Source organism: Neofelis nebulosa, chromosome 10 (genome assembly GCF_028018385.1).
Source record: "Neofelis nebulosa isolate mNeoNeb1 chromosome 10, mNeoNeb1.pri, whole genome shotgun sequence".
Lineage (NCBI taxonomy): Eukaryota > Metazoa > Chordata > Mammalia > Carnivora > Felidae > Neofelis > Neofelis nebulosa.
Genome location: NC_080791.1, coordinates 62268576 through 62340664, shown reverse-complemented (window position 1 = coordinate 62340664; position 72089 = coordinate 62268576). Strand labels below are relative to the sequence as shown.

At 39.3% G+C, this 72089-nt stretch overlaps 5 protein-coding genes and 1 pseudogene across 5 annotated transcripts; 1 reads left to right on the top strand and 5 right to left on the bottom strand.

Annotated features, from left to right (window-relative positions):
- The first annotated feature begins 6306 nt into the window (after positions 1–6306).
- On the top strand, positions 6307–7241 carry LOC131488682 (olfactory receptor 52P1-like; annotated as a pseudogene).
- A 6349-nt stretch (positions 7242–13590) lies between these two features.
- Positions 13591–14680, bottom strand: LOC131488681 (olfactory receptor 52P1-like). The gene has a single exon (XM_058690542.1). It carries the CDS (start codon positions 14593–14595, stop codon positions 13618–13620), a length of 978 nt encoding a protein of 325 aa, XP_058546525.1. The 5' UTR covers positions 14596–14680; the 3' UTR covers positions 13591–13617.
- Positions 14681–28326: 13646 nt separating this feature from the next.
- On the bottom strand, positions 28327–29396 carry LOC131488680 (olfactory receptor 52P1-like). The gene has a single exon (XM_058690541.1). The coding sequence runs from the start codon at positions 29302–29304 to the stop codon at positions 28327–28329; it is 978 nt and encodes a 325-aa protein (XP_058546524.1). The 5' UTR covers positions 29305–29396.
- A 10192-nt stretch (positions 29397–39588) lies between these two features.
- On the bottom strand, positions 39589–40545 carry LOC131488679 (olfactory receptor 52D1-like). The gene has a single exon (XM_058690540.1). The coding sequence runs from the start codon at positions 40537–40539 to the stop codon at positions 39589–39591; it is 951 nt and encodes a 316-aa protein (XP_058546523.1). The 5' UTR covers positions 40540–40545.
- Positions 40546–53605: 13060 nt separating this feature from the next.
- On the bottom strand, positions 53606–55079 carry LOC131488678 (olfactory receptor 52H1-like). The gene has a single exon (XM_058690539.1). It carries the CDS (start codon positions 54829–54831, stop codon positions 53806–53808), a length of 1026 nt encoding a protein of 341 aa, XP_058546522.1. The 5' UTR covers positions 54832–55079; the 3' UTR covers positions 53606–53805.
- Positions 55080–63559: 8480 nt separating this feature from the next.
- LOC131487360 (olfactory receptor 52H1-like) lies at positions 63560–67998 on the bottom strand. The gene has a single exon (XM_058688006.1). The coding sequence runs from the start codon at positions 65140–65142 to the stop codon at positions 64201–64203; it is 942 nt and encodes a 313-aa protein (XP_058543989.1). The 5' UTR covers positions 65143–67998; the 3' UTR covers positions 63560–64200.
- Between the last annotated feature and the right edge of the window lie 4091 nt (positions 67999–72089).

Here is a 72089-nt window from a genome sequence, read left to right as displayed (position 1 = left end):
AGAGCATTTCTAGGTAAGTTCTGATTTTAATCATTTAAAGGTATCCCACCTCTTCTTTCAGTTGGATTCTTTTCCCTAAATGCTTTCTATCTGTAGCCCCCACTAATTCTATTTAACTGGCATTAATTTGTTAGCCACACAGCAACTTCTACCTCAGATATCTGAAAATACTGCCTCAATTCTGCAAATTGAGCAAGTTTAGAGGATGTAGAAGATGAGGGACTAAAGATTCAAAGAATTAGATGGTTTTGAAATAATGCAGAAACATTGTCAGATATGACAAAATAGAGCTGATATACAAATCCTGGTTCATAGTGAGTACTTAATAAATGCACGTTAAATGAGAGGAATTGCTTAAGGAAAGGAAACTTAGCTGAAGTGCTATGCAATAGAACACAGACATAGGCAGATTCATGCCGTGGGCAAGAGCAGAGGAGTGAAGATAGGAGTTTTGTCAAGAAAAAAAGAAAGCAATGAGGAAAACATTTTAGGCAAAAGGAACTGTTACTCATGGGCCCGCTTCTGACATTGTCTCCAGAATTCCACACACTTGACATAAAGGTCACACTGAATTTCCTGCTACGACTTAAATATACCTAAGCTTTCTAACTATTGGAAAATTTTAAACTCCTCGGATGTTTCTAATATGCAGCCAGGACTGTGAACTACTCTTTTGACTATGGAGTATGAAGGTATCAGGGAGAGAAAGAAAAACTGGCTGTTTCAGGTGGTGGTATGTGGTTTCGTATGATTAAAAATAGAAGCTTAAGAAGCAATTATATTTTCACAGACACACATAAAGTTAAGAAGTGGCTCATTTGAAGGTGCGTGGGGAGATGGAACAGCAAGGGGAAACGCTCTAAGGCAGAAGCAAACTCAGCATGCTTAAAGAAGAGCAAAATGGCCAAGAGTGATGTGAGGAAGGGAGAGAGTGGTAGAAGCTTAAAGGTAAAGAGGTGATATGAGGCTGAAGGACACTTTGTATATCATGAGTGTCATGAATAAGGCACAAGGCATGATGGGAGTACTTCAGAGTGCCTTGTACATCATGGCAAAGACTTTTGATTTTATTCTTTATATAGTAGGATGCTCTTCAGAATTGTAATATCATGTTTATATATTTTTAAAGATAATAGGTCCACTCTCTTAGGCAATTTATTAGACAATAAACAATATGTAGGTGAAAGGGAAGCAGAAAGACCAGTGAGTAGGTTATTTAAGTGGTCCAAAGGAAAACAGAATGTGTATTGGCTACAATGGTGGTGGTGTAAATGACAATAGTCAGAAATCTCACTAGAAAAAGGGAAAGTCCATTGCCCGAAAGAGGAGTACAATTGCAGGAACAAGTTTTTGCATGAGGGAAAGGAAGTATGATTCAGTTCAGAAGCAGATGAGTAAACTCTAAAAAGGAATGAGGCAGACATCCACTGTAATAGGAAGGCACAACCTATGGGTACCAATGCAGTCTATTTTGTGGTAGGAAGATGAGTAAAGTATCATTGGGTTTCTTGTTTTTCTTACGAAAAAGAAAGATCATCTTCTGAATTTTGAGGAAGGAGGTATCCATATTGGGAGATTAATAATAAAAGCAATAAAATGTCTAAAGGGATGAAGTACGAATAGAAATACATTATGGTTGCCTGGCTATACTGAGAACTCATCTAAGGACTGTGTAAACCAGAATCAATGATCATGCTGTGTGTTTTTTGGAAGTCATGTTCAGCTGCTCAGGTATAGATATAAAACCAAGTTGGCTTATTTTTTTAATTTTTTTAATGTTTATTCATTTTTGACAGAGAGAGAGAGAGAGAGACAGAGCATGAGTGGGGGAGGGGCAGAGAGAGAGGGAGGGAGACACAGAATCTGAAGCTCCAGGCTCCTGGCTGTCAGCACAGAGCCCGATGTGGGGCTTGAACTCACAGATGGCGAGATCATGACCTGAGCCAAAGTTGGACGCTCAACCAACTGAGCCACCCAGATGCCCCCAAACCAAGTTGGATTTAACAAGGATTAGTCTTTTTTTTTTTTTTTTAATTTTTTTTTTCAACGTTTATTTTATTTTTTGGGACAGAGAGAGACAGAGCATGAACGGGGGAGGGACAGAGAGAGAGGGAGACACAGAATCGGAAACAGGCTCCAGGCTCTGAGCCATCAGCCCAGAGCCTGACGCGGGGCTCGAACTCACAGACCGTGAGATCGTGACCTGGCTGAAGTCGGACGCTTAACCGACTGCACCACCCAGGCGCCCCATGGATTAGTCTTTTATTATATTAGTACAATTAGGGGAATAAGAGCAAAGATGTGGAATATAAGCACAAGGAAGTGATTATAGTGATAGAAAGTGTTTTCTAACCTGTGAGGAGGTAAGATGGTGATAAGAAAACATGGTAGCTTTGATGGATTAGAAAGCCTAATATCAGAGGATTATAGAAGTGGAAGGCACTAGGGAGGGTCAACAGGAAAAATGTAAGCTTAGGTATAAGAGAATGGATCCTTAGAACAAGATTTTAAAGATGGCTATTCTTGGGGCAGCTGGGTGGTCAGTTGGTTAACTATCTGACTCTTGATTTTAGCTAAGGTCATGATCTCAGGGTCATGGGATCAAACCCTGTGTCAGGCTCTATTCTGAGCATGGGGCCTGCTTAGGATTCTCTCCCCCTCTCTCTCTGCCCCTCCCTGCTTGCTCTCTCTCTCTCTCTCCCTCTCAAAAAAATTAAAATATTAAAGATGGCTATTCTAGTGCTCTATTTATGATATTATGAATGGCTGAAGTAGTGTAGACAAAACAACCATTGAGAATTGAGATCAAGAAATAAAAGACTAAGCTTTTTATCAGCTTGTCTATATGAACCAATTATAGGCAACCATTATGGCAGAAGTAGTAACAGAGGGAAAGGCAGTAAGAAAGGTACAGAACATAACTTGATAGGGAAGGAGGCTGAAGGTATAATAGGTAATTGCTAAGAGAGTAGGGAAAGGTAGTATGATCTGACAGCCTGAATTTCAAAGGGGCCTGTATTTTTCAGGTGGAAGGACAAAGATCGAGAAAGTACAATGAGGAATAATAGGGCTCTAACACATTCCTCATTTTCAGACTCTATAGTCTGTGAACAACAAAACTTATAAAAACAGCTTCCATTTGATGTGGCTGCACAGAATGTAATGTGCTCAGAACAGAGTCTGGTTTCTGTTAGAAGAAGAAACTAAAGTGAATTTTCAAAAACAAAGGGAAGTTTTTGACAATAATCTATAAATTCCAAAAAGTACAGTGTAAAGATTTGGGAAGTGATGAGTAGGTAGGGAGCTGAATATAATTAGGAGATGTAATAACTATTTGGTAATTGAAATTCTGATCATAAAGACTGACTACGAAGGCTAAGTTGGCTTAAGATGACAATAGAAAACAGGAATGGGAACTATGATGAGATTTGTTCTGAAGGTATCTGGGGGGGGAAATGGATGTTCAGATAGAATTTAATTATTTTGTTCAGATCTAATTTATTGTTTTAATGTTCATTTTGAGAGAGAAAGAAAGAGAGAGTAGAGGAGGGGCAGAGAGAGAGGGAAAGAGAGAATCCGAAGCAGACTTTGTGCTGTCAGTACAGAACCTTGCACAGGGTTTGATCCCACAAACTGTGAGATCATGACCTGAGCTGAAATCAAGAGTTGGACGCTGAACCAACTGAGCCACTCAGGTGCCTCAGATTCTTCTGTCTCTTTAATGGTACCTCCCACCTCTCTCTTCATATTTCCATTCTCATTCTGCCTCTGGGTCTTATTAGCTCTGGAATACATAGACACTAGTTAATGCCCTGTTATTCTCTCTTTTGAATACTTAGAAAACCAAACCTAGTCAAGTTTCAAGAATGTGGAAGAATCTAGCAACATAAATTTTGTGGAGTCTTTTTGTAGCAAATTTAACAAATTGATTTTGAGTGTCACATTTTAATTGAACTAAGTATGACTAAGAATAATTTGTAAAGGGTGTTGTTCTCTGAGTTTTAACTGTCAGATCATAAACATTTTAACTGTAGTAGTCAGTTAGGGTCAGATACCTATATGAAAAGCAAAGGAAATTTTTAATCTTTTGTATTTGTTTGTATGAACCAATTTATAAAATTGTATAAATGTATGCAACTTGTATAAATTTGATTGTATAAAAACAATAGTGATAATATGAATGAACCAAATCCTAGGAGGAGAATTAGAATGAGGCATGCCTATAGTTTTTTAAATCATGCACAAAATTCTTAGTATAAGCAAATTTAATTGTGTTCCTACTACATTTAGGAAAGTTCTGACGGTCCTGGTGTGTGGTACAGAGCTTAAGTGCAGAGTGCATTTCAATAACACTGCAGATAACCTGAGACGTGTATTTCTGGAATCATATGTTCTAAAGGAGTACCTTAAGTATACAGGCATTTCCCTGAATTGTGTAATAAAAATAATAACCTGTGATAGTATTAGTGAGACAAATAATTCTCAGGATTTATCCTCTACAATGGACTTCTAACTAAGAAGCTCCTAGCCTTATGACCAGATAAATGTCTGTTTTCATCTTAACCTCTTCTCCTTGAATTGTACAGGATCTACAGACTCTCTTCAGCAAACCCCATCTGGGATGTTGCTTGATTGTATCAGAACTAGCTGTTGTCAGGGTCTGCATGGGCAAGAGTGCAAAGTCCTTTTAAGTTACACCCTCTATCACTACTTTCCAAGGAGGACTATTCCATCTAGTACATTCTACAAAATGCTAGTGACAGTGTTAACTTTATTTGGGCAAAGATTCTTCACTTTGTGTTATTAGTCCCAGTTGTCTTCCCCTCCCCCCACCACACACACACCTCTATTATAAAAATTAGCTTCTGGAGAGCCTAGATGGTTCAATCAATTGAGCATTCGACTCTTGATTTGGGCTCAGGTCATGATCCCAGTGTCATGGGATAGAGCCCCACATCAAACTCTGTGCTGAGCATGGAGGCTGCTTAATAGTGTCTTTCTATCCCTCTGCCCCTCTCCCCAGCCTGTGCTCTCTCTATATATATCTCTCTCTCAAAATAAAATAAAATAAAATAAAATAAAATAAAATAAAATAAAATAAAACGTTTTTTAAAAGTTAGCTTCCTTTTAGAAGGCTAAGTTTAAGACAAATTTCCACCATAATGCAAACATATGCATACCTACTTCTTATAGGAATCATAAATCATCTCTATGAGTGAAACTGCTATGAGGACTTTCTAAATATATTTTACATGATAATATTAAGTTCCCTAAAATGTGGGACTATGAGTAGTGGCTATAGGCACAAATTGGATTTGCATGACCTGAAAAATACATGAAATGGAAAACATGTGGAAGATGAAAAAAAATAGATACAGTACAGGCAGGTATTTGTGAAAGGGGTTCTTGCTTTATCGCTTAGAGTGTCTATGGAAGATCTTTGGAAGGAAAGAGAAATTCAGCTAATTCATGATAGGAACTGAAGAATGAAAGAGGACAGTGGGCTGATTTGAAGTAAATCCCTCATGGTTAAAGGCAATTCAATCTATACATGAATGAGGGCTAGTTGAAAAGAAATAAATATGCACAATTCATACAAAAAAACTGCAAAGGACTGTCCATCAAGTGCATTGATGGGAGCTAGTGGGAAGCAACCATCTGATGGTGTTCTTATTTGAACAATATATCTTTCACATGTCTGAAAAGCAAAGAGACCCAGAAGGAGAAACAGGATCATAACCAGAGAGTGGATTCCTGGAAGATGGACAACACATGAAAGCAAAGAAACTCAAAGGAAATTTCCCCCAACAGCTAAGCCCTCTTACAACAAGGGGTGAGTAAGTATATTTCTTCTCTAACTGGGAAGCTTCCCAATGATATGATCATGGGTCTTGTATCAAAAATGTTCATCCTTTAATCAAGAATAAAAATATTTTCTCCTTTTCTAACTCAGAAGTCCAGAAAAATTGTTTGAAGTGTAGAGTTGCTGAACTGGGACAAGTGAGAGGAAAGGTCCACTACAACATCCTCTATCCAGAAAAGAAGCCTGAAGCTCACCTCACAAAGAAATGAGTGTGAAAACAATATAGATGTTTAGAGATAGATCTGAAGCCAGAATGAAGACTCCATTTCCCCAGAGAGGTTATTTTTCCATCTTTCCCATCTCAGCAAGTCATTAAAAGCCAAACTGGTAAAAAAACAAAAACAAAAACAAAAACAAAAACAAAAACACAAAAAAACAACCACCATGCACGTCTCATTGACAGATGTCTAAATTTCACTTAACAACCACCAACAGTATCTATGATGCTAATCTTCAACCATTCCAGCATCCTGAACTTCACTTTGATGGGCATACCAGGCTTAGAGTCACAGCACTTGTGGTTATTTATTCCTTTCTCCTCCATGTTCTTGGCTGTCCTCATTGTCAATGGTGCTATTCTCTTTCTGGTGGACACAGAGCCCACATTTCACATCCCAATGTACCTTCTCCTGGCCTTGCTGATGGTAGCTGACCTCATATCTACTCTGGCTCTATTGCCCAAGTTCCTTTGCCTCTTCTGGTTCAATGATGGGGATATAGCTGCCAATGCCTGTTTCACCCAGATGTTTTTCATCCATGGAACATCTGTGGTATGATCAGCCTTACTTGTCGCAATGGCCTTTGACCGCTTTGTGGCTGTATGTGAGCCGTTACACTACAACACAATTCTGAGCCATTCCTTAGTTGGATGCCTGGGACTGATGGCTCTGGCAAGGGTGTGATTCTTATCCTACCCATGCCACTTCTACTTCAAAGGTTGACATTCTGCCACATGGTCATTCCTCATACCTACTGTGACCACATGGCTTTGGTGAAAATGGCCTGTGACCATACCAGACCTAACCATATCTATGGGCTCTTTGTGATTCTGCTAGTGGTGGGACTTGATCTGCTGCTCATTGGTTTCTCTTATGGCTTCATTCTTCAGGCTGTGGTATGTCTCAACTCTCAAGATGCTACCTATAAAGCTCTCAACACCTGTTCAGCTCACCTCTTTGTCATTCTTGTCACTTATGTTCCTGCACTCTTTTCGTCTCTCATGCACCGCATTGGTCACAATATCCCACCTCATGCTCATGTTCTCCTTGCTAATCTCTACCTTCTTCTACCCTCAGTGCTCAACCCCATCATCTATGGTATAAAAATGAAGGAAATATAGCACAGGGTGACCAAATGCCTTTGCAGAGGACCTGCATAGACTATGAGTGCTGACAATATACCTGTGAGTAAATAAACAGTGAGAACAACTGACAGTGCTTTGCCCAACCATCCAAGACCCAGTTATATCTTTAAATGGGCTGTGGAACAAATAGATCAGAAGGAACATTTGTGTGTGGTGGTTTCCCACATTTTGGCTTGTTTGTTTGTTTGTTTGTTTGTTTTGTTTTGTTTTGGCTTGCATGAAGAACCGATGTTTGTCCTTTCATTGAGCTATGAACTAAAAAAGGAAGAGGCCAAGATGGCTCTTTCTATGTCTGTTTAAACAGAAGCGCTCTTATGGCACGGGTCTCCTGATGACTTTCACATCCGTGTTCACGTTCATCAGCTACACACAAGATTTTTCTGTAGATGAGCCAAGATCATCTTTCCTTGTCTTGCTGGAAAGTTTATACTTACTTTGGCTTTCTATTTTCTAATTTTTAAATTCTGTGTCTGTTTCCAAAGAATGTCTTACTACTGAAAGCACCTAACATACTCACTATCTTTGGATACTACTGTAACATGGAAATTTGTCTTTTCACCAGGGTTACTTCTAATGCAACAGCAGTGCAACATGTTCACAATATTAATTAGATGATTGTGATGATTATAACAAAAATGGATGAACTTGAAGATGACATATAGGCACAGGTTGTGGGATTATTGAAATACATATCACAGGTTTCATTGCAAGGGAAAACATGTGTCTAGATGCCTAATTCGAAAGACTTCTGTGACCAGGAAATTTACCTTAAAAAAAAAAAAGATATATGTTAACAGGAAGCTACCTGTTCCTTAAGTGATATTCCAGGGTAACTCGGATCATGAACAAAGACCAACTTATGTGATGAAGCTTTGCCACTTTGAAATATTTGAGTCATTGTAGTGCTTTCTATCTAATCATTTTAAGAACATAGTCATCATAGGGTCAATTGCATAATGTAATAAGGCAAATACAAGATTGGATATTTAAGCAGAAATGACTCCATTTCCAAAAAAAAATTAATGAATCCATGAAATATAAGAACTACTAAAAAATAGGATAGTTACAGTTTCAAAGTTAAATAATTGTTATTATTATAAACTCAGGAAAAGGAATCCTAAATTTTTAAATCCTTTTTAAATCTCTATCCTGTGCTTGAGATTCTTAAAGATAATGACACTGTGAGAAGGAGTTGTGCATGTACTTTTTATCCCTAGCCAGGACTTCTGACCAATCCTGACCTCCTCTCTACTCTGTTCAGCTCACCAGTCTATAAACCTTAAGAACATCCTCAATTCATGTGACTTTGACAGAGAGAGCCCTCTGTACTAAATACTCCTTTTCCTTCAGTTTCCACTGGTCTTGCCTAGCTTTCAGTGTAGGGGGATGCCTACAAAACGGGAGTGAATCATATTATCCACACAAGAAAAGAAAGAAACCATTATCTCTAGCCTGTTCTGCTATTTGTCTCTCTTAGTAAAGAAATGTCCTAATTCATTCTTAACTATGAAAGTATTTTTTTGTATAGAGTGTGTTGGGGAAGTTTGGACTGAGGGGAAGGAAAAAGGGGAGAGTCAGGTAACTAATCTATAAAGGCTTCCCTGTCCTTTTTGTACTTCATAACCCAGATTTCCCATCGAAGGTTGGAGCATAGAGAGAGGATTTATGCCTGATACTGACTTTCAGCCACCATCATGGTCAACATGTCAGAGTTTTAAAAAAGCAAGAAAATAAAGGACTGAGTATTCTACTGTCACCAATATAATATCAGTGATGGAGAAGAATGATAACATTCAAACCTTGGATAAACATGTGAGGATACTGGGTAATAAGAAACCATAAAGTTCAGGGCAATACCTAAGGTTGAGGTAGTTCTATCCTAGAATAGGAGTGAATGGAAGGGGCCTATCTTATGTTTCTCACATTCTATCAATTTCAGCAGAAATACCATCTGTTTAAGTGGCTCTGTGCCACTAGGCTAGTTATGCTGGGTTTTTTAATATACAATAGCTTAGGGAACCATTTCAACTTTAACTCGTTATGTAATAATATCCATTTTGCAGGTAAATTTACAGAAGTTAAATTTCTTTGTAATTTTCCCATAATTAAACAGGTAGTAAGTGATTGATCCTAAATTCTCTTTTTGATGATAAAATGTCTTCCCATGCTATTATGCCCATGTTGTCTCTTTAAAGATAACCAAGAAGTTGTGCAGCAAGACTAAGTGTAACATTGATCAAGAATGGTGTTAATCATAAAAACATGGCAACTATTATGTGCCTACCTCATTCCTAACACTCATAATTAAGTAAGAGTATGTACGTTGTAGAATAAACAGTTGTCACTATTTGGAAAACTGAAAATATCTTCCTTTTCTAGTTACACTGTTTTTAATGCCCCACCTCACCTCCATCCAATCTCCACTGTTATGATACACGTTGTACCCCTAGAAGTTGGCTTTGATGGGATGCATCAGCCAGTCACCATGACACCTGCCTTCTTTTTGGGTTTGCCCAAGTGAATTATGTTAGTCTGGGTCCTCAGAGAAGGAGACTCTATGACAAAATTAAACATGGAAGAATTTTATTAGTGGAAATACCTGTGTGGATGAAGCTAGGGAGACAGGGGAGACTGGGAAAATCATCAGACTACAATCCAAGTTCGACCATGAGTGAAGGAGGGAGAAAATATTGAGTGAAAGCAATCTGGATTTCTGTGCAGCAAAATCACTGGGAAGTCTTGAAGCTAAAGTCAGAAGACTTTTTTTTTTCTTAACCTTCCAGGTGTGGCTCTGCCCTTAATATCTCCAGGGTCAGTCCTAATCATTGCCTGGAAGCAATCTCTGGTAGGCATGACTTTGGCAAGCAGAGGGGCCCTCATCTGGTTACTTTTTCTGTAGGATGAAGTCTGCAATCTACCTTCTCCTGGCTGCCATAATTTACCCTTTATACAGCTCAGCTCCACTCCCCATGGGTTCAAGAAGTTCCCTTCTCCCCTGAGGGGAAACTCAGAAGACAATAGTGGGATGAATTCTGCAGTTGATCTCAGGGCTGCAACTAATGCTCATCATTGCCTTCCTCCACTCTCCAATCTGGATTTCCCTCACCATTGGCTATCTCCAAGGCAGGTGTTGTGACTTACCTGTGTGGCCCCAAACTTCATTCTGAAAGTGTCTAAACACTTGAGGGCCATATCTCCTTTTTAGTTCAGGATGTTTTCACATGTTCATTTAGTCTTATGATAGGGCAACGGAGTGCCAGTATGTACCCAAGTAAATCACCTGGTTTCACATGATTCCTTCCTGCTGACTTGAGAAAGAAGCCATACCTCTTCCTGCTAATTAGGTTCAAAGTGGAAGGAAGCCCTGAACCTTCAAAATTCTACTGGCAAGAAACAGGCTAAAAATTACTCAGCTGCAAACGTATGTAACCATTCACGAAAAAGTAAGGATCAGTAAGGGTGAAACCATGAACCGAGAAGATAGAACTAAGTTCCCCACAGGGTGGAGCCAAGAGTCCTAGAGAATTAGCTGTAAAACACAAAACCTAGTCAAGGAACTCTAGCTAGAGCTTGCTTGCTCAGCCTCTTCTGCCCCAATACCTGAGACTCCATTCAGATGTGTTGCCTCCCTCATAGTTTATGAGAAAATTGTTTATTTATAAGACCATTATCTATACGAACATTTGCATAGTTATCTATAATTTGTTTTGAGAGACTTAGGACATCTCAAGGCAAAAATTCCTCAGTGGAGATAATGAAAATGAAGAGGACTTGCCATTAAATTAGCCTCCAAAGACTTGAAAGCCAAGCAGAGAGTGATTTAAGCTTGACCAGGATATCAATCATATGAACATTGTTCTAATTTTTGCATGGCTAGGAACAATTCTATAGGCATGAAGGGTAAACTAGTCAGTTAACATATTTGTCATTAACAGCACTGCAACCAGTTTCAAGGGTTAATTGCTGCAAGCTAATGCACACCTTGTGTGCTGACATAAGTCCTTTGGTTGTAGCAGAACTCATTTGCTTTCCTTGACAATTGCAGACCACTAGCCTTGAGGAGTAAAGGGCCAGGAATTTCCCACATGATAAGGCCTAACTATACTCAAAACAGCCACCAGGGATGCCAGCAGGTCTGTTCAGGGTCATGTCTGCATACAACTAAATGCCTGGGCACCTGTTTGTCCTAAACATAGCCCCCCTACCTGCCCTATGCCTTCCTTTAAATCCCTCTAGTTATACCTGGACAGGAAAGACAGTCTCTGAGACATTAGTCCACCATCTTCCAGGGCTGCTTGCTTCTGGAATAAACCAATCTTTCCTCACCCACCATCATTTATCTCTCCAGTGTTGATTTTTCAAGCAGCATGCAGCTGAACCGGAGTTCAGAACCAGTTCGTTGTCCAGTAATATCAACTGTCACATTTTCAGCAAGGCCACAGGAGAGAAGTCAAGGCCACAGGAGAGAAGTCATGCTGCAGTAAACACAATCAACCATAGATTAATAACACTTGTGAAGAAAGAAACATACCAGTGAGAAAAGAAACACAGTCAGGCTTCCTTTCCATGCTTTCTCTGATTTTCAATTTCCCAAGTTTTCACAGAACCAGATGCTGCTGCCAATTTCCCAGTACATTTTCCCAAGGTGTGCTGTGTTCAGACCTTAATAAATCTTTAGCTCATAATTTCAGCAAAAAAAAAAAAAAAAAAGAAAAACCCAAAAACAAAACAAAATAAGGCTACTCATGTTTAGAGAATATCTCACCAAAACAAAACAAAAAAATATTTACAACATGTGGATCCCTTCTGTATCTCAAATCCTTTCAAATAAGATTAAAAGAAAATCACTCTCAGATCTCAGCAAAAACTAAGCCTCCTATTATCACAGCTCTTCAGGCTAATGAATGCCTCAGTCCCCTTCACTACTGACATATATAGGTCATTTACATAATAAGCCATTGAGCTGAGTAGTTTGGCTTTGGTTTGAATTTTGTCTATGTTTTGTGGAGGATTAACTATCTGACCTTGGTCCTCTAACCAGACAGGCAGGACTCTTCCTCAAACCTACTGCTCCTATTTCTTCCATTCATAGAAAAGGCACTTCCTGTTCAATCCTCATTTATTTTCCGCCTCAAGCCTGTGCCCTTTATTTCAAGTTCTGAAATGTCCTAGCCCTTGGTATCCAACGGTTCAGCATACTGGAAACATTTGTTATTATTTCTTACCGCAGGCACAACACTCTGGAGAAGTTTCATTTCTTTCCCTCCTGGTAAACTATTGTAAGAGACTCACTTAAATAGTGGTCATGTGGCTTTAACCATAGGCATCGTTTTTACTGAATTCTGCCTCATATATTAGTTATACAATATGATGAACAACACTAGAATCTTTCTGGTTTCAGCTTCATGAAAATTACAACATTCACCATTATATCTACAATAACTTTCTAGAATGACAAACGATATCCTCTGAATTAGTGAATTCCCACACGTGGGCAGAAGACCTGAACTCCACAGCTGCCATGAGTACCTGTTCAGGACTTCATCCTGGGCACCCACAGAAATTGCCTTACAGAGGTCTGCATTCAAAGGTTTCCAGTATAAAACAGATTTTTATAACTATGACCATTAGCAGGTCATTCTCAGACATTTTCTTTCTGAGAGAATCTTGTCAAACAGTGAATTCATTCGGAGGAGCAGAACAGTTAACTCTGGGAGTTTCTACAAGTAGGAAATTAGGTCCAATGCTTGTAAACCTTTACAGTCAGGAGCTTCTCCTTTTTCCTTTTCCTCTGAGAGCTGTCTGAGACTGGCAGCTCAGCTCTCCTGTGCATATTCCTTTGTTCTTCATGGAAATAACCAGTTTTACCCAAACGTAAGGTGAACTAGCAGAGAAAATAGAGCAGTGACTGTAAATATTAATTTACTCTTCCTTGTCCTTTCTCATTGCCCCCAATCTCCATCCCCCGTTTCCCCTGAAGCAAACAAATACAAAAGCACGCTCACACCCACATGATTCTTGCTCTTACATGGTAAAGTGGTGGGCCAGTTATTTTTGCTCAATGTTGTCTCCATATGGAAGCATCCTAACTCATTTTCTATGCACTCTGTGTGTTTTGTTGAAAGTGCTTTTAAAAACATGATCAATATAATTTTCCCAACTGGCATGTCCAGAAAGGAGAGAATACGTCATTATTTTAACTTCATAGGAAACAATTCTTCCTTTAGACCTTTAGAGTTACTGAGAGCAAGGAGGTCTCCTGTGACATAGCCTCTCTGTCCAAGAGTGGGGCAGTCAATTTGCCCAATACGACATATCTCATCACTACTCAATACTCCCAGGAACTGCCTCCACTAAACATTTTTTCCTCATACCCACTACTGCTGGATGATCAGACAGGCTTCTGACCATGGGTTATGGTTACAGGGTCCTTCTTCCAGCACCCGTATTTGGTCAATTTGTCCCGAAACTCCTTGGTTTTCACTGCATAAATAATAGGATTGAGCATTGGAGGAACAAGGAAGTAGAGGTTCCCAAGAATGGTGTGCACATGGGGTGCAATTCCCCTACCAAAGCGGTGAGTGAGAAAAGAGAACAGCGAGGGAGTGTATGAGATAAGCATGACACAAATGTGTGTGGTGCAGGTGTTGACTGCTTTGTGGTGGGCTTCCTTAGAAGACAGTCGCAGTACAGCCCGGATGATAAGCACATACGATGAAGCAATAGCTGAGATGTCCAGCCCGATAACCAACAAGGCCACCACCAGACCATATATCCTGTTGACTGTGGTGTCCACACACACCATCTTCACCACAGCCATGTGCTCACAGTAGGTAGTGGGGATGATGTGATTTACACGAAAAGGCATCTTCTGGAGGAGGACAGGCATGGGCAGAATGAAAAGGATGGCTCTCACTAAACTCACCAGGCCAATGAGCCCAATGCGACTATTGGAAAGGATGGTGGCATAACGCAGAGGCTCACAGATGGCTACATAGCGGTCAAAGGCCATGGTCATCAGGATGGCTGACTGCAACACAGATATGAAGTGGATGAAGAACATTTGGACCAGGCAGCCCACATAGCTGATCTCACTCTGGCCAAACCAGAAGATGCACAGCACCTTAGGAATGGTGGTAGTGGACATGCCCAGGTCTGTGAGGGCCAACATGCAGAGGAGCAGGAACATGGGCTTGTGCAGGGAGCGCTCGGTGCAGATGGTGAAGATGATGGTGCAGTTCCCAAGGATGGTGATGAAATACATGGAAGAGAAGGGGACAGAGATCCATCTGTGCTTGTCCTCCATCCCAGGAATGCCTTGGAGAATGAAGAAAGGTGGGTGACCCAGGGACGCATTGCAAACGGTCATGGTGATTCTTTGGGGAAATACCTGAGAAGAACAATAAAAAACACTTCATGAGCCTCAAATTCCAAAAGAATCAATGTTTTCAAAATGGAAAACTAAAAAGGTGGGATGTGTAGACACTCAAAAAGGATTCTGGAATCAAGCTAACATATGTCATGTAGTAGAGTAGAACGCTGTCGTGTTAGAGTTATAATAATGTGGTGTAACATCTGACAAATACATATTTCATCTTGAATGTGTTATTCATGATGAACTGAATCATTATTCACACAAGACATCATTTTCACAAAAATTATTATGTGTAATTTTGAATGTGTATCCATTTAGGGAATGTCACTTGAAGCCTGTGAGGCAAACGTGGATAGAAATACCAACCACTGTGACAGAGTCTTCAAAACCACTCTCAGTCCACTTAAGATGAAATAAGTCCACAAAAGAGCTGTTCAGTGAGGACCAAGAATGAAGCAAGTGACAGGGCTCTGGGAACCTGAGACCAGGATACCAGGATGGAAGTGCGAAGCCACCTCACCTGAACCACTTACCGGAATAGGAGGCAGGCAGAGTGTGGGAAGCTGGTCCTGGACACCTTCTTCAAATGTGTGTGTGTGAGTGTGTGTGGCTGTATGTTGCTATATCTACACATACATCCGTGGGGCTCGTGGGGAACACACTCTGTGCCCGGCATGTCTCCACTCGTCACTCTCAGCACGCACAATCCATGGTATGGCCCTTTAAGTAACCTAAGGAAAGTCCCCCTGGGTGCCCAGAATTAGCTCTTTGCTACTCCTTCCTTCCCAAACGCATACTCTCAAGGCATTACTGTTATTTTGGATAAACTTGACCCTGGAGTTTTCCCTAAGCTCCCAGGGGATGAGGCTGGTTGACCCTAGCAGTTCTGGGCATGTTCCAGTCTTTGGCAGTCCTGGAGGAGCCTGAGAGGAGACAGTGAAATTAAAGCTAAATCTGGAAGTAGAGGAGGTCCTGGCCGCTTGTATTCCAAAGGCTCTGTTTCCCAGATATGTATAAGTGTGGGAAGCCGGTAGACCTTACTCCATGACTGGGGTAGTCATGCTCCTGAAGGCATCAGAGGTACAGCCCCTGTTGTTGGATACCCTGGTGAAATGTTAGCAGCTCTAGCTCCATCTATCCTTATTGTCTTCCAGGTTTTTTACTCTAATGTGTTTCCTAGGCCAATGGCTTTACCATAGACGTTCCCTCAGGGCATGTTCTGCAATCCCCCTTCTCATATCCCAGCATCCCCTCGGCTTCTGGGTCAAGATATAGCATATTTGTTTTTCATTAGGTCAGAGGAAGAAAATTTGCCCAAAATAATCTAACACATCCATTGCATAATGCAAAGGACAGGTCCAACTACTCTCAAAATCATACAAAGACAATTCAGAAGTAAGACTCAAAGGGCTAGATTCTAAATTGTAATCTGTTGGGGCACCTGGGTGGCTCAGTCAGTTAAGCATTGGACTTCAGCTTAGCTCATGATCTCGTGGTTCATGAGTTTGATCCCCACATGGGGCTCAATGCTGGCAGTTCAGAGCCTAGAGACTGCTTTGGATTCTGTGTCTCCCTCTCTCTCTGCCCCTCTCCTGCTCATGCTATTTTTCTCTCTCTCCCTCAAAAATAAGTAAACATTAAAAAAGAATTTTAAATTGAGATATCTAAATTGTAGTGCAAGTTCTGCCTTAGCCTAGCCCTGTAGGGAAACTTGGTCAAAGTCAGGTGTCAGCAGGAGTAAAGCAGGGGCTGAAGCAAGGAGTGGCAGAATGAAGAGCCTGGAACAATCAATACATCAACAGAAAGAATCATCAACAAAAGTAGGCAAGCACCGGGGTACCTGCTCATAGTCATATCCACACAGCTTTCCCTGCAGAAAGCTGTGCTCTGGTACCACATCAGAATCCTGCATCAGTCATTCTTTTTTTTTTCTGTCCCTGCGAGATCCTGATGGATGACAATGACAGGTAGCAACCAGAAAGAATCCTTTCTTCCTAGCCTTGCTTTCTCACTTTTACATCCATGGTCCGGTGAATTCCTGGCATAGAACCTCTAAAGAATCTCTTCTTGTAGAGTGTCCCCAAAGTCCTATCAAGTGCTGACATAGTACTGCATCCTCGACCTCTCTTTCACAACTTTTAATCTTGTTCTTTGGATAATCACACTACCCAGGGAGAATAGCCCTGGTCTTATTTCTTCCAAAATCCTGTATCCCAGTCACTAGCATCATGCTTGGCATTAGTGGGCAGATTAGAAGAGTCAAATAAATGAATAAGTTAGTGAATAAGCAAACAAAATTATTTATTTTAAATATGAACTAATTATGTGTCATACTTTATGAGATCTTACATGGTTTTGTTTTCTAGTGTCATAAAAACCAAAAACAGAACTATATTTGAAGGCTATGCCTTCTCCTTCAAATGAATTCATAAATCAGTGCCAATCCAAACAAATTTCAATTATTTACTTTCCTTGTAATCTTGACAAAATAATTCTGAAATTCAACTGGAATAACAAATATCTGAAAATAATAATGATATAACACAGGGACTATTGTCCTACTAGATATTAAAATGTATCATAATATGGTTGTACTTTAAATAATTTATGGTACAGGCACCATGCCACAAATAAGGTATGGTACAGGCACAGGCAGATTATTTGAGCAGAATAGCATCAATACAAATGCCTAAGTCCATATACCATATGTTACATAATAAAGACAGTATCTCCAAACCATGGAGAAAATATGGATTATAGATAATATAACTATATAGAAATAACTCTGTATATTTCATATAACTCATGATATTTTCAAACCTGTCAATGATAATATGGGTTACTCTTATTTTCATCTGTTAGAAACAGAAAGGTTATACAGAAAAATATAGGATGTATCCATATATTCACAATATAGATTAAGAAATGTTACATGGCAACACAAACAGACACTCAGATCAATGTAGAGAACCCAGAAATGTAGAGAGTAGAGAGACCCAGAATGAGTAGAGAACTCTGAGTAGAGAACCCAGAAATGGACCCACAAATGTATGGCCAACTAATCTTTGACAAAGCATGAAAGAATATCCAATGGAATAAAGGTAGTCTCTTCAGCAAGTGGTGCTGGGAAAACTGGACAGCAACATGCAGAAGAATGAACCTAGACCACTTTCTCACACCATACACAAAAATAAACTCAAAATGGATAAAAGACCTAAATGCAAGACAGGAATCCATCAAAATCCTAGAGGAGAAAGCAGGTAAAAACCTCTTTGACTTTGGCCATAGCAACTTCTTACTCAACACGTCTCTGGAAGTAAGGGAAACAAAGGCAAAAAGGAACTTTGGGGACCTCATCAAAATAAAAAGCTTCTGCACAGCAAAAGATACAATCAACAAAACTAAAAGGCAACTGACAGCATGGGAGAAGATATTGCAAATGACATATCAGATAAAGGGTTAGTATCCAAAATCTATAAAGAACTTATCAAATTTATCAAACTCAACAACCAAAAAACAAATAATCCAGTGAAGAAATGGGCAAAAGAAATGAATAGACAGTTTTCCAAAGAAGACATCCAGATGGGCAACAGACACATGAAAAAATTCTCAACGTCACTCATCATCAGGGAAATACAAATCAAAACCACAATGAGATACCACCTCACACCTGTCAGAATGGCTAACATTAACAACTCAGGAACAACAGATGTTGGCAAGGATGTGGAGAAAGAGGATCTCTTTTGCACTGCTGGTGGGAATGCAAACTGGTGCAGCCACTCTGGAAAACAGGATGGAGTTTCCTCAAAAAATTAAAAATAGAACTACCCTACAACCCAGCAATTGCAGTACTAGGTATTTATCTAAGGGATACAGGTATGCTGTTTTGAAGGGGCACATGCCCTCCAATGTTTATAGCAGCACTATCAACAAGAGCCAAAGTATGGAAAAAGTCCAAATGTCCATCGATGGAAGAATGGATAAAGATGTGAGATATATATATATATATATATATATATATATATATATATATATATAAAATAGAGTATTACTTGGCAATCAAAAAGAATGAAATCTTGCCGTTTGCAACTATGTGGATGGAACTAGAGTGAATTATGCTAAGCAAAATTAGTCAGAGAAAGACAAATACCATATGACTTTACTTATATGAGGAATTTAAGATACAAAACAGATGAACATAAAAGAAAGGAAGCAAAAATAATATAAAAACGGGAAGGGGGACAACACATAAGAGACTCTCAAATATAGAGAACAAACAGAGGGTTACTGGAGGGGTTGTGGAAGGGGGGATGGGCATTAAAGAATCTACTCCCGAAATCATTGTTGCACTATATGCTAACTAACTTGGATGTAAATTAAAAATTTAATTAATTAATTAATTAATTAATTAAAAAAATAAGAAATGTTACAAAAAGAGTAAGAGCCTTGGGGCTCTTTACTTGTGGGGCAAGTAGTTTACTTGTGGAGTTTTTTTATCTTTGAAAGATGAATTGTATCATTATAACTCCTTCAACATTTTATACTTCTTAAAAATATTTTTACCACATAAATGTGAATCCTAATTTAATGAATAACATTGTAACATATATTTTTGGAACATATACTTTAAGCTCTTTGTAAATGGTGTTATGCCATGCCAGTTTACAAATCTTTATTTTTCTCAATGTTATATTTATGAGATACACTCATGTTTTGCATGTAGGTCTGGTGAAGTACTTATTACTTCTAAAATTGTATATTTATTATTACTCAACAGAGGTACTATGGGACATATACATTTTAATGAGTGAAGATACCACAATTAATTAAATTATTTGAATGCAGATATTATACTTTATTCATTGATTCTTCTTTGCTGAATATTTAGTTGGTTTACAATTATTTATAATTATGGTTTACAATTATTTATAATTATAATGTTGTTATTAATATTCTCATATAAAGCTGTCTTCCTGCTTTATTGATTGGCCACATCCTTTAGTTGAATTATAAAACTTAGCCATCTCAGTCTATTTTGTCTGCTTTAAATTATGACCAGTCAGGCCAAGAGTATGAAGTCTCTAAGTGAAGCGTGCCATGGGAATGGAAGAAAGCCATAGATCAGGGGTTTACAAGTGAGTAAACCAGGGGATATTTCTGGGAGTGACTGGGCCATAGATTGAGATTATGCCAATAGCAAAAGAGAAAAGAGTAAAAGAGGCATCTCTTCCTGGAGCCATCTCACCTTGAGAGATCCTTATGAGTGAGGTCAGATTCAGCATTCTTAACTTACTGAAGTCCAGTCTTGAGGACTCACAGACCCTCCTTTTTATTTATTTATTTTTTTAATGTTTATTTATTTTTTAGAGAGAGAGAGAGAGAGAGAGAGAGAGAGAGACAACATGAGCAGGGAAGGAGCAGAGAGAGAGGGAGACACAGAATCCGAAGTAGGCTCCAGCCTCTGAGCTGTCAACACAAAGCCCAATGTAGGGCTCGAACTCATGAACAATGAGATCATGACCTTAGCCAAAGTCTGATGCTTTACTGACTGAGCCACACAGGTGCCCCACAGACCCTCCTTTTTAGAGGGGACGTGAAGTTCACTCAATTGTTCTCACTTCAAAAGAATTTTAGAATTCTTACCTGAGATAAGATCCAAAAGTTCTGTAAAAATTCTGTAAAGATACCTAAGAATCAACCTAACTAAAGAGGTTTACTCTGAAAACTATAGAACACTTATGAAAGAAATTAAAGAGGTCACAAAAAAAAGGAAAAACATTTCATGCTCATGGATTAGAAGAACAATTCTAATTGCTTAAGACATTAAGACATTGCTTAATGTCTATACCTCCCAAAACAATCTATACATTTAATCCAATCCCTATCAAAATACCACCAAGATTTTTCACAGAGCTAGAACAAATAATCTTAAAATTTGTATGGAACCACAAAAGATCCCGAATGCCCAAAGCAATCCTGAAAAAAAAAAAGAAAACTGGAAGCATCAAGATTCCGAATTTTAAGCTATATTACAAAGATGTAATCACCAAGACAGTATAGTACTGGCATAAAAACAGACACATAGATCAATGGAACAGAATAGAAAACCCAGAAATGGTCAATGCGTCTTCAACAAAGCAGGAAAAAAATATCCAATGGAGAAAAAACTGTTTCTTCAACAAATGGTATTGGGAAAACTGGATGGTGACATGGAGAAGAATGAAACTGCACCACTTTCTTACAGTGTACAGAAAAATAAATTCAAAATGGATGAAAGACCTAAATTTAAGACACAAAATGATCAAAATCCTACAGAACAAAAGGAGCCATCTCTTTGACCTTGGTGGTAGCAACTTCCTATTAGACACATCAAGGAAAGCAAAAGAAACAAAAGCAAACATCAACTATAAAGACCTCCTCAAGATAAAAACTTCTGCACAGGGAAGGAAACAATCGACAAAACTAAAAGACGTCTACAGAATGGGAGAAGATATTTTCAAATGACTTATCAGATAAAGGGTTACTATCAAAAATCTATAAAGAACTTATCAAACTCAATACCCCAAAAATAACCCAGTTAAGAAATGGGCAGAAGATATGAATAGACACTTTTCCAAAGAAGACATCCAGATGGCCAACAGACACATGAAAAATGCTCAATATCACTCATCATCGGGGAAAAACAAATCGAAACCACAATGAGATACCACTTTACACCAGTCAGAATGGCTAAAATTAACAACACAAGAAACAACAGGTATTGGTGAGAATGCAGAGAAAGGGGAACCCTCTTGCACTGCTGGTGGGAATGCAAACTGGTGCAGCCCCTCTGGAGAACAGTATAGAGGTTCTGCAAGAAACTAAAACTAGAACTACCCTATCATCCAGGAATTGCACTACTAAGTATTTACCCAAAGGATACAACATTACAGATTTGAAGGGGTACAAGCACCCCACTGTTTATAGTAGCATTATCAACAATAGCCAATCTCTCTCTATGGAGATATATATATATATATATATATATATATATATGCACACATATATATGCATATATATAATATTCCATTATATATAATAGAATATTACTCAGCCATCAAAAGGATGAAATCTTGCCATTCGCAATGACGTGGATGGAGTTAGAATGAATTATGCTAAGTGAAATAAGTCAATCAGAGAAAGACAAATTCCATATAATTTTACTCATATGTAAAATGTAAGAAACAAAATAGATGAACACATGGAAAAGGGGGAAAAGGCAAGAGAGAGAAACAAACCACAAGAGACTCTTAATGATGGAGAAAAAACTATGGGTTGATGAAAGGAGGTAGGTGGGAGATGGGCTACATGGGTGATGAGTATTAAGAAAGCACTTGCGATGAGCACTGTGTTTTGTAGGTAAGTGATGAGCCACTGAATTCTACTCCTAAAACCAATATTGTACTGTATATTAACTAACTAAAAATTTTAAAATGTATAAAAAGAAAAAAAAGAAAAGAAAAAATAAAACAGTCTGACAAATGAATTCAGTAAGGTCATAGGCTACAAAATTAACGTTATAGAAATCTGTTGCATTTCTATACACAAATAATGAAGCAGCAGAAAAAGAATTTAAGAAAACAATCCCATTTACAGTTGCACCAAAAATAATAAAATACCTTGGGATAAACCTGGCCAAGGAGATTAAAGACCTGTACTCCAAAAGTTATAAAACATTGGTGAAAGAAATTGAGGATGACACAAAAAATGGAACGACATTCCATGTGCATGAATTGGAAGAATAATTGAGTTATTGAGTTCATAATGTTTGTGCTATTAAAATAATTTTAAAATAACCTTTTAGAATATCTAAATCCACAATTTATTGATTTTGCCCTAAATATTGGATTTAAGCAAATGGCAGACCCTTTGGCAGACCATTCAATAAAATGGGATCAAAGGAGGCTTGATACAAATTGAAATCATTTACTTGTCACCTGAAAACCATTGCTTAAACTTTCTCTCACCAAATTCTAGGCAGGTAGCTCTGTAATCCAAAGTGGAACTTCCCTGGAATCAGACCACTTCTGAGACAGCTCTGCTACACATGATGGGTACCAACAGCCCACAGTTCCCATTGAAATCTACTGAGGTCAGATGCAGTTTCCTTCCATTGCAGTCAGCATGGTTTTTCATGACCTACTTGACTGTATTTCCATTCTTTTATTAACTATTTGAACGAATATTTAAATACTCAATGTCTGCCCTTTGTCCTGTACACATTTGACAAAGTATCAAATCCGTAGCTTCTTCCATAGAACAATAACATATAAGCGCTAAGAACTTCCTAATAATCCCTAAAACAGTAAAAGCACTTTTTTTGGCATTGAGCTTTCTTAGTTTAAATAAACATGCAAGCAGTATCTGTCAAAAGCTGAAGAACTGACAACAGGAACACAAGACCCTCAGTTGGTGGCACATATTCAAGCTATTAATGTCTCAAATTTAAACACACACACGTGTGTGTGTGTGTATCTGTGTGCACATATATATAAATGTCTAAATCTCTCTCTCTCTCTCTCTCTCTCTCTATATATATATATATATATATATACAGACATCATTGCCACAGAATCGAGCATTGACATGTTTGATACAGTTACTGGCATGTAAGACTCCAAGACCCAAGAACGTGATATTTTAAAAACACTAAGGCAAAATGCAACAAAGGATAATTAGTGAATAAGTATCTTTGGTTTGCCAATGTGAATTCAATTAAGCTAAGAAGTTGTAAAGATGCTAGCGTATTCTCAGGTGTATTGGTCTATTAAAACACCCACATGACTGAAGTTTTAAGAACAGAACCTCAAAGCAGTGGTATTTTAAGTAGAGGAAGAAAAAAACACTCCTGAAAACCCATTTTAAACCCTGATAGTAGGTATGTTTGGAAAAAGCATTTTCAGCCTCAGAGTACCGAATTTTGTATCACACAAGCAGAAAGAAACTATTTAAAAATACAAACTAAATAAGCTCACAAAGCCACATTTGGCACTACAGATAAGAAGAAAAGAATACCACCAAGTTCCCCCCAGTGTCCACTCTTGTGCACACATGCAAGACACTCAGGAGAGGGTTGTAGTGGTGCTTTCACTTCTATCAAAATGGAGCATGAGCTCAACATGGGAAGTGTTCACAACCAAAGGAAAATGTAGAAAGCACTTTAGGAAAAGGAGTCTGCAGTGAGAGAAGAAACATGGTCTTTCCCAGAACTACAAGACAGTGACTTGGGGACATAGTGAGCAAAGGAAGGGACACCACCAGCTTCATTTGTCTCTATTTTTCACCTCTCCTAGGTCTGTTTTGTTACATTTGCGTTGGAGAAGACTGCCCATGGGGAAGAAAGTGTGATTTACCAAAGAAATAAAGGAGAAACGTCCAGGACTGAATGAGTCAAAAAAGAAAATATGGGGAGCCTGGGTGGCTTGGCTGGTTGAGCGCCTGACTCTTGGTCTAGGCTCAGGTCATGAGTTTAAGTTGGTGGGTTCGAGCCTCATGACAGGCTCTGTGCTGAGAGCATGCAGCCTGCTTGGGATTCTGTCTCCCTCTCTCTCTCTGCCCTTCCCCTACTCATTCTCTCTCTCCCTCCCTCTCTCTCTGTCTTTTTCTCCCTCTCTATCTCTCAAAATAAATAAATAAACTTTAAAAATAGTAATAAAAACAAAAGAAAAGAAAGAAAATGTCCCTTGACCCATGTCAAGGAACAAGAAAGAGAATTCATAACTGGCAACAGGGAGAAATTAAGAAACAAATTGTTGCAAGTAAAAGATCAAAGCTAAATAAATGTCTAGGAATATGGATAGGAGAGTACAAATTGTGAGAGAGGGACTTATACCCACATATTTGTTTATATGCACTAATATTTTAAATATATAAGACAATTATGACTACACCTAATACATGTTTAAGGGGTTGACTTCATGGACTGGGATCACGCAGAAGTAGAAAAACGATTTTTGTATATCCTACCACATTCGATTACTTTCCAAGTGCATGTATTATTTTAGCAGCAACAACAGAAAATACAATACCAAACATAAATAATATTCTCATTCACTTCTATGTGAAAAAGAAAACTCAGAGAAAAATAAGGATTAAGGAGAACCATGCACATCTATAGGAGCTCTTTCTAGGAGCTCTTTTAAATATTTTTAATATTTGTATTTTTTATTTTATTCATTTTTAAGTTTTTATTTTAATTCCATTTAGTTAACATACATTTGAGAATATCTTTATTTTTTATTTTTTTAATGCTTATTTATTTTTGAAAGAGAGAGAGAGAGCACACACGAGTGAGCATGTGTGGGGGAAGGGCAGAGAGAGAGAGAGGGAAACACAGAATCCGAAGCAGGCTCCTGGCTCTGAGCTGTCAGTGCAGAGCCCTACATGGGGATCAAACTCGTGACCGCAAGATCATGACCTGAGCTGAAGTCAGATGCTTAACTGACTGAGCTGCCCAGGCACCCCGAGAATATTTTTAGGCAATATCTGCCAAGGTTACCTGAGTTAGCTATAATTGTGGACATTGAATTATCATAATAAAGATAGAAAATTTTGTTATGAAAAGTTGGAAAATTAAAATAATAATTCTGTTGGATGGGCTCAAGGTATGAGCTCCCTGTTAACCTCAAAACAAGCCCACAGCCTACTGTGAGGCCTCTGTCATGTGGACTGTTTCAGTAGGTAATCCCCATGCCACTTCCTAAGGCCCTGGGTCACACTTTCAATTCAGGCACTGGTGCTGTGACCAGTTCCAGGCAGGTGTAATCAGATAGTGGACATCAGGTCATACTCAGTACCTGGAGCTCCTTGCCATGGGCTTCCCCAACTTCATGGCATGGGACACCCAGCCACCAGCTATGCTGTCATGGGTACACAACCCAGAAGTAAAGGGGTTGAGGACAGGCACCCGACAGGAGCCACTGGGCAGAATCTTCTCTCTCAGGGAGGACAATTCTGAAATGCATTTTCTAAGGCTCTTCAACTGGTCCACACAGGGTGGAAACCAGTCTGTGCTAGCCCTGCACAACTGGATAGAAAATCCCTGTACTGTCTTTTCTTCTTTCTTCATTTTACTCCACCTGTTTTGTGCACCCAGTCCCTATGATCGTTTTTCTAAATAAACTCCAATATGCAAGCTTTTATCATAGGCCCTGCTTTCTGGGGACACCAGGGTTACCTTCCCCAATGCTGAAAATTCTTCTGCCCCAATATCTGAGACTCCACTCAGAGATATTGCCTCCCTCATAGTTTCTGAGATACACTTTATTTATAAAACTATTATATAATCATTCATACAAATATTTATAATTTATTTATTTGACAGGACATATCAAACCTCATGTTCTCTAAAACTTGAGATAAGGATAGTTACGTGAAGTGGCCTATATTCAAATTCCAAATGCCTGATAGAAAGAAGAAAATGCTTTATACTTAACTAACATATCAAACGTATAAACATTTTTCTAGTTTTTCATGACTAGGTATCATTCTATAGATGTGAAAAGAAAACTAGGCAATTAACTTGTGTGTCCTCTGTCCCATTTACAGCAAGTCCACAAGAGACAAATCAAGGTCATCCTTCAGTAAAAACAATCAACCATAAATTAATAGATTTGTGAAAAAGGAAAAAAGCCCAGTGAGAAAGGCAGACACATTCAGGGATCCTTCTGGTGGCTTCTCTGACTTCCAGTTCCCCGAGTTTTCCTAGAATCAGCTGCTGCTGCCAGTGTCCCCTCACATTCTCCCAAGATGTCTTATGTTAAGGTGTTAGTAAATTTTTAGCCTATTATTTCATTAAAGAGACCACTCAGGGAACCTGAGTGGCTAAGTTGGTTAAGCAGCCAAATCTTAATTTTGGCTCACATCATGATCTCACAGTTCATGAGACTGAGTTCCACATATATCTGTGTTCTGAAAATGTGGACCCTGCTTGGGATTCTCTCTCTCTCTCTCTCTCTCTCTCTCTCTCTCTCTCTCTCTCTCCCTCCTCTCTCTCTCTCTCAATAAATAAATAAATAAACTAAAAGTCTTTTCATGTTTACAGAACATCTCACCAAAACACAAAAGGAAAATATTACATCATGTAGACTCCTTTCTATACCTCACATCCATTCAAATCAGATTGAAGAATATCAATCTCAGAACCCAGCAAAAACGAAAGCCTCCTACTACCACAGCTCCTCAGGCTAATGGGCCCCTCAGACCTGTTCACTCTCTGCTACTTATTTGTCAGTTAAAATACTAATCATAAGACATTGTGCTGAGTCATTTAGTTTTGGTATGAATTTTGTCTATGTTTTGTGGAGGATTAACTATCTGACCTTGGTCCTCTAACCAGACAGGCAGGACTCTTCCTCAAACCTACTGCTACTATTTCTTCCATTCATAGAAAAGGCACTTCTTGTTCAATCCTCATTTTTTTTCTGCCTCAAGCCTGTGCCCTTTATTTCAAGTTCTGAAATGTCCTAGCACTTGGTATCCAAAAGTTCAGCATACTGGAAACATTTGTTATTATTTCTTACCGCAGGCACAACACTCTGGAGAAGTTTCATTTCTTTCCCTCCTGGTAAACTATTGTAAGAGACTCACTTAAATAGTGGTCATGTGGCTTTAACCATAGGTATCGTTTTTACTGAATTCTGCCTCATATATTAGTTATACAATATGATGAACAACACTAGAATCTTTCTGGTTTCAGCTTCATGAAATTTACAATATTCACCATTATATCTACAATAACCTTCTAGAACGAGAAACGATATCCTCTGAATTAATGAATTCCCACACGTGGGCAGAAGACCTGAACTCCACAGCTGCCATGAGTACCTGTTCAGGACTTCATCCTAGACACCCACAGAAATTGCCTTACAGAGGTCTGCATTCAAAGGTTTCCAGTATAAAACAGATTTTTATAACTATGACCATTAGCAGGTCATTCTCAGACATTTTCTTTCTGAGAGAATCTTGTCAAACAGTGAATTCATTCGGAGGAGCAGACAGTTGACTCTGGGAGTTTCTACAAGTAGGAAATTAGGTCCAATGCTTGTAAACCTTTACAGTCAGGAGCTTCTCCTTTTTCCTTTTCCTCTGAGAGCTGTCTGAGACTGGCAGCTCAGCTCTCCTGTGCATATTCCTTTGTTCTTCATGGAAATAACCAGTTTTACCCAAACGTAAGGTGAACTAGCAGAGAAAATAGAGCAGTGACTGTAAATATTAATTTACTCTTCCTTGTCCTTTCTCATTGCCCCCAATCTCCATCCCCCGTTTCCCCTGAAGCAAACAAATACAAAAGCACGCTCACACCCACATGATTCTTGCTCTTACATGGTAAAGTGGTGGGCCAGTTATTTTTGCTCAATGTTGTCTCCATATGGAAGCATCCTAACTCATTTTCTATGCACTCTGTGTGTTTTGTTGAAAGTGCTTTTAAAAACATGATCAATACAATTTTCCCAACTGGCATGTCCAGAAAGGAGAGAATATGTCATTATTTTAACTTCATAGGAAACGATTCTTCCTTTAGACCTTTAGAGTTACTGAGAGCAAGGAGGTCTCCTGTGACATAGCCTCTCTGTCCAAGAGTGGGGCAGTCAATCTGCCCAATACGACATATCTCATCACTACTCAATGCTCCCAGGAACTGCCTCCACTAAACATTTTTTCCTCATACCCACTACTGCTGGATGATCAGACAGGCTTCCGACCATGGGTTATGGTTACAGGGTCCTTCTTCCAGCACCCGTATTTGGTCAATTTGTCCCGAAACTCCTTGGTTTTCACTGCATAAATAATAGGATTGAGCATTGGAGGAACAAGGAAGTAGAGGTTCCCAAGAATGGTGTGCACATGGGGTGCAATTCCCCTACCAAAGCGGTGAGTGAGAAAAGAGAACAGCGAGGGAGTGTATGAGATAAGCATGACACAAATGTGTGTGGTGCAGGTGTTGACTGCTTTGTGGTAGGCTTCCTTAGAAGACAGTCGCAGTACAGCCCGGATGATAAGCACATACGATGAAGCAATAGCTGAGATGTCCAGCCCAGCAACCAACAAGGCCACCACCAGACCATATATCCTGTTGACTGTGGTGTCCACACACACCATCTTCACCACAGCCATGTGCTCACAGTAGGTAGTGGGGATGATGTGATTTACATGAAAGGGCATCTTCTGGAGGAGGACAGGCATGGGCAGAATGAAAAGGATGGCTCTCACTAAACTCACCAGGCCAATGAGCCCAATGCGACTATTGGAAAGGATGGTGGCATAACGCAGAGGCTCACAGATGGCTACATAGCGGTCAAAGGCCATGGTCATCAGGATGGCTGACTGCAACGCTGATATGGAGTGGATGAAAAACATTTGGACCAGGCAGCCCACATAGCTGATCTCACTCTGGCCAAACCAGAAGATGCACAGCACCTTAGGAATGGTGGTAGTGGACATGCCCAGGTCTGTGAGGGCCAACATGCAGAGGAGCAGGAACATGGGCTTGTGCAGGGAGCGCTCGGTGCAGATGGTGAAGATGATGGTGCAGTTCCCAAGGATGGTGATGAAATACATGGAAGAGAAGGGGACAGAGATCCATCTGTGCTTGTCCTCCATCCCAGGAATGCCTTGGAGAATGAAGAAAGGTGGGTGACCCAGGGACGCATTGCAAACGGTCATGGTGATTCTTTGGGGAAATACCTGAGAAGAACAATAAAAAACACTTCATGAGCCTCAAATTCCAAAAGAATCAATGTTTTCAAAATGGAAAACTAAAAAGGTGGGATGTGTAGACACTCAAAAAGGATTCTGGAATCAAGCTAACATATGTCATGTAGTAGAGTAGAATGCTGTCGTGTTAGAGTTATAATAATGTGGTGTAACATCTGACAAATACATATTTCATCTTGAATGTGTTATTCATGATGAACTGAATCATTATTCACACAAGACATCATTTTCACAAAAATTATTATGTGTAATTTTGAATGTGTATCCATTTAGGGAATGTCACTTGAAGCCTGTGAGGCAAACGTGGATAGAAATACCAACCACTGTGACAGAGTCTTCAAAACCACTCTCAGTCCACTTAAGATGAAATAAGTCCACAAAAGAGCTGTTCAGTGAGGACCAAGAATGAAGCAAGTGACAGGGCTCTGGGAACCTGAGACCAGGATACCAGGATGGAAGTGCGAAGCCACCTCACCTGAACCACTTACCGGAATAGGAGGCAGGCAGAGTGTGGGAAGCTGGTCCTGGACACCTTCTTCAAATGTGTGTGTGTGAGTGTGTGTGGCTGTATGTTGCTATATCTACACATACATCCGTGGGGCTCGTGGGGAACACACTCTGTGCCCGGCATGTCTCCACTCGTCACTCTCAGCACGCACAATCCATGGTATGGCCCTTTAAGTAACCTAAGGAAAGTCCCCCTGGGTGCCCAGAATTAGCTCTTTGCTACTCCCTCCTTCCCAAACGCATACTCTCAAGGCATTACTGTTATTTTGGATAAACTTGACCCTGGAGGTTTCCCTAAGCTCCCAGGGGATGAGGCTGGTTGACCCTAGCAGTTCTGGGCATGTTCCAGTCTTTGGCAGTCCTGGAGGAGCCTGAGAGGAGACAGTGAAATTAAAGCTAAATCTGGAAGTAGAGGAGGTCCTGGCCGCTTGTATTCCAAAGGCTCTGTTTCCCAGATATGTATAAGTGTGGGAAGCCGGTAGACCTTACTCCATGACTGGGGTAGTCATGCTCCTGAAGGCATCAGAGGTACAGCCCCTGTTGTTGGATACCCTGGTGAAATGTTAGCAGCTCTAGCTCCATCTATCCTTATTGTCTTCCAGGTTTTTTACTCTAACGTGTTTCCTAGGCCAATGGCTTTACCCTAGATGTTCTCCCCAGGGTATTTTGTGAAATACCCTCTCATGTGTTATAGTATCCTCTCAACTTCTGGGTCCAGATATAGCATATGTCTTTCTCATTAAGTCAAAAGAAGAAAGTTTGTCCAAAACAATCTTCCACATCCATTGCAGAATGCACATGACAGTACTAACCACTCTCAAAGTCATGAAAGACCATTCATAAGGCGACTCGGATGGCTGGATTCTAAATTGTGATGTCCAAATGGTACTGCAAGTTTGCCTACAGGACAGGTTCTGTAGGGAGACTTGTTCAAAGTCAGGTGTCAGCAGAAGGAAAGCAGGGGCTGAAGCAAGGAGTGGCAGAATGAAGGGCCTGGCACAATCAATACATCAACAGAAAGAATCATCAACAAATGTAGACAAGCATGGGGGTACCTGCTCATAGTCATATCCACACAGCTTTCCCTGCAGAAAGCTGTGCTCTGGTACCACATCAGAATCCTGCATCAGTCATTCTTTCTTCTCTGTCCCAGCGAGATCCTGATGGATGACAATGACAGGTAGCAACCAGAAAGAATCCTTTCTTCCTAGCCTTGCTTTCTCACTTTTACATCCATGGTCCAGTGAATTCCCTGCATAGAATTTCTTTTTTTTTAATTATTATTTTTTTTAATTTTTTTAAATATTTATTTATTTTTGACAGAGAGAGAGAGAGAGAGAGAGAGAGAGAGAGAGAGAGAGACAGAGCATGATTGGGGGAGGGGAAAGAGAGAGAGAGGGAGACACAGATCTGAAGCAGGCTCCAGGCTGTGAGCTGTCAGCACAGAGCCTGAAACGGGGCTCAGACTCACAGACGGTGAGATCATGACCTGAGCCGAAGTGGGACGCTCAACCGACTGAGCCACCCAGGCACCCCTCTGCATAGAACTTCTAAAGAATCTCTTCTTGTAGAGTGTCCCCAAAGTCCTATCAAGTGCTGCCATAGTACTGCACAGAATCCTCGACCTGTCACAACTTTTAAGCTTGTTCTTCAGATAATCACACTACTCATGGAGAATGGTGCTGGTCGGAATTCTCCACAAATCCTGTATCCCGATCACTAGCACCATGTTTGGCATTAGTGGTGGGATTAGAAGAGTCAAATAAATGAGTAAGTTAATGATAAATGAACCAAATAAGTTCTTTCTTGGGATTCCTGGGTGCTTTGTCGTTCAGCGTCCAACTTCAGTTCAGGTCATGATCTCACGGTTCATGAGTTCAAGCCCCCGCGTTGGGCCCTATGCTGAGAGTCCAGAGTCTAGAGCCTACTTCAGATTCTGTGTCTCCCTCTCTCTCTCTCTCTCTGCCCCTCCCCTGCTCATGCTCTATGTCTCTCTCTCTCTCTCTCTCAAAAAAGGAATAAACAATAAAAAAATTTTAAGTTCTTTTAAATAGGAACTAATTACGTATCCTAGCTTATGAGATCTTACATGGTTTTGTTTTCTTGCATTAATAAAAACCAATAACCAACAATATTTGAAGGCCATGCTTTTTCCATCAATGAATTCATAAAATCAAGGCCAATCCAAACAAATTTCAATGATTCATTATTAGAATCTTGACAAAATAATTGTGAAATTTAAGTGGAAGAACAAATCATTGAAAATGATATAACCAGGGACCCCTGCCCTACTAGAATTTAAAATGTATTATAAAATGTTGCAGAAAATGAAGCTAATGGCAGGAAAATACAGCTTATTTGAACAGAATACCATCATTACAAATGCCCAAGTATATATGCCATATATTATACAATAAAGACAATAACTTAAAACAGTGGAGAAAAGATAAATATTAAATAATATAATTATACAAAAATAAATAAATCTGTATATCTCACATCACTCAGGATGCATAATACATAACCAGAAGCCTTCAGTCCTGGATGGTGATCTCTAAACCTCTGGAATGTCCTGTCTTACAAAAGTGTCTTCAACTTGATTGGTGGCTTTGGCCACTGGACAGTCTATCAGTGTGATTTACGATGAGGGTTTTGGGTCACATCATATCAGTTCTGACCTCAACAATAGCTGAAGACTAGAGGTATAGCTTGACTTCCTGGAGGGACAGGAGAATAAAAGCCACCACATGAGCAATATGTAATCAAGCCCCAACAACAATTCTGGACACCAAATACTCAAATGAGCATCCTTGGTTGGCAGTAACACTGTGTAGTCACATATGGTGACCAAGAGGAGCTAACACCAATCCATGACTACACAGGGAAAGGACAACCAGAAACTTCATGCTTTGAACCCTTCCTGGACTCTGCTCAATGCATCTCCTACTTCTGCTATTTTAATCTGTATCTTTTTGTTATAATAAAACTTTAATTCTGAGTATAGTGCTTTTCTGAATTTTGTAAATTTGTCTAATACATTATTGAACACAATGGTGATTGTGATGACTCCCCCAAGTTTATAGCCAGCTATAAAATGGTGGAGGTCCTGGGACCCCTGAGTTCATTGGAAGCATCTGAAGTAAGGGTGGTCTCCTGGGGACTTTTCTCTCAGACCTTACAGTTTGACCAACGGAAGGTAATTCTAAGCATTGGGTAGAGATGGATTTTCTGATTTTTATTAGATTGTTATTAATCATATAGAAAATTATTTAAGTTAGACATTGTTCCAGCTTGATTAAGCTGTTGTATAGCAAATCACTCCAGGCTTAGTAGCTTAAACCAACATTATTTTGCTCACAAATGTGGAATTTTAGTCAGTATTCAGTAAAGACAGCATGTTTCTCTTTTTCTAGGAGCTGGTGAGGACATCTTGACTACTGGCTCTACTTAACATCAGAGAAGGGGCTGGAATCATCTGGTACTGGCTTACTCCAGGGTGTGGGGCTGGGCCAGGAGAATTTAATAGCTAAAGGCTGGAACAGCCAGGAATCCTCATTAATCTCTCTTCATCTCTAGATGATATCATGGCAATTTCAAGAAAATTGGAATACTTACATGTGAATGAAAGAAAAGAAATAACCAGAAGGAGGGGAGAAGGAGGGCAAAGGTGAAAGTGCAGTGGAAAGGAGAGAGACAAGTCTGTATTTCTTTCCACAACCTGGCTTCAGAAGTAAGTCATATTCTATCACTTCCAACATATTCTTGTCACTGGAAGTGAGTCACTAAAGCCAGTTTTATGTGAAGGGAACATAGCTTGTATCTTTCATTGGAGTGTCAATATCATTTCATAAGAAGAGCATGCAGAATGGGATACATTGGTGTAATTATGTTTTTATCATATGCCATGGACATCGTTAAATTTAAATTTTTTTCTAAGGTGAATTGGATACATAGTTATGAATATTTAGATATATATACACAGAGATTATGATATTCCCAATCCTGATTCAAACCATCTCCCTGATTCTTTGGTTTATTAAAGTATAATTCACATAAAAAACTGAGGGTTGATGGGGGGGGCCATGGGGGAGAAGGGAAAATGGGTGATGGGCTTTGAGGAGGTCACTTGTTGGGATTAGCAATGGGCATTATATGCAAGCGATGAATCACAGTAATCCAAAACCAAGAGCACCCTGTATATACTGTATGCTAGCCAACTTGACAATAAATTATATTTTTTAAAAAGTATAACTGACATACAATACAATACAATACATACATACCATACAATATAATGATTCAACAATTCTATATATTTCTCAGTGTTCATCAAGATAAGTGTACTCTTAATCCTTTTTAGCTGCTTCACCCTTCCCCCACCACCTCCCCTCTAGAAACCAGCAGGTTGTTCTCTGTATTTAAGAGCATGTTTTTTTTTATGTCACCTTGTTCATTTATTTTTGTTTCTTAAGTTCCACATATGAGTAAAACAATGTGGTATTTGTCTTTCTCTGATTGACTTATTTCATTTAACATAATACCCTCTAGATCCATCCATGTTGTTGCAAATGGCAACATTTCATTCTTTTTTATGACTGAGTAATATTTCATTATATACATATCTATATCTATCTATCTATCTATCTATCTATCTATCTATATACACACACACACATCTTCTTTATCCATTCATCTATGGGTGGATATTTGGGTTGCTCCCATATCTTGGCTAAAGTAAATAATGTTGCAATAAACATTTTCAAATTACTGTGTCTGCTTTTTAGGGGCTAAGTATCCAATAGTAGAATTATTGAATTGTATAGTACTTCTATTTTTAATTTTTGAGGAATGTCTATACTGTATTCCACTGTGCTACACCAATTTGCATTCCCACCAATAGAGCAAGAGGGTTCTTTTTTGTCCACATCCTGGCCAAAACCTGATATTTCTTCTTCTTCTTTTTTTTATTTTAGCCATTCTGACAGTTGTGAGCCAATATCTCATTGTAGCTTTGATTTGCATTTCCCTGATGATGAGTGATGTTGAACATCTTTTCATGTATCTGTTTGCTATGTGGACATCTTTGACAAAAGGCCTATTCGGGTCCTCTGCTTGTTTTAATTGAATTATTTGCTTTTTTGGTATTGAGCTGTTGTGAGAAATAATCCTACTGGCCCAATGAAAGAAGGGATGAAGAAACTCTGAGCACAGTGAAGCGAGGCTCTAATTAACATTCTTGCAAGAGTGGGTGTCTGATGGAAAGGCACACTCAGGAAGGTTACAGCAGGCAATTAATCTTCTAGCATGAAGTCCCTCCCCTGATTCCTCTTTGGCCGAGTACTACAGAGGTTACAGTGTTACTCAGAAGTCACCTATGCCCATGTATGGCCAAAAAAAAGTCTGATTGGAACAAATATACATTCCTTGAGGTGACACAGAGACTTCAGTTCTTTGGTGCATGCTCATTGCAAAGCCCACAAAAAGGAGAGGGGGAAGAAGAATCAGGAAGTGAAGTGTCTAAAAGTTTGGGACTCCATTGTGGGAAGAGGAGGGGTTCATACATATTTCCAATAGTTTGTAAACCTATTGTTAACTAGATAGCACAGCTTTTATTTGGTATTTCTGAGAATCATCTCACTTACTTTCCACAACTCTATAAGTTCTTTACATAATCAAGGAAGTGAAAGACATTTCCCTGAAAACTATAAAAAATTGATGAAAGGAATTGATAACACAAACAAATGGAAAAATATTCTATACTCATGGGTTAGAAGAATTAATATTGTTAAACTGTCCATAAGACCCCAAGCATTCTACAATTTAATGCAATCCATATCCAAATGCCAACATTTTTTTCACAGAACTAGAATAAGTAATCCTAAAATTTGCATGGAACTACAAAAGACCCTAAATCACTAAAGCAATCTTTAAAAAGAACAAAAGCTGGAGGTATCACAATCTGATTTCAAGATAGATTACAAATCTGTAGTAATCAAAACAGTATGGTACTGGCACAAAAACAGACACATAGATCAATAGAACATAAGAGAGAGTCCAGAAATAAACCCCTGATTATATTGTGATAGAGGTAGAGCCCCTCCCTAAGGAATGTGATGGAGGCCTTCTCAGAACAAAGAAAGGCAAAGTGGCCCAATCAACTCCTATACACATATGCATAACTCTAACACAATTCTGTAACTTGGACTGTATCCAATCAGACTATATGTGTCACCATATATGGGAGACAAAGAAGTAGAAATTGCATAAAAGACTATACCCTGCTCTGCTCAGTGCTCAGCCTTTTGAGTTTTAGCCCACTGAATCCCTGCTAGCGTGAATAAAGCTGCTTCCTGGGAAGAAAGGCCTCAATGTCCCGTCCCTCTGTGCGAGAATCCTTCTACAATATGGCCAATCTACAACAATGGAAGCAAGAATATACAATGGGTAAAGATGGTATCTTCAACAAATGTTGCTGGGAAAACTGGATAGCTACATGCAAAAGAATGAAACTAGGACCATCCTCTTACACCATATACAAACTAAACTCAAGATGGCTTAAAGACCTAAATATGAGACCTGAAACCATAAAACTCCTAGAAGATCACATATGATGAGGTTTTGGGGTGATGGTGAGGTTCATGGGTTTTGGAACTCATGGCCAAAAAAGAATTCTTGAAGACATCTTTGGTGCAAAAAGGTGATTTTATTAAAACACAGGGACAGGACCTATGGGCAGGAAGAGCTGCACTGGGGTTGTGCAGAATGACTGGTTATATACTCTGGACTTGGAGAGAAGTTTCCAAAGAGGCTTTTATATGCTAAAGACTCACAGATTACTGAAGGCCTGACTATTATTATCAAGCTAAATTTGTTTTTCCCTCTAGCAAAGCATTAACATTAAGACAGTGGGGAGTTCCTGGAGAAATGTTAAACTCTGTATTTGCCTCACGTATTTGTCAATGGGCTACAGGTTATAAGGAAATTTAATTTTACCTGCCATTTCCTTCTTGCCTTTGTTCCCCATATCACTATGGAGAGGTGATGTGGGGCTCCAGGAAATAGAGTCTATAGGTTTTTGGAGATTAGACTATTGATAAGATTTTCTTTTTCTTGTAATTTACTAAGATATTTGTAAACTGATGGAGACTCTATCAGTTTAACCATTTATTTTCTGTCCTTTCCTTTGTCCTTGGGCAGCCAGGAGTGCCTGAGGAATGTCACACATATCCCACACATATCCCACCTGGGATGGGGGGTATGCTAGGTTGTATTTTGCCCTCAGCTTGCCTTATGGTCCCCCATCACATCAGTAATTTCTCTGACATAGAGAGTAGAAACATTTTTCTAGATAGGTTTCCTCAGTCAAGGGAAGCAAATGCAAAAAAAAAAAAAAAAAGTGGGACTTCTGTGGAGTTATTTCTAGAGAGTGTATTGTAAGCCCTGGGAAGGAGAATGGGGTAATTGCTGAAACATCAGCGATGTTCTGGTCTCAAGGCTGTCGAATGTGATAGCATTAGGAGAACAGAGCTCCATGATCCCCCAGGAGCCAGTTAAGAAATAGACCTGCCTGGTAGTCTTTGAAACTGCACATCTTCCCTGCATGCTTTCACGTAAACACCGGATGTGTGTCTGGTTGATATCTGGAGGCTTTTTGTGTTTTCTTTCCATGCTTTGACATTCTTTGATATCTATATCTTACGAAACATAAAATAAAGACTGTGCAGACCCCCGTTGCTGCTGCTCTCTTGCAGAGGCAGCCCTGTATGTCCGCTTAGTCTGGTGTCTGAGAACTTTTTCTTGAGTGCATGGCAACAGACGACATCAATCCAAAGTCTTCTGCACAGCAAAGGAAACCAGCAACAAAACAAAAAGGCAACCTGTTGAATAGGGGAAGGTATTTGCAAATGATATACCCAGTAAGGAGTTAATACTCTTGATTCTTTTAAAAAATAATGTAGCACAAGCATAATTTACAAACCCAAGTAAGAATTTGTGATGGTTAATTTTATATGTCAACTTGACTGGGATAAGGGATGCCTCAATAGCTAGTAAAACATTATCTGTGGGACATCTGCGAGAGTGTTTCAGAGGTGGGGGTGAGATTATCATTTGAACCAGTGGACTAAGTAAGGATAATAGTCACCAATGTGGGTGGGCAACATCCAATCCATTGAGGCACTGAACAGAACAAAAAGTCAGAGAAAAGGTGAATTTGCTCTCTTTGCTTGAGTTGGGACATCGGTTTTCTTCCCTTGAACATCAGCATCCCTAGTTCTCGGGTCTCAGATCTCATACTGAGCCTCACACCATTGGCTCCTTGGTTTTCAAGCCTTCATTCTCAGGCTGAATTACACCACTGGCTTTCCCAGGTCTCCACTTTACAGACAGAAGATTGTGGGACTTCACAGTCTCTAAAATTGTAGGAACAAATTTTTTTTAAGTAGACTTCATGCCCAGCATAGAACCTAACACAGGACTTGAATTTATGACCCCGAGATCAAGATCTGAACTGAGATCAAGAGTCAGATGCTCCACTGCCTGAATCACCCAGGTGTCCCATTTTTTTTTAACTTAAATTCTTCTCTCCCTACAGCATGAGTTTCCTAAAGTCACACACTGTGCCTTATTCGCCTGTGAAATTCAATGCCCATTATACCTAGTACATAATTTATTCCACAATAAATCTCCTCTTTTATCATCTATGTATCTATCTATTTATCTGTGTATCTATCTATCTACCTCTGTTATCATCTATCATCTATCTACCTCCTATCGGTCCTATTTCCCTGGAAAACCTGACTAATACAAAATTCTGTAGAGAAGCCTTATTCAATGCTCTAATATAAGCTGCACAAAAGTTAGCCATTGGAGGAAATTTGGATGTGCACAGGATTTTTCATTTATAATGCACCTTAAAAAAAGGTAACAAACCTCAGCTCCTAGGGAAGGTAAGCCTGTGCTAGGGCATGAAGGCCAGCTATTTGGAGAAAGATACTTGTCAAGCCTGAGTAACCTGGGTTACCCTGGTGAGGATCAGCAGGAAACTCTGTGTCCTGGGAATTCGTATATACCCAAAGCATTATTGACTAAATGAGGTTAAACAAAAGGTCAGGCTACCTCTCCATAGTAGTCCACAAAATAATTTACATAGCAGTCATCTCCATCTGTTTAAATCTGATGCCAGATACAGAGGAACCTGGGCTACCATGGCCATCTTTGGTCTCACATTGACACTCTTATTACAAACACTCTTGGTCTAAGAAAGTGCTGACAATCAATCAATTAATCAATCAGTGGTGTGTGTGTGTGTGTGTGTGTGTGTGTGTGTGTGTGTGATTCTCAATTTCTTGAAGCTATAAGTAAGTGGATTTTTTTTATCACTTTTCCTCTTTCCAGCCCTGAGTTTTCTGTACATAGAGTAATTTACTGGTTCTTACTATCAAAAGTACTACAATGCCTCCTGACCTTTTCCTAGGAAGATTCAAAACCTACAGGCCAATTAATGAGCCACATAATAGCCTTACAGGAAAATAGTCTTCTGTAGATTGAGCAAGTATAAATGTGTTGTTCTAAATACTTCAGAAACTTTCAGATAATACATGATACTGGTTTGCTAGAATTAGCAGAAACAGAAACCTCTAGTCCAAGGATAAGATGTACTAGAGAAGATGAAAGATTAATTATAAAACTTTTCCCATTGGTCCTTGGGGTATATAGAGAGTCTAGCTACCTCCTTCCCATAAAAAAGCCAAATATTCTTAGGCGGATTTGTTTGGTATTGATGCCATAGACCAGGGGGTTAAGAACAGGGGGCACGAGGAGATAGAGATTTGCAAGGACAATGTGGACATGAGGAGGTACTTGGTGGCCAAAGCGGTGGGTGAAAAATGAAAAGAAGGCAGGTGCATAGAAAACCAGAATCACACAAATATGGGCTCCACAAGTGCTAAATGCTCGGAATTGGGCATCCTTGGAGGGCAGGCGCAGCACAGCCCGCAGGATCAAGCCGTAGGAGGTGGTGATGAGGACCACATCCATGCCAGTGACTGAAAGTGCCACAGTGAGTCCATAAATGGTGTTGGGCTTGATGCTGGCACAGGCGAGCTTGGCAATGCCCATGTGCTCACAGTAAGTGTGGGGGATGATGTGGTGTCCACAGAAGGGTAAACGTTTGATGAGGATGACAAAGGGGAAAACAAAGAGAAGGCCACGGACCACACATGCCAGACCAATCTTCCCAATCACTGTGGCATTGAGGATGGATGTATAATGAAGTGGATGGCAGATAGCCACATAGCGGTCAAAAGCCATGGCCAGCAGAACAGCCGACTCTGTGGCAAAAATAGTGTGAACAAAAAACATCTGCGTGAGGCAGCCATGGTAGGAAATTATGTGGGACCTAAACCAAAATATTGTTAGCATTTTGGGCAATGTGGTCGAACAGAGAACCAGGTCAGTGATAGAAAGCAGGCACAGGAAGAGGTACATTGGCTCATGTAGAGTTCTATTTGTCATGATGATGTAGAGGATGGTGCCATTGCCAACCAGAGCAAGGATATACATGGAGCAGAAGGGGATGGTGGCCCACACGTGCTGATCTTGCATTCCAGGGATTCCAAGTAGAATAAATGTGGAAGGATGAAAGGCAGTGTTATTGACGACAGATGTGGACAGCATAATGATGAAGAGAACACAAGGCTTTATCTTCCTAAAAGTGGTTAGAAAATGAAATCAAGTCCTCCTCGATGTCATTTATTCCCCCCACATATCCATTCAGTTTCTTGCCTCTCTTTCATTCCCATCAATTCGACTCCACTTCATGCTTTTCTCATTTCTTTCCTGGGGTATTAAAATAGCTCTGTAACTAATATGCCTACTTCTAGGATTTGCATCTTCCAGTGAAACCTCTACATTGCTGTAGAAATATTCTATCATGTGAAAATAATCAACAATAATACAAATATAACCTTTCTTAGTGTATGCTGTTCAGAATATCTTGTATTAACTTCCTCTGGTCTACCCTCCACCACTTTCCATCATGTTCTCGGTCCTGGGACACTGGACTACATCCAGAGACATCCCTGCTCTCTCACTTCTGGTTGGATTTGACTATAGGAAACAGCAACAAAGGATTAAAGGCAGGTCAGGACTTTTTTTTCCTTTAGCTCCCTCCCAGCAGGGTTGCTGCAAACTGGCTTTATCTCCCTCTGGATTTGGTTTCTTCTTCTAACCGTGTCCTCCTCTTAACCCTTCAGTACAAAGGACTGTAATAGTGCCCGCGGTCACTAATCCAGGAACTTCACAAGACTTTGTGATTTCCCTACACTTGCCCACATCTTTGAAAATGGTTTCTGTATTTCACTGTCTTGAGATGTCCTAATGTAGGTGTGTGCTGCATTTCCTGCTAGGATCTTGATATGATGTGCAAAGCTCTTCTTGCTTCTGTTCTTGCTCTTGCTCACCTATCTCATATTATTTACCATCACACTCCATCACGTATTTCATGTTCCAGCCATATCTGAGTGTTTCGAAATGTCCAAAAGCATGCTTAATCACATCTGCATGCTTTTTCATACACTGCTTTCTTGGGGGCATAGAATAGCTATTCCCATTGATCACCTGGAAAGCTACTAATAGTCATTCAAAACCCACATGAGGGGTCCCTGGATGGCTCAGTCAGTTAAGTGTCCAACTTCGGCTCAGGTCAGGATCTCACGGATAATGAGTTCAAGCCCCACATCGGGCTCTGTGCTGACAGCTCAGAGCCTGAAGCCTGCTTTGGATTCCATGTCTCCCTCCCTCTCTCTGCACCTTCCCCACTTGTGCTCTGTCTGTCTGTCTCTCTCTCTCAAAAATAAATAAACATTGAAAAAAATTTTTTAAAAAACATGAATATGTTGAAGCCCTTCTAGGGTCCTTGCTGCTGTGTTAAGGGCATCATACATCTTCAGCATACCTCCCTTAGGAAATATAAACTGTTCTATAATTATGTGTATGTCTCTTGCCCCATTACGCTATGAAAATTGCATCTCATTTTTTTCTCTACAACCAGCATTAATGCTTTATATACACAGGACCGATAAATAATGTTTAATAGGCAAATAGATAAAGGATTGAACCCAGCAAATGAATTTTTTAACAGACTTTTATAAGTGACTGTGTCTGAAGAATGGCATATCTTCTTGCAAGTCTTCCTTATGGATCAGACGAGATCTTCCCTCACCAGATCTATGATATCCATCATGTTCTTTTCACTCAATATACTGCAAGACATGATCTTATTTAGCTCTTCAGTACATATGTAGTCTAACCTAATGTATCTATATAATAAATTTTTATCTCTTTTCTTGATTGGCCACGTGATTTAGTTGGATTATAAAATATATTGCCTTAGTCTGTTTTGTCTGCTTTACAGTATGAGCTCTGATATGATAGGTCAGACCAGAAGCCACACAAGTATGTGTTCCCCGAAGTCTCCAAGTGAAGCATGCCATGGGAAGGGAAGTAGAAAGTCAGAGACCAGGGGTTTACAGGTGAGGTAAATCAGGGAAGGTTTCTGGCAGTGACTGGGCCATAGATTGAGATTATGCCAATAGGTAAGGAGAAAAGAGTAAAAGAGGCATCTTTCACTGGAGACATCTCACCGTGAGAGATCCTTGTAGGTGAAGTCAAAGTCATCATTCTTACCTTATTGAATTCGAATCTCAAAGACCCTCATTTTTAGAAGGGACATTAACATTAATTTCATCCAATTGTTCTCACCTCAAAAGAATTTTAAAATGTGGAAACACCTAAGATAAGATAAAAAGTTTTGTAATAATTAAAAAGAATATCCTTCCTTCAATCCCCTATTCACATCCACCTGTATTATTAAAAGACCAACTAATTTTGTTTGTTTTATTAATTGCAATATACATTTCTCGTATGCTACTGCAAGTTTATTACTTCGTGCTAACAATTACTACAGCTATAAATTGTATAGGTTATAATGTTATTATAAGTTTTAATTACTAATGAAATTGTTATTTTGCTTAAATTTTTAAGCCATAAAAGAGAATTGACCACAATTATATTGTAATTTTTTATACCCTTAAAAATTCAACAATCAAATTATAATGGCAAGTGACTATAAACATTTCAAAGTCCATCTTAGAAGGTATAAATATTTTATTTTTTACTTCTATCCTGGAAATACCTGTGGTTTTTAAGCCATAGGAATATAATCTTATCATCTATTTGAGAAATTAGTTACAAAGCATGTATAATTTAATAATGTTATGATGCTTGGCTCCCAAATGTAATATCCTGAAATGTGGTCACTTAGAAGTTGCTTGTACAAGTCTAGTGACAGAAAGCCTATACTCTCTTGAGGAAACCATTTTCCATTTCAGACCCTCCAAGTCTGAGACTACTTATCCTTTCCTTAGGTCAATGTCTGTAAACACAATCCACATCACACAAGCATTATTCCTCTACAGTGTCTTAGGTTTTCAATTTTATGAAGTAAATATATCTTCTAAGTCTGCTCTTTCATCCTATTACTTTCTCAAAAAATACATTACTGACTGTCTGCTATGTACCAAGCCCTCATCTGGATGTCTTATATATACCAAAGAGTAAGAATATGCATGCTCCATGATATATGAAGCTAATGAGAAGTGCTAATGAAAAGACATGATCAATCAAATAACCTCCCATATATGTGTGGAAATGATATGTTGATGTATGCTATAAGGAAAAGGTATATAACCAGTTCTTAGAGAGAGAGCTTTCGTAAGGAAATAAAATTTAGGTTCCAAATCTAAGTCTTCCTCAAATGTTCCAAACATCTCTTGTACAAATCACTTCCTAGGATTGTCACCTTCTCTGTGTGGTCTGGAAAGTAAGACATCAGAAACTAAATTCAGACTGCCTGCCTGGGTTCAAAATCTGGCCTGATTGCAGTTACTTGCTAATTGTCTTATTCTTCTCTCCTCAGTTTCCTAATATAAGATTTGGATGATAATTCTTAGTTTGTAAGGTTGTCAGAGAATTGAGAAAAATCATGCAAAGTACATAATACAGTCTCTGTAATTTAATAAGGATTGGTTACAATACTCACAGATATTTCTCATGCTTTTGCACATCTCTGAGTGCATTGAAATAACTAGGTACCTGCCTCTCAGAAGAGGAAACTTCATTTAATTCGTCAAGTTGAAAGACATATTGGCTTTTCTTGAGTCTGTAATCCAAGGGTGAAGGCACTGAGTTTCATCCACTTTGAAATCAAGAACTATCTTCAGAGATATCCAAGACCACTTCTCAGTTAGCTAGGTTAGGTGGTGTCTCACGAGACCTGAGATGGAATGCCTCCTCAATGATCTCAGTCTCATTGATTTCCCCTCATTCATCTCCCTTGGGATTGAGAAACAGTCGTGATATGGGGAGTCCTTCAATACAACAGGAACGAGCTGCCACCAAGAGACAATAAAGATGAAGAAAAATGTGTATCTGATTTCAGTTAAAGGAAGAAATTTGATTAGGCTGTTCAATAAGACAGTCTCCTGATTTTTCCCCAGAAAAGATAACAAAACCTGGGGATACTGCAGCAGAGATTCATGGTTTAATGGGCTTCTAAGTTTCCTGCATATGAAATTACAGGACCGAATTAGAGAATTTGATTGGGATGGTGCCAGCTGTACTAGAACCCCGGTGAGATTGGAAATTAGATGGGTTTGTTGATCTCCTAGGTTTTCTGGGGTCACTGTGAGGGTTTTAGGTATGTAAGAACAGGGCGACACTCTAATATATATATACATATATGTATATATATATATGTGTGTGTATATATATATATATATATACACACACACATGCTTATCCACACACCTCTTCATTTCTGCCTTACTGCTGTGAGTGACAAAAAGACACAGCTATTGTCAAGAAATTCTGAATTCATCATTGCTTTAAGAAAGGCTTTTCCTAGAGTTCTATCTGACTGGTTTGTGTTGAGGCCATAAAGAACAGAGCAAGAGACTGAAATGTCTAACTGCAACAGAAAGGACTGAGGTGCAAAGAAAAAGACTTACTGAAAATACGGGTTTTTTAAAATTTTTTTAACGTTTATTTATTTTTGAGACAGAGAGAGACAGAGCATGAACGGGGGAGGGCCAGAGAGAGAGGGAGACACAGAATCTGAAGCAGGCTCCAGGCTCTGAGCTGTCAGCACAGAGTCTGACGCGGGGCTGGAACTCACAGAGCACAAAATCATGACCTGAGCGAAGTCGGATGCTTAACCGACTGAGCTACCCCGGGGCCCCTGAAAATACGTTTTGATATGCAATAAGGCTATGCAAACATCGGAGGGATTCAAGGAACTGCACCTCTCATAATGGAGAAGGGGACAATCTGATATGAACTCAAGAGTGGCCAAATACATCAATGTCTTGGTATGATTGTCATCCCTCTGTGTCTTCCCCTACTTCTGCCTCTGGCTTTATAGAACTGTCCTCAACCTTATTTTCTGTCCATCTCATCCATTTAACACTCACCCCCACTTCAGTCAGTAGTCAGCCATACTAGAGAAATCCAGCATAAGTAGCATAACTCCTGGATCTATGATTTGGTCTCATTTATTTCCACCCTCTGAAGGCTTTTTTGACCCAGTGAGGCTATGGTGTGGCTCAGAGCACCAATGGTCACAGCTGCTAAAAGGAAAGGTGAATTTGCAAATAAGATCCCTGAGGGGACACACCAGTCATATCAGAGTCTTCTCTTAAAGCCTAAAGATTTTTTTAAGGCAGGAGAAGAGTCATCACTATCCTACAATAAGTTACTGCCTGCTCATCTCTCAAGCCAAAAAAATAAAATAAAATAAAATAAAATAAAAAAAAAAAAAATAAAATAAAAGTAGCCAAACTGTGTCAAATAGTTAGGAAGAGAAATTCAGGGGAAAAGGTGACACGGAATGATAGACTGGGAAAAGATATACTTTGAGTTGGAATTTGCATGGCTTCCTTTGGTTGCCTAATTCAATACAACATATTACCTATTCTCAAGAAAATAATCTTTCTGCTTAATCTGAATTTCTGCACATTCACCTTGAGCTCAAGCCTTTATAGCCCTTAAACAGTCTGTGTCTTCATTAGGGTAATTCTTTGTCTTTTTTCCTTCAACTAGTTAGACCAGACTATAAACTTCTTCTTTTTTTAATTTTTTAATGTTTATTTTATTTTTGAAGGAGAGAAAGACAGAGTGTGAGTGGGGGAGGGGCAGAGAGAGAGGGAGACACAGAATCTGAAGCAGGCTCCAGGCTCTGAGCTGTCAGCACAGAGCCCGACCCAGGGCTGGAACTCATGACCTGAGCCGAAGTCGGACGCTTAACCGACTGAGCCACTCAGGCCCCCCAGACTATAAACTTCTGATTCAAAGAACTGCTAGTTACAGTCCGGTGTAAGATACATTCCTCTCCTATAACGCACTGAAGGAATGACAGAGTGGTCCTTTGAAATATTTCTCTTTATTCACCCATCAAAGTCTCACTCGGGCCAAGTATCTAGGTCACCTGGAATGAAGATACAAAATTATATGTTGAATTGATTGGGTCAGGAGAGATTCCCATAAGTTAAGGCAACATGGAAAGTGTGTACTTGGGAAAAATGTGAAAGGGGATGATAGCATTTCCTCCCAGAACTGGATGTCATCTGGAATTATCCAAGACTAGGGTATATCTGAGCCATGGGAAGATACCTTTCCAAGGAAGAAGAATGGACAAGGTGGATTCAGACTCATTTCAACTATACTCACCAGGCAGATCTCACAGAATTGTAAACATCTTAGTTATGTCTCTTCTTCCTCCCTCACTCCAGACCTAAGCATCTGACACATTGGTATTGAACTATAAATACATACAATACATACATACAATAATATTTACAATTTGCCTATGACTTCTTTCATACAAGTTGGTGTGTAAATTGGCTCAAGATTTTTAGAAAGTGATTTGAAAGTATAAAGAGACGTAAAAAGTGATTTCCCTTAATCAAGTACTACCACACAGAGGAATCTACTTTATAGGAAATAAAGCAAAATAAAATGAAAGAGATGTAGATTTGAATCCCAGCTCTGGCATACACCAGCTGAGAAGTTCTGAATAGATTGTTTAATTTTTAGGAACTCAGTGTCTCATGTGTAAAATAGAGCTATTAATTACACCATAAGTCTTCTGGTTCCAAAACTTTATTGTACACTGGAACTTCCTGGGGCCTTTTGAAAAATTCTGATGCTTTCATCTTACCCACAGTCATGCCAATTTAACTGATACAGCATGAAACCTGGGCATGACAGAAGGTGGATTATCAAGGCCCTGAGGAGGAATGTACTTAGTGTAGATGAGAAGATTCAAGAGGACAAGTATGGCGAAAAGCAAATCAGTCAGGGAAATGTAGTAGTAGATGAGACCAGAATAGATGACAATAAGTCAAGGTCATGTTGGATTCTGTAATAGATTTCTCATTCTCATATCTATCTTGTTTTTCTCTCCTTTCTATATATAAAAGTATTCCTGATGTTTTTAGACCAGGGCCATGTGGCATTTTATGGCCAACGGTGAAAATAGAAGAGGCAAATGTCATGTCAGGCTAAAATATTTAAGAACAAATGTGTAGACTCTATGTTTTTTCTTCATCTGCTGTAGTGACAAGGAGGCCATGCTGCCATTGCTGAACGGCAAGTTATAAGCAGCCTAGGTCCCTGAGTCACTGTATGGAGAAAAACTACCCTTGAGAATTATCAACTGTTGTAAGACTTTGTGGACATAAGAAATAAAACAAATTAAGTGTCCATGGTTAGATGAATGGATAAAGAAATTGTGGTGTATATATAATAGAATATTATTCAGCAATAAAAAAAGAATGAAATCTTGCCATTTGCAACAACATGGATGGAACAAGAGTGCATTATGCCAAATGAAATAACTCAGAGTAAGACAAATACCATATGATCTTTCTCTCTCTTATATGTGGAATCAAAACAAAAAAAAGCTCACGGACACAGAGAACAGATGATTGGTGGTGGTTGGTGAGGGGGTGAAAAATGAGTAAAGAGGGTGAAAATGTGACATAGCTAGCATTTTCGGATACTTTGTCTGAGCAGCTACTAGGCACGGTCCCTGCAGTTTTTCCTTCATCTCCATTTACAGATAACAATTATAAGATTCAGAGGACCTCTGTCTGAGGCGACTTCAATGGTTTAAGTGTCTGGAGAACCCAGGAGGCCTCTCCTTCTAGCACCCCCACATCCTAAACCAATCTTCATGTTATATGCCTACATTTTGCGAATATTTTTTTTTAATTTAGAAGTTCAGTCTGATCTATTAACTCTTGGTTAAGAATGTCTATTCCAGCCTGCCCTGCCCATTTCTCAGATGAGATACCGAAGCTCAGAATATGAGTAGCCAGCCAGTTGGGTGGCAGAAATTTGATGACGTTACTGATCGTTTGGCAAAGGTACCAAAGCTTTCTGGAGGTGGCTGCAGGCCCTACCACGCACCATCACCGGCCCCTCTCCTGTCTCGTAGGGCCCTTGGGTGGGCAAAGGGTAGGGAAGCTTGCAGGAGGCCATGGCCAGAGGCATGGACACTGAGGCAACAAGGATGCTTCATGAACTGGTAGTGTGACAGCCGCAGGGCTCTGGGTTGGTGGGGATCTGTAGGTGTGGGTGGCCACAGCCTCAGGGTGTTCAGGTGGGCGGTCCTTTGTTACTGGGAGGTAGAAAATCCCAATGGCCATGCCAAGGAAAGCTAATGAGATCCACCTACACACACCTACACACACACACACACACACACACCAGTGGCCAGGAAATATTTTTTCCAAGAAACTAAATTTAGTAAAGGTAAGAGAATGCGCATTTAAACTTAATCCACACTCCTCCTTGTGCCTTTCCCGGGCATTAAGATTTAGTAGTTTAGAATGTGGACTTTGAGATTAGATTATGTGGGTTAAAATCCCAACTCCTCCATTTTCTAGCTTTGTGAATTTAGGCAAAGTGATATGCTCTCTGGGCCTCAGTTTCCTCATCTATAAAATGAGGATAATAATAGCCCCTCATTCATAGTTTCCTTAGGAGAATTAAATAGGACAGTTGTGTTTGACACTGGGCCTGGGAGGCCCTGGAGTGTGAGGACACCATAACTCCAGGCAGTGAACGGTGGCAACACCAAGCAGTATACAGAGCCAGAAAACTGCCCAAGGCACTCACACAGCCCAGAGAAGCAGCTACCTGCCCCAAGGGACTGTAGAGTCTGAGGGGGAAAAAAACCCAACAACCCTAAAACAAAACCAAAAAATAAAAAAAACAGTATGAGAAGAAATAGAGAAATGTGATATAATTGCCATGAATTACAAAATTTAGGTGGCTATATATCCCAGCTTGCCCAAGAAAGTCTCAATTTAGGTCTGTTGTTGTCTAAGTGAAATTATGAATAGTTTCCCTGTCATTATCAAATTATTCATGGTCCCTTTATAACTAAAACCATTCTTAGTTTAGCAATGCTAAATTTAAAATATGGTGAATCAGCATATTTATGATTTTTATCCCACAGTCACAGGCATAGAGTGGACAGTTAGATTTAGAAAAAAACTTACTAGAAAAGCATAATAAAGTGTGTGTGTTTGTGTGTGTGGGTGTGTATGTGTGTTACAAAGGGAAGGAGGGTGAAAGAGGAGAACTAATTTGTATTCAACAGTAATCCTAAGAATGAATCAGAAAATTAAAGCTGGTGACAAGGAAGGAAAAATGAGGAAAATGAGAAAAAGTGAAAAGGTAATAAGATCAAGTTATGATAAACTCATTGAAGAAGTTGAAAGATTATTTTCTGGGATTCAAGAGAAAGTGAATTGGAAAAACAGAAGGTGATGGATCAGGAACCGAATGCCTAAAATTTGGATTATTAACAATTTGCATATATTTATGGAAATACAAATTCTAAGGTGTTTCTAAGGAATTCAGTAGATGAGGTAGGGTGGTCAAGATCTTTAGAGAAAAATTCAGAGTACTATAAGTCTAATTGTTCCAAATACTTATTATTGTATAACAAACCACCCCCAAAAGTACTGGTTTAAAACAATTTTATTAATCCATGATTCTGTAGATCACCAAGGATGATGCGGGCAGTTGTCATTTGAGGTCTCTCCTTCTTTCTCTTTCTCTCATGTGGCTGCCATAAGATTTTGGATGGGGTTGGGGCGCCTGGGTGGCTCAGTCGGTTAAGCAGCCGACTTCGGCTCAGGTCATGATCTCACGGTTTGTGAGTTTGAGCCCCGCGTCGGGCTCTGTGCTGACAGCTCAGAGCCTGGAGCCTGTTTCGGATTCTGTGTCTCCCTTTCTCTGACCCTCCCCTGTTCATGCTCTGTCTCTCTCTGTCTCAAAAATAAATAAACGTTAAAAAATTTTTTAAAAAATAAAATAAAAAAAAAGATTTTGGATGGGGTTATCTCTAAGTTTCATAAAAAGTGACACAATTGATTCTGGCTATTAACTAGTAGTTCAGCTAGGCTGTTAACCACATGAGCTCTCCATGTGGTCTGGGATTCTCACAGTACTGTGGCTGTGTTCTACGGAGAGTGTCCAAAAATGAAAATATCTATCTAAAGACACCAATGAAAAAGAGTTAAGGGTTCTTATAATCTAGACTTGGATATCCTGAAATGTCACATCCATTACATTATTTTTTCAGGGAAGTCACTAAGGCCAGCCCAGATAAGAGGGGAGTGGAATTACACTACACTTCTTGGAAGACTGGCAAGATCATATGGCAGAAAAGTAAATGATATTGTTTTGTATATAAAGATGTTGTTTTGGTCATTTTTGGAAAATAAAACCTGCACTAATGCACCCTAGGCCATAATATCACATATCTCCCTTTACATACCAAATACATTCACAAAACAAAACAAAACAAAAACAAAATACATTCACCTCTTCCCTAGTTCAAAGTCTAGAATCTCAGCCTCTAAATCGGGACATAATGTGAATAGAGCTCCTTCGGTTCAGTTCCTTGTATACAGATCCTTGAATGCAATTCCTTTCAATCTGAAGTTGTGTGAAGAAATGAGAAGGAAATCTACTATTTATACAGCCAACACACTATGGTGATACAGAGATGGGTAACTGTAATAGATACTCATATGCAAAATATTGGGAGAGTCATAATACAGTCACTAGGTCATTATAGTTTCTAAAATCCAGCCAGAGATTAGTATAACCAGTTTCTTAATAAGGATTAGATCCTTCTCCCTGGGAATGATTCTCCATGGCTTTTGTCTAACCTCTAGGCAATTGTTTCTGTATTCTGTGTCATCTTTCCTTTTCATTGAGTAGTAACCTGTGTTTACATCTGAGTTCTTTTCTTCATCTATTTCCTGCCTAATAAAGTTGGAGACCTAAAGGCCTCCCTCTTTTCATTTTGCACTAACTCTGTCCCTTTTAGTCCAAGCTGATGGTGCTTACATCTGTTCATTTCTTTTAAAAATTGTGGAATTGTGGTTCTTGGGACACCTGGTGGATTAGTTGGTTGATCCTCTGGCTCTTGATTTTGGCTCAGGTCATGGTCCCAGGGTTGTGGGAGCAAGCCCCGCATGAGGCTCTGTGCTGAGTGTGGAGTCTGCTTAGGATTCTCCCTTTCTCTCTTCCTCTCTCCCTCTCTCCCTCTGCCTCTTTCCCCTGTTGGTGCTCTCTCTCTCTCTTTAAAATAAAAAAAATGTGGTTCTCTATGAATCTTTTAGGGTTTACTCCATTAGACAAAAATCATACCCACAAATATCTTCCAGATTGCTCTCTGTCTGATTTTGCCTGAGAGTTAATGATTCTCTGGGGAAATATCCTTGAGATTCCTAGAAGATTCTTTGCCTAATTGAAAAGATTAATTACACATATCCTTAAGTATTTCTTACTCTTAGCAAAAGATTTTATAGTCTCATCCTAGAGATAATATTACACCCTAAGGACATTTTTTTTTTCCTTTGAGAGTCTTTTGTAATTTGGAGAGGCTGGAAGGAAATTTCTTTTTTATTTGAATTCAGCCAGCCATGATTCCTTCGTATTTACTCTAAGTTATGCTTGAACACTGAATAATTTCATTTTAGCTTACATCTCTCTGTACCTTATGTGGCATAAAAATATGTGGCATAAAAATAATGTTGATATTTTCAGTGTTCTGCTTAAAAAATATCCTTGGCCAAACACATCAGTTAATTAGGTATATTTTCTACTTTCTAAGTTATGGTATCTCTGAACTCTCTACAGCTGAATAGCACTTATACCTTTTTCTCCAGCCCCCAATAATTCTCTCACCGTCTTTTAGGCCTCCATTAACAGTTCCTTCAAGGCACTTGCAGCTTCTATGTGCTGCCTGTTCCAAAACTAATGCTACATGTTTTAGGTTTTTTGCTACATCAAGAAAGACCCCACTTCCTGTTACCAATTTCTGCATCATTTATCTATTGCTGCATAACTAACCATCCCCAAGTTTATTAGCTTAAAACAGCAAATTATTATTTCTTGTGTTTCTATGACTTGGCTTCAATCAGTTGAGTAGTTCTCTCCTGAGTCTCTTATACATTATAGAGAGATTTCAGTTGAGCCTACAGATACCTAAAGTCTCAACTAGACTGGATGTTTAAGATGGCTTACTAACATGACTGGTAGTTGCTGCTGACTCAGCTGGGATCTCAACTGGGGCTGTGCACCAGAATATTTAGACATGGCTTCTCCATTTGCTTGGGATACTCATAGCTCAGTGTTTCAGTTTGAAGAAGGAGCATACTTAGATAAAGCATTTCAAGAGACCCAGGGGGAAACTGCAAAGATTTTTGTGGCCTAACCTCAGAAACCTCACAATATCACTTACCTTGAATTCTGTTGATTAAGGAATCCCTATGTTTAGACCCAATTCAAGAGAAGTAGAATTAAACTCCAACTATAATGTGGGAATTGCAAGTTCACACTGCAGAAAAGCATGGAAGATGGAATATAGTATTGTGGCTATCTTTAGAGAATAAACCTATCACACCAAGTTACTAATGGGTCATCTCTGTGTTCATTAAGATCACCAATAATCATCACAAAAATTCTTTGTGCCAGAAGTGAACTCCTTAAAAAACTATAATAAGTAGAGATAATTGATAATATTTTTTGAAGATATGAGACTTAGAGTTGTGGAATTTTAAGGTGGATCAATAATACCTGAGCAAGAAGAAGTTGTAGGGAGTATAAAAGAGAGCTATGTTACTTCCAAGCCAGGAAATTACTGTAAGCATCAAGTCTATGGGTTTTTCAAAGGAGCAGGACTTTTCTGATTTGGAAGGATCCAAGATTTCTTAGGTCTCAGAATCACTTAGAGAACTGTTAAAGAATACTGAGTCCCATTAAAGTAAGATAGAGCCTGGGACTTCGCATTTTTACCAAATTGCCTAGGTGATTCTGATACTCACTAATGTTTGAGAACCCTGTTTGTAGATGGCTAATTTTCCTTGGTGATTCTTAAAGGAAGGTAATCATTTGCTGTTAGCTTTGCCAACTGTCATCTGGAAAATATCCAACAGAGGTATCTTAAATTATTAGACCCTTAGTCATCTCTTTTAACCTTTTTATTAAGAATAATATCTATCCACATTATATATGATCAGTATCTTATCCCATAAGTCTTGGAAATCTATCTCAAAATAAGACAGAAATTACCCTCTGATCTATTGTCTCAGGAAGACATATCTTCTTCAACTTTTTTTGTCTTTCTTGATATCTACTTCCTTACTTTGTCTTATTGATTCCTATAACACATGGAAGACTTTTAAGATTTCATATGTATTTAAATCACCATTGTAGATATTTTAGCTGTAAAAAAATAAAATGCATTCCAAAATAAATATGGTTACCTGTTTCCTTTCCCAAGCTCTCAGTCTCATGTCAATAGTTCCCTTTAGGGAAGAAGGGTAGGATGATTTTTTCCCGAATCTGCTTGGTCTTCACCCCATAGATGATTGGATTGAGTGCAGGAGGGATGGCTACGTAGAAGTTGGCAGTCAGTATGTGGAAGGAGTGAGGAATATTGTGACCAAAACGGTGGGTAAGGACAGAGAACATTGCTGGTGTGTAGAATATAAGAATGACACAAACATGGGAACCACACGTGTTGAGGGCTTTCTGGCGGGCATCTCGGGATGGAAGATTAAAGATGGCATGAAGGATGAGAGTGTAGGAGATGCCAATGAGGATCAGGTCTGATGTAACAGTCATTACAGGCACAGCAAATCCATACCAGATGTTGATGGAGATGTCCGCACAGGCAAGCTGGGCTATGCCTATGTGCTCACAGTACGTGTGGGGGATGATGAGTGTTCGGCAAAAAGGTAGTCGTTTTAATAGGAACACACATGGGAAGATGATGCAAAAGCTCCTGCTAACAATAGCCATTACAATTTTAGTAATAATCTGACGGGTAAGAATAGTGGTATATCTTAGGGGGAAGCAAACAGCAACATAGCGATCAAATGCCATGGCTAACAGGATGGCAGAATCCATGGCAAAGCTATAGTGGAGAAAGAACATTTGAGTAAGGCATCCAGAAAAGGTGATTTCCTGAGGACCTAGCCAGAAGATGCTGAATGTTTTGGGTACACATGTATTAGATAGGATGAGATCTGTAACAGCCAGCATGGAGAGGAAAAAGAACATGGGCTGATGAAGGCTGCGTTCCATGGAAATAAGGTAGAGAAGGACACTGTTGCCTGCAAGGGCCACAAGGTAGATAATAAAAAAAGGAATCCCGATCCAGACATGGAACTCCTCCAGCCCTGGGATTCCCAGTAAGATGAAAGGGCCTGAATTGAAGCTGCTCAAGTTGAATGTGGTCATTATGGTCTTGGACTGGATGTGTCTCATAGACTGAAAATAAAAATTTTGTGGCTGATTGTTACGATGATCTACAGACATCCACCTCTGAGTCTTCTTCAATATTATCCCCTCGCTTTCAGCTCTGTAAAGGGATAAGCTATCCTTTGCCTCTTCTCTTGACTAAAAATACTTGCCAAACTTTCAGTTACAATTTTAAGTCATAATAGAAGTGGGATCAAAATAATTTTTTCACAGAGACACAAGTCACATAACTCCAGTCATACAATTTTAGTCCTGCCTCCTTACCAGGAACCCAGGAAGGTTTCTAGGAAAATATGTACACAAAGCACTATTAGGCAGAGAAACAATGACTAGTTAGGAATTTGCAACAAAGTTCAATGTGAAGTTCCCACCCTAGTGAACTGGAATAATAACTGTAGGGTCCCAAGGGGCTAAACAAAGGCAGGACCAATGTCCAACACCAAAATAGACCATGCAGTCTCTTTTCTTTTTTGCTCTTTCTCTGCAGTGGAGCATCTGCCCTCGTTCTCATCAATATTGTAGCAAAGTTCACCAACATAAAGAGGAGACAAAGAATATTCTTCCCTAGAATCTAAGGTTTAAGTGGTTTACTCTGTCTTCAGATATTACCAAGTTGGAAAAGTTTCCAAGAAAAGGTATTCTCCAATAACTCACTCTGTCACATTGGTCTCAAGGAAAGAATGGAACCCTGTTCTGAACCTTCACAGAAGACATCCCAGCAGAGGGAGCCCGGGTAGAGTTATGCCACAGCATTCATGCCCCTGTCTAATTTATACAATGACTCATTCTTGTGAGACTTATGAAACAGCTGGGCCTTTCTTCCAAAACTCTTCTGTTTGTGACATGATACACAAATCTTTTCTCCAACTTCAGTATTCACTCATTTTTCTTTCCACCTGGTCTTGAGTAGTTAGCATTCTGTAGTGTTCTATATATGTCTGCTGCTTTCTAGGTTAATAAACTCCACCTGGATGATAACCCCAAATGCCATGACTTTGTAACTCCTATGTTGAAGATTTTGAACTTTTTAATTTTGAAGACAATCCTCTCTCCTTAGCTTTGGAATTAGTTACCCAATGTCTGCCATGTTAGAAATCCCATGCGCATCCTACTCAGCATGTTCAAATCTGTTTCTCCTATAATGTTTTCCAATTTAGCAAATGATAGTATAACACAGTTTCTCAATCTAGAAGCCTTGAAATTATCTTAATCATATCCTCTCACACACAATCATCTTATTCATCTTCCAAACAAGTATCATGTTACAGGTTTGTTCCCTAAGTATCTCTGTATTACATCCACTTATTGCTACCCTTGCATTGGCTGTTCCATCCCATGTGCCGTCATCTGTCAGCAAGACCTCTGCATTCTAACTCAAATGTACCAATTTTCCTTGAGCAATTAAAGGTACATGTGATGTAGAGTCTATCCCAACTAGAGAGGGGAAAAAAGATGGAAAGACTGTAATTCCAGATAGGAAGAAATAGCAAGTCTGGCAGTCAGCAGCAGTAAATATCTTCGGTACTCAAATCTAAGTGCAGTTCATTTCTTTAAAAGTAGATTCAGTTACAGCAGAGGCTAATGCATGGACAAGACTGAGCTAGGTTTCAGGAGCTAAGATTTCAGTTCCCTATTCACTGCCACAAAATTATGTATAAGCCACCTTGCCTACATCCCACATCCCCTACCGTGTGTGTGTGTGTGTGTGTGTGTGCGTGTATGTGTATATATATATGTATATATATATATACACACACGTATATATACACATACACATACACATGTATATATATATATATATATATATATATATATACACATACACGCACACACACAGGCACACACACACACAGATTGGAAACTGGAAGGACAAACTATTACAGAGAAATAATAATTAAACAGGAGGCAAAAAATTCCATGACAAATGCACTAATTCAAATGAAAAATATATAATTCCATTTAATACATTTATTTAAAGTATTCTTAGAGTCACTGAAACAAAGCCCTTTAATCAAGTGGAAAAAGTGACAATGGATATGAATAATCAAGTCACATGAGAATAAACTCTAATGTTTAATAAATATGTAGAAGATTTTCAGTCTTATAAGTAAGTTCAATATAAAACATGAATGATGAGGTATATTATTTACCATTAATAAAGACTTTAAAAAGATTGATGGTATGAGTGATAACAGCCAATTCTGTGAAGGGTCTGAGGAAATAAGAACTGTTATAACTCTTTTAGAAGGGTTTACTGTGTAACATTCTTAATACTAATTTGCCAATATGAATCAAAACATAAAGTGCACATATCCATTGTCCCAAAAGTTCCAAATATATGAATGCTTCCACAGATACAGTTATATAAATAAATAAGTGGCCTAACGATATTCACAGCAGCAACATTTATAATACAAAATTTGAGTGAAATTAAAATATCAAAAAATAAAAATTGAAAAGCTGGCACCATTTTAATTTTTAACGTGGGAATAATTTTAACATTTACTGTATATAACTTCTAAAAAGAATGAGGTAAAGCCCTGTGTATAGGAATCAAAAGACACCAAAATACTGCTGGCTTCCTTAGCACACATACTGAAGTTGGAATGATACAGAGAAGATCAGCTGGTAGTATAATTAATGGGTAACAAAACTTCAGAATATTTTTTTAAAAAGTAAAAAATATGTAGCGGCACCTGGGGGCTGAGTTGGTTAAGCATCTATTGATTTCAACTCAGGTCATGAACACAGGATCATGGGTTCAAGCTCCACATAGGGCCATAAAGCTCTTTCCCATGTCAAAAGTGAGATACCTTTAGTCCATGGAATGTGTCACCCCCCAATTTAAACTTCAGCTTTGGGGAATACTCTTGTCTGATTTCTTTTCCACCTACATTTGTTCTTGGAAGTTTTGTTAGCTTGGTCCATTTCTCTCTTTCTCTAGCTAACTTTCCCTACAGTACACAGCAAGCTTTCCTGAACAATATCCAAACTAGGTAATGTTCCCAGGTACACTCCTGGCACTCCACAGTAGCCATTCAGAGCACTTCCCACACTCTTCTTTTTATTTTACTTAGCTTTCTCACTTAACAAATGGTAAACTTGAAGAGGATAGATATCATGTCTGCTTATTTCACTGTTCTATCCCTAGAACAGTGTCTGCCACAGAATATTCAACAAGTTCTTGCTGAATAAATGAGTGGCAGAGGCCCATTGGACTTGATACTAATGAACTGGATCATCCAAATAGTGTTGTGAACACCCTGTCATTCACCCACCTCTCTCTCAAGTTTATATCCTCAAAGCCTACCGTAATAATATAATGTAGGTCCCTCCATTTAAACTCTGGAAAATTAAAGATCTGGAAAAGCATGAAAACTTGCTTTCCATATTAAATACTTCCATATTTAAATAGTTTGGTGAGATGAAGACTCCCACCAAACAAACCTAGGGGATTCACAGTCACCGCACACTACTGAAAGATGGTCTGGAAGGAAGGATGCAGCTAAATGTGGGAAATTAGTAGCACTTTCCTCACCTAGAGGAAAGTTCTAGATACATAAAAAGTTCTAGATACATAAAAAGAGGTCTGTGGCTTTACATTTCCATTCTTGAAACCTCCCTGGTGTTACTAACTATACATTCTCTTTAATCTATTAGTACTCTTTGATCACAGTCTCTTTGATTACAGTTTCCTGAATAGGATTTTGCATTTAGCAAGCATTCTATTCCCACCTTACTTACTGGTCTCTGACTGACTGCTGAGCATTTTTCTCCTCTCTCCTAAGGCTAGGAATATAGGCTATATCTCTATGTTCTCTGTCTCCTCCAGCACCAAACTAAACACAGGACAGGTCCATCAGCAATACCTTGATCATGGAGTATTATAATCCATACCTTGCCTTTATTTCTCTTTTTTATGCTAAGTGTGTCTATGTGAATATCTTTCTTCTGCCCCATTTTAGGGAGAGGAATATCCATGGTTGGTCCATGGGTCACAAAAAGATTCTTTTGAGACCCATTCCAGAAAGCAGCTGTTCAACTCTATTTTGTATTTGTGTCTTTCTGTGGTGTGTAGGGTGGGTGGATTTTGCCCCTATCATCCTAAAAGAACAGGACATTCAGAACATTCATAAATGCACTCACAAATACAAAGTCATGCTTACACATATAGGATAACCTAATAATCTCTGAGGTGGCATATGGAATTTCAATCTCCATATGTCTGGTCCCAGCCTGAAATGGTCGGTTCTAAATGTATCATGACCACTCATTCTCTTTTATTTATTTATTTTTACATCTGTAGCACTATATTTTTTTAATTCTTTTTTTTAATGTTTATTTTTTGAGACAGAGAGAGACAGAGCATGAACGGAGGAGAGGCAGAGGGAGAGGGAGACACAGAATCTGAAGCAGACTCCAGGCTCTGAGCTGTCAGCACAGAGCCCGACGTGGGGCTCAAACTCACGGACCGTGAAATCATGACCAGAGCTGAAGTTGGACGCTCAACCGACTGAGACACCCAGGCACACCTACATCTGTAGCATTATAAATTTTGACCAGAAAAACCTAGAAACATTTGAGGAAAAACAGTGAGAGGGGCTCAGAATTAAGCTCCTAATAGACACCTGTCTATCATACCATTCTCTTAGCATGAGTGTCAGCTTTATAATCTATATGCAGAATTGTAATCTTGTCTATTCCTCTTCCTCAGAGCCCTGTCTTTCCCCACTCCTCCTCTCCTCTTCACCAGCTCCTATTCTCATTGGCTTTGCTCCCTGCTATTACTCCCTAATAGTTCTGCTTTCCTCACCACCGGCTTATACCTTGTAGATCCTGGTCCCGGAACTACTTTGCAAAGGCAAGGTGATGATCAGAGAGTGCAGAAACACAGCAGGTAAAAAACAGACCAAAGAACAAAAGAAGCAGTTCCCAGGGCAGTAAGGACAGACGTAAGATCATGCTCACAGTAGGGAAGAACCAATACAGCGCCCAGAGGAGTGGAGTGCAAATGCACGTCTCTTATGTCTCTGGGGATTTGAGACAAGTTAGAACAGAGGCCCTCTGAACCCAGAGGACCTATAAGCCTCAGGTCTGAAGGCCCCAAGTCAGTCTAGGCCATGAGCAAAGGTTCGACCAAATTAACACTTTCCCAGCTTAGGAACTTACACCTTTGTTCATATTAGTGTTGGCTTGGAAATTCTGGAATCCATGATAGCAGCACACCTGAGCCTCATCAGGGTCTTTATCTAGTTTGATCAGTAATTTGATAAAGAGTCATATCTACCATGTGTCGGCTCAGTATAGAACTCCTAAGACTTCTGGTGCAAGGACTGTTTCATTTTCTTGTGAATCCCTAGCAGAGAGTATTTCATAGTGGAAAATCCATAAATGTCTGAAATGCATCTACTTCTAGCCTTATATAACAAAACCCTGGAGCTATTTCTCACTGGGACTGCATCTCTCCAGATGTGAAGAGGCCTCTCTTTTTAGATACTTATTTCAATGTTCACTCTTGCTTGGCAATTCTGTCCATCTTCCCTCAGCGAAGAATCATTACTAATTTTGTGTTCAATCCATTTTTAGACTATAGGCTACTAATCTATTTGTCTAGAGCAAACCTCTAACACAAAGCACACACAAATCTGAAAATCATAGCTATCCAGCCAGGGTATGGTCTCAGCCTTCCAATAGAACCCTGTGTACAACTGCCCATCAGATCAAGAAGGAAGTTTACTTTCAATGCCTTATGGCTAAAAATCTGGAATTTATCGCTTATTCCACTCATCCCTCCCTTGTGCTGTAACAAAGTACTTTAACTGTTCTAGAAATCAGTTTCTGCATCTATAGTAAGGGAATGATAACTTGGAAATGCTTAATTTAAAGAAGAGCTCTGAGGAATAAGTGGGGAAACAACTATCACCTTTCCGTGGAAAAATTTTTTTTCCATGACTCTCCATAATTTTTCTTTGATTATTTAGAGTTACAAATCCAAGTAGACTCCCTCTAAGCAAATGGATTTCATTCATTAATTAAAACTTATTCATTTCAACTCCTTTATTCAGCAAATGCTTATTGCATGCCTATTACAACCTAAGAGATTGTAAATGATAGGAATGCAATGGTAAACAAGGCAGGCAGGCGTGAACCTGGTCCTTGATGACACATAATGGGGGAATAGATATTAAACAACTAAGTATACAAGCAATCATCTTATTAAAGTTGTGGTAAGTCTTGAAATAAAAAGTACCTTGTGCAGTGAGAATGTATATAAGAGATACTAATCTAATATTATCTGAGGGGATTTGTAGTTGAAGCCTAAATAGGAATTGCCAAACAAAAATAAATAAATAAAGAGAAAGCACAGGTAGAAGAGAAAAGGAGAAATCTGATGCATTTGAGAAGCTGAAAGCTGGCAAGTATGGTGATGTACCGTCTTAATATATTAACAGTAATATCAGTATGTCTTGCACAGTCGTTTTATCCAGCTGCCCCAACATACAGAGCTAACTTCACTAAGATTCATTAAGATTCTTTTTTTTAACTGAATATGTAAGGAGGACAGTTGAGTCTAGAACAAGTTGAGTTTAAGGTTAACAAGACAATGACTGCAATTATATACTATGAAATCTAAACTGAATAGGGAAGAAAGGAAAAGTTAGGGATAATGGCAGAAAGGAAGGGGTTTCTGGTGAAGTTTGAAGGTGTATGAAACATTTATTGAGAACACATGTTATATCACATACTTTCATATCAAAGGGCATAAGAAGATGCTTAGGACTAAGTTTCAGCCTTCAAGGAGCTCATAATGTAGGTGTGGATAGATAAATTAAAGAGCAAATAAGTATGATGGTTTGTAACTGTGGCATGGATAAAGCAGCCCTGTCTGGGTATCTTCTGAGCTGCCTAAGGGCACTACAGACAGCAAAGAAAATGTCAACACACACACACACACACACACACAGACACACATACACATAGACACACACACACACACACACACACACACACACAGAGGATCTTATCTCATTATGCCAATTTTACTCTTTACTTCTTACTCCCAAGTAATTTAAAATGCTCATCTTGATTAAATTTATGGCTTCTCTTTCAGTGAAGATTTTAGGAAATGGGTGTTTTTATCCTGGGATAGTTTCTTAAGAGGAACATAGATGAATCCTACCCAACTCCATTCAATACACACTCTACTCACACCAAGTTGTTGTTGTTATTGTTTTATTTTTTAAATATTTATTTATTTGTTTTGAGAGAGAGAGAGAAAGGGAAAGAGTAGGGGAGGGGCAGAGAGAGATGGAGAGAGAGAATACCAAGCAGGCTCTGCACTGTCAGCATGGAGCCTGACATGGGGCTCAATCTCATGAACTGTGAAATGATGACCTGAGCTGAAATGAAGTCAGATGCTTAGCTGACTGAGCCACCACACACCCTGTGCTGTTGTTGTTGTTGCTGTTGTTGTTGTTATTGTTTTAAATAATAGGACATTGAGTATGACACACACAAAAAGAACATTGCTTCTGAAATTACTTGCTCAAAGAGTCAGGGATGTGCAAATTAGGCAAAATAAACATAAATGAAGTGTAAATAAATGTAAATTACATGTAAGGCTTTGAGCTTCATGCAAGATTGCTCTTTTTGTTAAATTCTTCCATTCCTTGCATTGATACCGAGAACAATATTATGCATGATCTTGAAGGCAATGGAATTATTGAAGAGATTCAAGGTACAAAGTGACACTATCATATGAATTGTAAAATGATCACTCTAGCTTTAACAGAGAGAGTGGATTGAATGGAGCTCCTATAAAAAGATGACTTTGAAATACTCTCAGAGGGACGAATAATAGAAAGGGGCCCAGGTGAGTTCAATGGTCAGGGTAAAGGCTAGAATGTCATGTATATATCTACAGGTATGGCTTATAAGCACCTTCAAATCAAACATTTAACCCAAGTATTGAATTAATTTTGTTGGATGGTGATGTAAGACAAATCAAGGACAAGCCACAGATTTCTGGCTTGGGAACTCATGTTGGGGGTAGTGCCATTCACTGTAAAAGAAGACCAAAAAGGAAGGGCACTTTTCATGAAGGAAGTTAGTGAGCTTCCAGGTCAGTTTTGAAGAAATTAAGTCTGAGGAGTTTGTAAGCCATTCAAGTGAGTAGTACCCAGGAAGCAATTGGACAGAAAATTCTGAATCAGGCAGACGTGGGTTTGGATCCTAAGTCTACTGATTGTCTTTCTGTAATCTTTGTAGGTCTCCATTTCCTCATCTGTGAAATGAATGAACTAAGATTACCCTCTCACAATTATTTTTTTATTAAAAAAATATTTTTTAATATTTTTATTTTTTTTGTTGTTTATTTTTGATACAGAAACCAAGCAGGGGGGGGCGCCTGGGTGGCGCAGTCGGCTAAGCGTCCGATTTCAGCCAGGTCACGATCTCACGCACGGTCCGTGAGTTCGAGCCCCGCGTCAGGCTCTGGGCTGATGGCTCAGAGCCTGGAGCCTGTTTCCGATTCTGTGTCTCCCTCTCTCTCTGTCCCTCCCCCGTTCATGCTCTGTCTCTCTCTGTCCCAAAAAATAAAATAAACGTTGAAAAAAAAAAATTAAAAAAAAAAAAAGAAACCAAGCAGGGGAAGGGCAGAGAGAGTGGGAGAGACAGAGAATCCCAGGCAGGCTCCACGCTGTCAGCACAGAGCCCGATGTGGGGCTCAAAATCACAAATTGTGAGATCATGACCTGAGCCGAAATCAAGAGTTGGATACTTAATCGACTGAAACATAACTGTTTTTAATTAAATTAATTAATATTTGTAAAATATGAGCCAAAGGTAGTGAAAATTTTCTTGGAGCGTGCAACTGAAGAAAACAGATACAAAAGAAAACAAGCTCCATGTAATTTGAGATGGGTAGGGGAAAAGGTTAAGCAAGTACAGGACACGGGAGGAGGGATTACTCATGTACAGACTCAGGACTGAATTGCAGAGCATCAAGCTTAGTAGTTGTAGTAGACAGACTTGATAGCTACTTAAAGAGGGAAGACAGGAGCCTTTGCTTTTAACTCAGGAACTCAGAAGCAAAGGGGTGAGTTGTATACTAGGAAATAAGTAGCCTTCAAATATCTCAAAATTAGCAATAGGAAAGAGGTAAACCTTAGTATTAGTGCTCTTCTGTACCAATCATCACCTTCTTCATACAAGTGGTGAGAAAACTGAACCAAGAAAACCCTTGATTTTCTGGAAGTCTAGAAGGTTTTCTTTTTCCTTTTCCCCCACCTGTCCCTACTTTGCACACAGCTGGAACTCTAAAATTTCAAGCTATAGGAGTTACAGCTTTATTTTTATAGCTCCTATGTTATGCAAAATCTCATCTAATTAATTTACCTAACTTTCTCCATCAGTGGCCCTCCCCATTCAGTGTGTCCTCTTCAAAGAAAAGAGGAGAACAAATTTGTCCTGGATCTGCTTGGTCTTCACTCCATAGACCACAGGATTTAGGGCAGGGGGGATGGCCACATAGAGGTTAGCAAATAGGATGAGCACATTTCGAGGGACACTGTGCCCAAAGCGATGTGCAAGGATGGAGAAGAAGGCAGGTGTGTAAAACATGAGGATGACACTGACATGGGAACCACAGGTGCTGAGGGCCTTTTGGCGGGCACCCTGGGATGAGAGGTGAAAGACAGCACGGAGGATGAAGGTATAGGAAACAGCAATAAAGATCACATCTGAGATGACAGTCATGAGAGGGACAGAAAATCCATACCAGATGTTGATGGCGATGTCAGCAGAGGAAAGCCGAGCAACACCTATGTGCTCACAGTATGTGTGCGGTATGATGCGTGTCCCGCAGAAGGGTAACCGTTTCAGCAGAAAAACATCTGGCAAGATGACAGAGAAGCTCCTCACAACAATGCTCACCATCAGCTTGATGATCACCTGCCGAGTCAGGATGGTGGTGTACCTCAAAGGGAAGCAGATGGCCACATAGCGATCGAACGCCATGGCCAACAGGATGGCTGAGTCCACTACAAAGCTGAAGTGGAGGAAGAACATCTGGGTGAGACAGCCAGAGAAGGTTATTTCCTGGAAGCCCAGCCAGAGGTTACTGAGCAGTTTGGGCACTGTGGCAGTGGACAGGATGAGGTCCGTGGTAGCCAGCATAGCTAGGAAGAAAAACATGGGCTCGTGGAGGCTGCGCTCAGTTGCAATGAGGTAGAGGAGGATGAAGTTTCCCACAATAGCCAAAACATAGATGACACAAAAGGGAATCCCAATCCAGATGTGGAACTTGTCCAGGCCAGGTATTCCCACAAGGAGAAAGGAACTGGGATTGTAGCAGCTCAAATTATGCATGGTCCCTTTAGTCTAGGATCCACTGGCTTCTGAACCCTGAGGAGAAATCAGCTATCATAAGGGGCTGTGAAAGACACTTCTACTCTGCTACTGACCATGGTCGGGGACTGCAGCTGTCACATTCAGTGTTCCTGCTTGAGAAGCACCTCTGTTCCCTGGATGTTGGCACCTGTGGAATTGACTTGTTATTGCGCCTTTTCTTTGCCATTGGCCCCATTCATTTCCTTATACATTTATTAATAAACCTTAAAGAACGGTTATTTTTCTGGGTCAGCAATATCATATGCTGACTCTTTCTCACTGTAGATTATGTGGGATAGGCACAGGTTCAAATGGAAAAAAAAAGCATAGTATATGTATATGAGGAGAAGAAGACTTGTGTATGTAAGGGAGAGGGAAGGCAGGCGAGAGAGAGAAGCAGGAAATATTAAAATTATGAAATGGGATGAGCTGTGAGTAATAGGCTTTTGTAGAGCAAATATTATGTTTCCAACAATGGTTTTGATAAAAAATAAACTGAAGAATTTCAATAAAGCAGTAGAAAAATAACGAAAAAAGAAGGAAAAAAGAAAGGACAAGTTCCAGCGCTGTGGGTAGTACAGGAGATTTGTTGCACAGGGATTGAAATATGGTTCCGATTAGGAGGGATGCTTCCTGGGATGTGAAAATAAGAGAATGCATCTACCAGAAAATGCCCATGGACAGGTAAGCAGCATTCTCCCAACTCAGGCAAAGGGCAGTGAGGTCAGAGGATGATTTATGGCTTCAGGGGCGATGCCCTAAACCTTGGAGGATCTCTGCTCCCTAACTTAGGAGGGGAGACCACTCTACCCATTAGTGAGTCTGACAGTGCCTCTGTAACAGATACCAGCCAGTGTGATTGGCTTGGGCAAAGTCAAGCAGAGCAGATTCTCACCTCCTAGAGATAAAATTAAGAGCAGTGCTGCCCTAATGTTTTCATTTCTGGTCTACAGGTTCGTGGACCCCATCTATGGGAATTGCTAGCTTTGCACTGAATAGAGTCTGCCTTTGGAGGTGCCTTTTGCATTTTAGTTTTAACTCCATTCTATGATCTAGTTTATAAAGTACTTTTGAAAAGGGTGCCAGTAATGGTGATAAGCAGGGAGTGCAGCCATGGAAAGGCCAGAGCAACTGAGGCCCTCCTTCAACCAGTTTTGGAGAGGTTTAGTTCTTACCCTCTCCAACAAATCTACAAAGCCATTCAGAAAGCTTTGAGGGAAAGGGAGTGGATTTTCTGGGTAAGTCATAACAGTTCTATATTATTGTGTTTGGCAGGAATCTGTAGTTTTGTGACAAGAAAGGGGGATTTTGTGACATCTCCGCCAGAACCCCAGTCAAAACTTTACACAGTGAGGTTCTCTCACATAGGGGATGATTTTGTCACTGCCAGAGTCCTTAATTAGCCAAAGTGGACAAAACATCTACGTGGCTGGGAGGAATGTAACCAGTTACCACTGTCCAAAAGCAGCACCCCACCCTTGCCCCAAATGCGACTCATCCTCCGAGCCCGTAAGAATGTGTGTTTGAAGTTTCATCTGCAGCTCTGATTTAGGTTAAATGCCTGTGGGCACCAAACTTATTCAAATAATGGTAACGACAGAATCTTCATAAAAATCATCCCTAAAAGGACAGCTACCTCATCTCCTGTGGTATGAAAAGTAGATAGACTGAGAATGCCTCAAAATGTCTCTATAATTTAGGCTAGATTGCAACTGAGTCTCTTGAAACACAGACTCACTGCCTCTTGACAAAAAACACACTTCTTCGGGGTCACAGGGGATACATTTAAAGGGGAGAAAAATAAACCACTAATCATTAAAACCACAAAGGAGGTCAACAGAAAATACACAAACCACAGTTTGCTGCTTCAGCCTGAATCTCTCCTGACTTCACTTCTTTTACCCAAAGAGCTCTTCTTTCCTTCTGGATTCTCCGCTGTGTTACTGGTCACGTTAGTCAGTCTGCACAAAAAATCAATCGTTTTCTGCCAGGAGCTGTCTCTTTATGGAATCACTGGTATCAGAAGGACTCCTTCCTCCCAGAGTCCTGTCCTCCAGGGCACAGACCCTACTTGCACACAACACAAGGCTACATTATTTGATAAAGATCAAAGAGCCAGTGTAGCATTTTTCTCTTCCCTAATTGGCTGTAGTTTTCAACTCAACAAATTCTCTTCCGTCTCTTGATTTACAATAGTAGAAAGTATCTGTTTGGAAGGAAAACAAGGAAACAAGTAAAATTTTAACAGAGGAGAGGTGCCAAAAAGGGTAAAAACAACCTTTTTATGCATTACCTTATATTCCCAGGAGATAGAACTCAGGTTTATGGGTCCCACCATTGTTTCATCCCCAGACAAGGGAGGAGGTCAAACATATTAACTCCTTTCCCTTGAGATGGAATGTAAGTTGGTGATTTTAGTAGGGGTGGATATTAGATCCCTAGGAGATTCAGTTTAGACAATTTAGACACAGTAAGTTGAGACAGAATTCTCAGAGGCCTAAGAATGTTCCTGTATATGTGGTATTCTTTAATTAGTCTATTTATATAAACTTGCACCAATATTATATAAATACAATTAAAGTTTTCTAGTCTTGATATTGGGATGTAAGACCTTCGACTTTCCCCCCCAAAATTTCTTAGCCATTATTTGCACTATGCGTTGCCAAAAATTTTATAAGCAGTTTCTCAACTTATAAATACATGCGCACACACACACACACACGTGCGCACACACACACTCTTAGAGTTTTTGTTTTAGTTACATTGAATCTGTACATTAATACAGAAATACCTGATATGTTTATAATATTGTATCCTTATATTATAAATATGACATATTCCCCTATTAATGTAGTCATTTTTAATTTCACTAATAATGTGTTTAAAAAACTAATTTGAAAAGATATCTGCATGCCCATGTTCATTGAAGCATTATTTACAATAGCCAAGATATGGAAACATTCTAAGTGTCCATTCATGGAGGAACAAAAAAGAAAATGTGGTATAGATGTGGATTATACACATAGATAGATATATAGATATATATGGTGAAATATTATTCAGCCATAAAAAACAGTGACATCTTCTTCCCATTTGTGACAACAGAGATGGAATTTGAGGGCATTATGCTAAGTGAAATATGTCAGACAGAGAAAGACAGATATTATATGATTTATATGTGGAATCTTAAAAAGCAAAACAAACAAAAAACAAGCTCATAAATACAGAGAACAGACTGGTGGTTACCAGAAGAGGGGAGTGAGTGGTGGGCAAAATGGGTGAAGGTAGTCAAAAGGTACAAGCTCCCAGTTATGAAATAAATAAGCCATGGAAAGATAATATACAGTATGGGGACTATAATTGATAATGGTGTATTATGTATTTGCAAGTTGTGAGAGAGCAGATCTTGAAAGTTCTCATCACAACAAAAAAAAAAATTTTGAACTACGTATGGTGACAGATGTTAACTAGACTTATTGTGGTGATCATTTGGTAACATATACAATTTTTTTAAGTTTATTTATTTTGAGAGAGAGAGAGAGAGAGTGAACAAGAGTGGGGGAGGGGCAGAGAGAGAGGGAGAAAGAGAATCCCAAGTAGGCTCTGTGCTATCATCACAGAGCCCAACGTGGGGCTCAAACTCATGAAACACAAGGTCATGACCTGAGTCGAAATCAAGAGTTGGAGGCTAGGGGCACCTCGGTGGCCCAGTCGGTTGTCTAACTTCAGCTCAGGTCATGATCTCACAGTTCGTGAGTTTGATCCCCACGTCAGGCTCTGTGCTGACAGCTCAGAGCCTGGACTCTGTTTCAGAATCTGTGTCTCCCTCTCTCTCTCTGCCTCTCCCCCACTTGCACTCTGTGTCCCTTGCTGTCTATCAAAAATGAATAAATGTTAAAACAAATTTTTAAAAAAGGAGTTGGAGGCTTAACCAGCTGAGCCACCCTGGTGCCTGAAAGTATACAAATATTGAATCATTGTGTTGTGCACCTGAAACTAATATAATGTTGTATGTGAGTTATGCCTCAATTAAAAAATACAAATATTCTTTTTTTGTGGGATGCAGAATATTTGTTTTCTATAGCTATTATAAAATATTACCACAGACTCCACAGCTTAAAATGCCAGAATTTGAGGTGCCTGGGTGGCTCAGTTGGTGAAGCATCTGACTTCAGCTCAGGTCATGATCTCACAGCTCATGAGTTCAAGCTCCACGTCAGTCTCCGTGCTGACAGCTCAGAGCCTGGAGCCAGGTTCGGATTCTGTGTCTCCCTCTCTCTGCCCCCCCCCCCTTTCACATTCTGTCTCTCTCTGTCTCTCAAAAATAAATGTTAAAAAGAAAAAGAAATCTCTGTGATTATATTTGAGCCAGCTAGATGTTCCAGGAAAATCTCCCTAGTTTAAGGTGTACTGATTAGTTTCATCTGATAGTCATCTTAATCCCCCTTTACCATCTAACCTAACATAATCACAGAGGTTTGCAATGGGGATGCCATTTGAGCGGCCATTATTTGGCCATCATTCTGCCTTGTGGTAGGCAGAATAAGTTTCAGAGTTTGTAAATGATGTTTGTCACACTCGCTATTCTTGATTAATTTAATCTCTAGATATACTGTCAATAATAGATGCATTTAAATGTCTCATTTTGTTATGTTCATTTCTCCTTGCTTCTTAATTAATATTTCACATATTGAGGCTACATTGTAATACACATACATAATGTCTGTATGTATTCACAGATCCTGCTGGTTTTTTAACATGATTCTGAGTGGGAGATTCTCTCTGACTTTTCTCTTTCTTTTTTATTTCCTCCTTGTGCTCATTCTTCCAGTTACCTCAACCTGTTCTCCTAGACACTCTGCCTTGAATGAAAGCTTACTGTGGTGGCTTCTGATCCTGATCCAGTGATGATTCCATGGTCATCACAGATCTAGTTACTGAGATGGAAGGAAGATCGGTTCAGTTCCTTGGGGGCAGAATGTATCTCTATCTCCTCACATTTCTAGATAAGCCACTTTCCAGAAATGTAATTCTAAGAAGTGGTTTGATACCAGTTTTTTGGTGTGTGTGTGTGTGTGTGTGTGTGTGTGTTTAATTTACATTTTTGAACAGGAACCCTATCTCTCATTATTCTTGGTCTCAATAGTGACCTCAGTTTGGGTCTGCTACATGAAAGAACTTGTCAAAATCTTGCAGCAGCTATATTTCTTTCTAGGCTACTACCTTTTTCTAGATCTGGAACTCTGGATATTATGGATTTATGAATCCCCTGACCCATGATCCTTGTTTTATTTTTTCCTTGATCTACAAAAACGTTGTTAGTATCTAGGTATCACAATCCTGCAACATTTATTTTCCCAGAGACTAAAAACAAACTTCTAATCTATTTTCCCCATTTTTTATTAGTTTAAAGTCAGAAAGTTTCATTTGTACCATTTACTTCTCATAAACACTAAAGACAAAGAAGACAAAGTACCTGTGTTCATTTTTAAAATGACCGCTATCAATCATCTCAGATCCCCTTCCCCACAAGGATGGTGTCCTTAGATGCTGGGAATGCAGTAGAAAAAGAGTTAAAGTGTCCAGAAAAGTCTTCCCCTGCCTTCCAGCACATCGTATCTGTGATATCACTTGCCAAATTCTCAGCATCCTACTGCTGTTTCCTCAGCCACTGAGGGTCTGCTTACATCTTCTCTGAAAACTACATCAGGTCAACATAAAATGTCAGGGTGTCTTAGTGTCAGAACATGGGACAAATTGGAGGCAGATATTATGTTTCTTCTGAATAGAATGTCATTGAAAGGTCCACAAGCAATGTGACCACATGTCAAAATAAGTCATTACTCTTTAAGGAAAGTCAGCAAACCAGATATTAGATGTAAAAAATACAAATATAAAGTCTTTACAACAAAGCAGAGGAGAACATTTTTACAGTCTTGAGTAGTTCAAGATGTTTAAAAAAAAACCATTTAGGCCCAAGATGGAGCCACTTGTGCCCAGGGTGCCACATCAGCAAACAGAACTCAGGTAATTTTTGTGTTCCTGTAAGTGTTTCACTTGACCATACACACAGTATATCCACTGAGCCAACCCCCAAATGCCACTCCAACTTGGGCCTTCTCACCCCACACAAAGTTGACTATGTGACCCCTGCCAGTTGGATATTTTCTATTTGCCTCTCCCTTGGTGTTCATTCTCTATCCTGTAGAAGTTTTCTGCTTTCAACCCAATTTTGCAGTTGTCTGACAGACTATCCACTTCATGAAGTATTAAAAAAGTTCATGTATATACCTAAAATGTTTTCTTCAATCATTTCTTCAACAAAGATTTTCTGGAAAGGAACAGAAATAATAAACTTTTAAAAAATGATAAATCATGCAGGGAATATAGTCAATAATATTGTAATAACTTTGTGTGGTGGCAGAGGATAACTACATTACCATGGTGAACATTGTGTAACATATATAATTGTTGAATCATGGTCCTGTATACCTGAAACTAATATAACATTACATGTCAACTATATTCCAATTAAAAATATTTTAAATTATAAATTAAACTACAAAAAAATTTAAAGTTCTTCTCAACAACAGACAGCAGTAAAAAGACACCATATGTGGGATGCTTGGGTGGCACAGTTAGTTAAGTGTCTGACTCTTGATTTTGGTTCAGGTCATGATCTCACAGTTCGTGAGATCGAGCTCCACATTGAGCTCTGCACTGACAGCACAGAGCCTGCTTGGGATTCTCACTTTCCCTCTCTCTCTCTCTCTCTGCCCCTCCCATGCTCTCTCTCTCTCCCTCTCTATCTTAAAATGAATAAGTGAACATTAAAAAAAAAAAGTCACCATATGCAAGCCAAAGTCAGAGAGAAAATAGTCCAATATTCACCCAACAAATATTTGACAAAGGACTTGTATCCAGAA

Excerpts from the sequence above, each read along its gene's own strand:
- LOC131488680 (XM_058690541.1), bottom strand. The coding sequence starts at position 29,304 with ATGACCGTTTGCAATGCGTCCCTGGGTCACCCACCTTTCTTCATTCTC.
- LOC131488679 (XM_058690540.1), bottom strand. The coding sequence starts at position 40,539 with ATGCTGTCCACATCTGTCGTCAATAACACTGCCTTTCATCCTTCCACA.
- LOC131487360 (XM_058688006.1), bottom strand. The coding sequence starts at position 65,142 with ATGCATAATTTGAGCTGCTACAATCCCAGTTCCTTTCTCCTTGTGGGA.
- LOC131488678 (XM_058690539.1), bottom strand. The coding sequence starts at position 54,831 with ATGTCTGTAGATCATCGTAACAATCAGCCACAAAATTTTTATTTTCAG.
- LOC131488681 (XM_058690542.1), bottom strand. The coding sequence starts at position 14,595 with ATGACCGTTTGCAATGCGTCCCTGGGTCACCCACCTTTCTTCATTCTC.